General features: G+C 37.3%; 1 protein-coding gene across 1 annotated transcript; it reads right to left on the reverse strand.

Annotated features, from left to right (window-relative positions):
- Positions 1–3,648: 3,648 nt before the first annotated feature.
- Positions 3,649–4,844, reverse strand: LOC126625003 (ethylene-responsive transcription factor ERF039-like). The gene has a single exon (XM_050294075.1). The coding sequence runs from the start codon at positions 4,766–4,768 to the stop codon at positions 4,019–4,021; it is 750 nt and encodes a 249-aa protein (XP_050150032.1). The 5' UTR covers positions 4,769–4,844; the 3' UTR covers positions 3,649–4,018.
- Positions 4,845–72,089: the final 67,245 nt, after the last annotated feature.

Genomic DNA, 72,089 nt, shown 5'->3' on the forward strand with positions numbered 1-72,089 from the left:
CATCCATTCATTTGTCCTGAAAGGTTTCTTCCAAAGATTGACTTTCAGGGCATATTTCCAACAGAAACGCTGTCAGAACATTGCCTTCCTTTGATCGCCGGCTCTAGAAGCTCCTTCTGCAGATTAAACAAAAAATAGCACCACGTTTTCAAAATACGCATAATTAATCAAATATAATCAAAATTAGAAGGAATTTGATAATGTGTACTGGAGCGAACCTCGGGGTCATGGACTTGATCGACAATGCAGGGAGAGGCGAGGTGGAAGATGCCGGAGCAGCCATTTACGGCGGCGAGCATGGAGTTGTAGTCGAGGAGGTCAATCTGGAAGAGACGGAGGCGCGACTCTGCTTCTAGATGCTTCGAGACCGCTAGTGTCAAGCTTCATAGCTTCTTAAAATCCTCTGAGAATGACAACATTAGAGATAAAAAAACTGGTGCAATCCGTGCCCAATTTCAAAGATTCCATAATTAAAATCGAAAAAATTGAGAGAAATTAGGGGCTGTGAAAATACCTTGGAGATTTGATTATTTCACAGACCAAGAAGAAGGGGAAGAATGGAGAGTGAGATGGAGCTAAAGAAGAGAGAGAATGAGAAGAGGGGTTTATGGTGTAGGTGTTATAAAGGGAGGTACAGAGGAGGATGACAGGAGTGGAGTCGAGTGAAGAAAAGGGGGAAGGGAGAAGCAGCGGTGCGGGGAAGATTGAGGAGTTATATAAATTTAGGTTATTTTCATTACTGTTGGTTAAAACCGACAAAAACAATTTTTTAAAAATAAAAAGCGACAGAAAATTTTTATTACTGTCGGTTATAACCGACAGAAAAAAAATGGCGGCAAAATTTCCTTTGAAAATTTTAAATTTTCCCCAAAAATTTTAAATTCCCCCAGAAATTTTGTTACGATTTTAAAAAATAAAATAATAATTGTTTGGTTTAATAAAAAAATAAATAATATGTAATTAAATAGAATATGTTTTTAAAAATTAAATAAATAATTGTTTGGTTTAATAGGTAATTTTTACACTTTTGGTTTAATAGATAATAATCCATGTAAAATATGCGATAAAGAAATAAAAAGAGAATTGTACAATGAAAATGTCATCACATAAACTAAATATTGTCTAATCAATACTTGAAAAACATAAATAAAATTTTTGCACAAATTACTTTTCTCACTTCAAAATTTAGGCAAATTTATGCATTCTACGAAACTAGTTTCCATGATCTAACTGTCAAACTTATTTGTAGATACTACAAGAGCACATACGTAAAAAATCGTAAAAAAACAAACATTCATATATTACGTAACGGAACAAAAAAATTTGACGGTTATAAACGAAACTTCACAATTTAACGGTTATTTTAACTTTGATTTTAATGATTTTTTACAACTACACTCCTCGACCCTATAAGAATGTAATGAATAAATTTGATCTTCAATTTAAAATATTTACACTAGTGGATACCATATTTTATACTTGATGGGGAAGTATAACATTTACATTAAGTGTTTGTTTAATCTACCGTTTTGACTCGATATGCATTCTACGAAACATTTTTCAACGATCCAACCGTCAAATTTATTTGTGCACAGTCTGAGATTGCATACGTAAAAAATTGTAAAAATCAAACATTCAGAGATTGCGTAATGGAACAAAAGTTTTCGATGGTTATAAACGAAAATTCACAATTTAACGGTTATTTTAGCTCCGATTTTAATGATTTTTTACAGCTACACTGCTCGACCATATAAGAATGTAATGAATAAATTTGATCTTCAATTTAAAATATTTACACTAGTGGATACCACAAATCTTATTTTATACTTAATGGAAGTATAACATTAACTAGAGTGTTTGTTTAATCTACTGTTTTAATGCGATACGCATTCTACGAAGCGTTTTTCAACCATCCAACCGTCAAACTTATTTATACATACTCCGAGATCACATACGTAAAAAATCACAAAAAACAAACATTAAGAGATTAGGTAACATAACAAAAGTTTTCGACGGTTATAAACGAAAAATCACAATTTAACGGTTACTTTAGCTCCGATTTTAATGATTTTTTACAGCTACACTCATCGACCCTATAAGAATGCAATGAATAAATTTGATCTTCAATTTAAAATTTACACTAGTGGATACCACAAAACCTTATTTTATACTTAATGGAAGTATAACATTAACTCTTAAGTGTTTATTTAATCTACCGTTTTGACGCGATACACATTCTACAAAACTTTTTTCAATGATCTAACCGTCAAATTTGTTTGTACATACTCCGAGATCACATAGGTAAAAAAATCACAAAAAACAAACATTCAAAGATTAGGTAACAAAACAAAAGTTTTTTACAGTTATAAACGAAAAATCAAAATTTAAAGGTTATTTTAGCTCCGATTTTGATGATTTTTTATAGCTACACTCCTTGACCCTATAAGAATGCATTGAAAGAATTCGATCTTCAATTTAAAATATTTACGCTAGTGGATACTACAAAATCTTATTTTATACCTGATGGGGAAGTATAACATTAACTCTAAGTGTTTGTTTAATCTACAGTTTTGATGCAACATGCATTCTATGAAACTTTTTTCAACGATCCAACCATCAAACTTATTTTTACACACTCTGAGATTGTATACATAAAAAAATCGTAAAAAACAAACATTCAGAGATTAAGTAACGAAACAAAAAATTTCGATGGTTATAAACAAAAAATCTCAATTTAACGGTTATTTTAGCTCCGATTTTGATGATTTTTTACAGCTACACTGCTCAACCCTATAAGAATCTTCAATTTAAAATATTTACACTAGTGAATAATTTTTTATACTTAATGGAAGTATAACATTAACTCTTAAGTGTTTGTTAAATCTATCAATTTGATAGGATATGCACTCTACAAAACTATTTTCAACGATCCAACCGTCAAATATGCTTGTATATACTCCGAGATAGCATGTATAAAAAATTGCAAAAAAAAAAAAAACATTCAGAGATTAGGTAACGGGACCGTGAGTGAAAAAAAAAATTTAAACAATTTGTTTATTTATTTATTTTTAATCAATGTAACATTTTAAAATAATAAAATAGTAAATTTCTGTCGGTTATAACCGCCACCATTAACTTAGAACCGCCAAAATATGTTAAAAATATTAAAAAAAAAAGAATTAAAAAATACTGAGGGTTATAATACTTTTATGGCGGTTAAATCCTCCAGGAAAAATCCGATAGGAATTTATATATCCGACATAAAGTAACTTTAATCCGACAGTAAATAAATTATGTGTCGGATATCTTTTATCCGTCAGAATGACTTATTAACCGCTAGGATCGTCCGACACCTAAAGCTAATATTGTAGTAGTGTGAGTCACAACCTAGGTGGGTGCCTAGGCGGGTCTGGGTGGTCTAAGCAGGTGCCTAGGCGGTCTAGGTGGGTGCCGCAACAGGTCTAAGTGCCTAGGCATTAATCAGGCGGTGGCCAGCCGCCTATCGCCTAGGCATAGATTTTTAGAACAGTGCTCTATACATTCCCTTGAAGTTTTATAACAATGTTGTCCAAATTTTCCAGTGGGAAAATTTAGAGTCAAATTTATCAAGTGTAGTAACTAAACATAGAGAAGTTTTCATACTTTGAATTATGACAAGATCCAATACGCATGAACATTGTTATTTCTCTCAATATATATTTACACTGAAAGTATGACAAATTAATTAAAAAGGTACATTATTCAGGTTTTTTTAACAAAATCTAGCAGGCATGGCTAATATTCCATACCTTACAGTAGTAAATTAATTAATCAAGCTGAACCTCTGGCAACATAATCCCAAACCAAACCTGTGGAAACTGAAAAGTTGAGCTTCCTGATTCGAGTAGCTATTTGGACTTTGGAGCAGCGGCAAAAACAAGCAACTTATATAAACTTTTAAACAAAACTTGCCAATTAAGCTGCTGCTTTCTTCAATTCTTCAGTGAATGCTTTTGCCCCATTGGTTCTGACATCTGAGTCACTCCCACAAGAACTCAGGCTCTTCATCAAGCCATGGCACAGAGAAAATAAACCCATGATCACTGTGATGCCCAACATCTAAAAGCAGATCAGGGAGGTCAAAAAACACGTCATCATTGTAATTGGTTGATGGTGAAGTTGATGATGAATCATGAGGACTACTGTCGTGAACAGCTTGGCTGATCAGCTCTGTCTCGACTTCCGCTTCCTGTTCAAGGCTGCTGCTTGTGTAGGTAAGAGCAGCTGCCTTAGCAGCAGCAGCTTGGATGTCCTTTGGCGAGGCGGAAGCCGGAATCGGAAGCTCTTGAGCTAGATCAGGGAAGTTGAGAACAGCAGAGCTGCCTTTGATCGTCAGAGCGGCGACATCGTGCGCTCGAGCGGCCATTTCGGGGATGGGAAAAGTTCCAAGCCAAATTCTTGACTTTTTTCTTGGCTCTCGGATTTCTGAGACCCATTTGCCCCACTGACGCATTCTCACTCCTCTATACGTTGGATGATGAGGATGCCTCTGCTGCCTCCCATCACCATTAATCCTTTTTTTAATCTTTGCTTTCTTCTTACTAATTTGATCATCATCGTTAGTAGTCAAAGCAGTAGCAGCTTTTTGATGACCTTCAAGTAGTTCTAGTTGATTTGATGATGATGATCTCTTGCTAATTTTTTGTGATTGAGAGGTGGTAGAATTTGAGTAAGAAGAAGATGTGGTTTGAGCCTCACTGTCTATAAAATTGAATTGTTCTTCTCCCATGGTTAAGTGGGTAGAAGAAGAAAAAAGAAGAAGAAAATGAAGAAAAATGTGGTAGAGAACTAAAAATAGGGGTACGTGGTCTTCTCTTATATGGTGCTTACACATGAGAAAAGATATATATATGTGTGTGTGTATAATTAAAGCAGTGGACCAAAGCACAATAGTACGAACACTGTTCCCCTCTTTACCAGAGCCAGTCATTTCTCTTACATACAATCAATCATTTCTATATACGCGCCAGATTTTAATTTATTAATAAGAAGAAATGATTTATAAAATATAAGTAATTCAGATTAAATGACGGAGTAATTGAAGATCGAGCTGAAAGACAAAGAACAAAGTTTTGCAGATTAAGACTCTAATGTCCCATTTGAAACCAATGGCAAGTCATTTCAAATAGAACGACGTTGTGCATCAAACTCACTACTATACTGTTGTATAAGACTTTTTTAGTTAAATTCTATCGTTGTAACGATTTTTTAGTGTTTTAAGATTTAAGCCTGTTTTCATTATTATGTTGTGCATCAAACTCACTACTATATTATTGTCTAAGACTTTTTCAATTAAATTCTATTGTTGTAACGATTTTTTAGTATTTTAAGATTTAAGCCTGTTTTCATTATTATGTTATTTGTTTAATTCTATTCTTATTTGCATTCTTAAGGCTTGTAGAGTTAAGTTATATTATCAATAGCACGTGATATTGGGTTGTTATATTTTTGAAGTGAGTTCGAATGTTCATATTCTTTACAAATAACTTTGTTTATTCTTTTTTCCTTCACGTTGCGCCAGTAAGGTGATGAGTATTTTTCAAAGAGTGCATTGTTTGTAACTTTGTCTAGCCCCATGTTGACGTTTGAATGATCTATGCCTTGGCATATCTTTTACCGTAATGTTGGGGAAATTAAATTTATCAACTAAATTATATGGAAGTGATTGAATTATTGCTTACGTGACATATCATTTAGTTTGCAAATTTAATTTATAATTTAGTTTTTCCAGCATTACACAATCTTTATAGTGGATTTGTATCTTTGGCCCTCTCCCCTATGTCTTATTGAAGAACTTAATTGGGAAAGAGTAGGGCATTTACGTGTGCTTATTGTATTTTTATTGATTGTAACTTTAGATTACTCAAGGAGGTGGGCCATTCAAAGATTTGCTTTTCATTGCTTGGCCCCCAAAACGTTTGTTTTATCAATCAAGCCACGAGTTTCACATCGAAGCAGGTTTGAGGTTGTTTATTGGTAGTGTTTGCCATATGCAGCTTGCTTTTAGTTACAATTATCTTAAATTTGATCTAGTTCACTAATTACCTCTGATCTCTCTCCGTTGACGTTGAAAGTATGTAACATTTCGTTTCCTGAGCTCAATATATATAATTCTCTATGACACTTGGAAACCTAGTTTTTCAACACACACGTATATAATTCATAGGTTTCCCTTCTGTTAGAGATCACTCAAATAAGCTTATTTGAGGGACACCTTGTTTCGTAACTTTTTTTTTTTTTTTTTTTTTTTTTTATCAATTCAAACCATCTATATTTTAGTACATCTTACAAAAAAATTAAATAAATTCAGAACCATTAAGATATCCAATTGTATTGAAGAAAATGGACGTAAACGATCATTAAATGAAGACTTAAAAGATGGATAATTGGATTGTTAAAATATGGTGTGGAGTGGACCCTACAAAGCATCCCAGGGATCCCTCAACGTAGGTTCTCATACCTCATTTTTCTATTTCATTGATTGAAACCTTGTTCTTTTTCAATTTTTATCAAGGTACTTTGATTTTTATCCACATCATTATTTCAATAATAAAGTATATGCATGGAAGCATATTTAAATCTTATAATTAAAAATTATTTAACCATTTCAATATATACATTTAGTGATAAAAACGTTACATTTGGTATATTTATATTTATCTCTCAATTTTATATTATATCTATTTTTAATTTGCAACCATTTTTTTACTCTGTACTAATTTTCTTTTAGTTTTAATCTATACCCATATATTTAGTTTCTCGCCCATATTTTTAAACTTTTTTTGTACCCATAAATTTTTTTTTAATCTTTTATTTATACCCATAATTTATTTATAATGTACCATTCATATATCTATATGTACCCATTTTTCATCAAAATGTACCAATTTGTTATATGTAAAATGTACTAACTTTTTTTTTTTTATGTAAAATGTACCTATTTTTTAATGAACAAGCTAGGAGAAATTACACATAAAGTCAAATTACGACTATATTTTGGGGAGAGAAAAAGTTTTTTATTTATTTAATAGAAGAACAAAACATACCTATGTGGCAGATAATGTCATGATTGTTTTTTTAATTGCTTTTGCATTTACAATTTTTCTCCTCTGTAATTGAAATATAGGTATCTATCTCCTTATTTGTATTGTTTCTTTATTTCTCCTCCTATTTCTTCTTTGGGCTCCTCTATCTCCTCCTTGTCATTCTACCCGTGACACTCTCTTTCTTTCTCTCTCTCCTTTTCCATCTTTGTCATTCTCTTCTATTTCTTATTCATACTTATCTCTTTCCTCCTTTCTTTTTCATATCGTTCCCTACATTTATGAGTTTTTTCTTTTCTAAGCACCATTGGGATTTTAGTTTTTTAGTTTTTTATTTTAGTATTTTTTGAAAGTATTTGATTGCATTGACATTTACAATTTTAACCCCTCTATGTTTGAAGATAGGTTTTTGTGGAGCCAATAATAATCCCAAAAATCCACAGGGCAACACATGGACTTTTACTCAAGAAAGACAAGATTGCCCTCATTAAATGAGTAGGGTTCTTAAGCGTCCTCATGCGCAGTTTAGCGTCCCTAAAAGTTCAAGCAACGGATTGCAACTGCTCAAAGCTCCCCAACTTGTGGCAAGGAAAAGTCAAAAGTATTAAATGTAGGATTTATAATTAATCATATTTTTAATACATTCCCAACTGAAGATCATCTCTATCAAGTAAGTAATCCCTATTTCAACTAGTTAGGGATACTTCCACCATTATCCCAAGATATTATCTCCTAATTAATATCTTGGGAATATTCTTACCTCATTCATCCAACAGATGACACACCTTGACCAATAGGATGTCACCATGTGTAGGGAAAAACCCTAACTCCTAGGTTGGCCACATCCTCTTATAAATACCACAATCTCTACCAAATATTGGTAAGCTTTTCTATATATAGAAAACTTGTCAAGACTGAAGACGGGGAAAATTGTCTACCACAGTTTCTATCTCCTTTTCCCCTTCTCTTTCTCTTTTTTCTTTCCTCCTTCTTCATCGTCCTTCTCTCTCTCCTACTTCTCTTCATATTTCTCTTTCGTCCTTTTCTTATTCGTATTGTTCTCTAAATTTATGAGTTTTTTTTTATGAGAGCCATTGGGATTTTATTTTTGGTTTTTGATCATAATATTTTTTGAAATTATTTGATTTTGAGGTTTTGTTGATTTTGAAACTGATTTTGCAGAAATGTTGAAATTTGGAAATTGATCTTGCAGAAGGGCATGAATTTTGAAACTAATCTTGTAGAATGCTAAATTTTACAACTAATCTTGCATAAATGCTGGAATTTTGAAACTGTTCTTGTAGAAGTGAAGAAAGTTTGAAACTAATCTTACAGAATTGCTAGAATTTTAAAATTGATTTTGTAGAAGTGCAGAAATATTGAAACTGATCTTGCAAAGTACAGAAAAATTTGAAACTGACATCAATTTTGGAGTTACGAATGAGTTAAATGCACTAAATTTCATTGTTTTAATTTCTAGGCATCCAATATCGAAATTACACATAAAAGAAGAAAAAACGAGATTTTGCGGTGCCTAGAGTAATTTCTACGTGCAAAAGGATTTGACGATCCGAGTCCAAACAACATGGCAAAATATTGAAGATGTGTTGAAGCAATGCGAATGGAGAGGATCGATAATAGAGAATTTGATAGAATGGGAAAGCTGTCCAAGTTATTCTAGGGGAGATCTAATTACAAGTATGTTATTATTTTACGTTTCTTTTTGTTTTTAAGAAGACCTAAGTCATTTAGGTTAGGGATTCTAAGCTTTGGTATTTATGTGCTTTAAAGAAAGCTTTGGTTGTGCTATAAGGATAATCAGCTGTGCAATAGAGCAAATTTGTATTTGGTAAATTTGTTTTGTAAAACTGTTGTGAGTTACAAAGGAGTGTCAAAGTGATTGATCAACTTTTATGTAGAAGTGTGGTGAATGTGTATATTGTCCATAAAGGACATGACTAGAAAAGTGTTGTTGGTTTGTTAAAAAAAAGTAGTCACACAAGATATAATTAGTCTTAAGAGAGCCCTCTTAGCATTTCCTTAACCATCAAGGCCAACCACCACAGACTCTCCCTATCTCTCAGCAATTACAATAGATTCTTAGCAAACCTACAACTCGTGAATCTCGTTAGCTTCAAGACATACCTATTGATGGCAGCCTCGACGAGATCTTATCTCCGAAACACAAACCTCGCTGACACCATCCTTCAATTTGAAAGGTCGTCGTCGAAGTCCTAGTTCCGAAATCTGAACCTCCCAACCATCGATTTGAAGGACGAGAAGGTCTCTGATAGTCTTTAGGTTCAGGTCTTGATGCGATGAAGGGAAATAGTAGTGAGAAGGAGAAACGGAGAAGGGAGAAGAGAAAAGGTTGTCATTATTAAACTCCACTGTTCACTCCACCTCTTTTGAAAAAAAACAGGTATTGAGAGCAACTCCACCCTTGGAGCCCTCCCCCCAAGCAATCCCCTATTCAATTCAACCTGTGAACAGTAACTGCCTTAATGAACAGTAATTGCCTTTTGCATCTCCACCGTTGCTCTTGAATAGCCCTGGCAATAGGCAATAAAATGTTATTAATTTTTTTTTTACAAAATAATACTAAATAAATTTATTTGTAATTTCGGATAAGATATTTTAAATCGTTTTCGTTGCGCCACTTGTCATTTACCCAAAACGACTATTATTGGTCATAGATTTCGATAAGATTTTTATCCAATGTCATCGTGCCACGTGTCGTTATCTTTTCAGAATCTTTAAGGATAGATTTCAATCAGGTTTTAAATCGTTCTCGTTGCGTCACATGTCATTATCTGAAAAGATAATTATTGGTGATGGATTTCGATAAGATTTTTATTCAATGCCGTCGTGCCACGTGTCGTTATCTTTTCAGAATCTTTTAAGATAGATTTCGATCAGATTTTTAACGAATGACGGCATGCCATGTGGCACTATCTACAACTTAATCATTTCAGAATCCTCCATATAATCCATCATCCATCATTTTAAATCTCACACTAATTTTCTCAATATCTCTATCATTATTCATAGTTTCTGCTTCCTTCTTCACCAAATCAAAATCTGTATCATTATTCATAGTTTCTACTTACAATGTCTTCTTCTTCAAGCATGATGTGGGAAATCGATCAAGAAGAGGAAGAATTGTTTAACCAACCTGAAGGAATGTTCAATCTCTATATAGCCCAAAATGAGAAGGAAGAGGATGAGGAGCGGAGAAGGAGAGATGACGAAGCAAATATGGCCAGAGACTCACATTCCCGTTGAGTCATCCAAGCTGTGGCTCAGATATGCAAGCCCACCCGTTCCGGAAACCTTGATAGAAGTAGGCAACAATGAGGTGTGGGGCTGTTGGACGATTATGTTGTCCATAATAGTGTATTTCCTGATACGTACTTCAAACGTCGTTTTAGAATGGAACAACATTTGTTCAACAAAATCATGATTGCTGTTTGCAAATTCTTACTTTGTGCAAAATAAGTTTGCTTGTGGTGCTATGGGTCTCATTCCCGAGCAAAAAATTACTACTGCGCTGCGGATGCTTGCGTATGGAGCATCTGCATACCAAGTGGATGTAGCGAGGATGGGGAAATCAACCATTCTTGAGTACCTGATGAGGTTTTGTGGAGCAATTGAACCTATCTACACCGCATAGTACCTCCGGAAACCTACTCACATGGACTTAGAAAGGCTTCTGAAGAAGGCTGAGATTCGAGGTTTTCCAGGAATGATTGGGAGCATTGATTGTATGCATTGGACGTGGAAAAACTGTCCAAGTGCATGACAAGGCGCTTATGGAGACAGAAAAGCAGCAAAAAGTATCATTTTTGGGGCGGTGGCATCTTTTGATACATGGATTTGGCACGCCTTTATCAGGGTTCCGGGAGCTCAAAATGACCTCAACGTCCTTGCCCAATACACAGTGTTCAACGATGTCCTGCAAGGAAAGGCACCAAAAGTCACGTATGAGGTCAACGGACGTATGTACGACGGGCCATACTACTTAGCTGACGACATTTACCCAAGGTGGTCAACATTTGTCAAAACAGTGCCATGTCCGTGAAGTGTAAAGGAAAAATACTTTGCAAGGTGTCAAGAGGGGTGCAGGAAGGATGTGGAGCGTTGTTTTGGTATCCTCCAAGCTCGCTGGGCAATCATCTGGGGTGCTGCCAGATTGTATGATGTAGAGTCGCTTCGATCCATCATGATGACATGCATCATTCTTCACAACATGATTGTGGAAGATGAGTACGATTATGAAGCCGTTGATGAATATGAGCCAGACACGATGAACAATTCAAGAACACTTATATATTGTGCTCATGACGCCACCGATGAGCCCGTGCAACATGAGCCATTAGAAAGGGATGAATGTTACAATGAAAGGGTCATTCAACGATATACTGCATTTCAAAGGCCAGACATGCACAATGCCCGGAAAAATGACTTGATAGAGCACTAGTAGGCATTGAAACAAGCTGAAGATAATTAAGTTCATTTAGTGTGTGTTTTTATTATTTGGTATGTTTATGTTATTTTATTTGGTGTGTTTTATTTTAGTTCATTTAGTGAGGTTTTTATTATTTCGTGTGTTTATGTAATTTTATTTGGTGTGTTTTATTTTAGTGAGTTTTTTTATTATTTGGTGCGTTTTATTTTAGTTCATTTCGTGAGTTTTTTATTTGGTGTGTTTATGCCATTTGAATAAAGACTCTCTTATAGTATAAATATATTACCATATTAAATAAATTTACTCTCACTTTAAATAAAGTACTAAATTCAATGAATTGGAAACAACATAAAATACTCAATTCAATAAATAATAAATTACAACCCAAGGTGATTGGAAAACTATGGGCTCCGATTACAAAAAGTACTCTATTCATCATCACTTAACCAATTTGTGGTGCTAGGACTATCTCCTCTTGCTCTCACTTCTCTTGCACGCCTCCTACGCACCACATCCTCTTTCTCCGACTTCCAAAAATATTTAGAATTTGGAGACTTTCCTTCTAAAGGCGTGTTCATAATCTCACGATCTCGTTGAGCCATTCTTTCTTCTCTAACTAGTTCCCTTTCTTGCCTAAGTAGCTCTCTTTCTATCTGATTAGCTTGAAATTCTCTCTCAATAGCTGCAACTTTTTCCTCCTCTCTAGCCTTATTAGCCTCAAATTTCGCCATTTACCGCGCCAAAGTCAATTCACTATGGCGAGTAAGTTCTTCCATGTACTTTGCATAATCATGCTTGGAAGCACTTCCTTTTCTCTTTGAATACTTCTTACCTTGAGGCCTAATTGGATAACAGGTCGAACCTGACGCTTGTTCAGGGATAGGCATTTCGGGCACTTCTTCTGCATCATCTTCATGCGAGCCATTATCAGGTGTAGAGTATAGCGGGGTGCTATTCATGACAACTTATGGACCGACAAACACAACTCTGAATTTAGGACAATCTTTGACAATATTCCAACATTCCCACCGGTTCAATGATTTATTTTTGGTTTTGGTTTTGGCACCATACCAAGCTTGTGCTTGAATTAGCTACACAATGGGGGAGAAGAAATAATTATAATCAAAGTAGGTAACAAATAAATAATACAAACAAATAATTATAATTAAAGTAGGTAACAAATAAATAATACAAACAAATAATTACAATTAAAGTAGGTAACAAATAAATAATACAAACAAATAATTACAATTAAAGTAGGTAACAAATAAATAATACAAACAAATAATTACAATGTAAATTTGGGTATAGTACAAACAAATAAATAATATATTGTTACCTGATCCGTATAATTTTCCCCACTTCGAAGATTACTACTAGCTTGTGCCAAGGCGTCTCTCCAAATAGTAAATGATTGGCTAAGTAATTTCCAACGACTAGACATCGATTCTTTGGTTCTACTCCCACCCATTTTCTCAAGATAATTGGTATGAATAAGACTCCACATTTCTCACAACTGCATCTCATTACCCATACGCAAACTATGAGTAACTTCAACCCAACTAGTACACAATGCAACATCTTCAAGAGATGTCCAATTCGTACTTGTATCAGTAGTCATTATGTTGAAAAAAATTGGATTGAAACTTTGAGAGAAAGTTAGGAATGTGATTGAAAGTAGTTGAGAACATATGAGATTGTGGTGTAAAGTAGATGATAGTGAGAAGGTATTTATAGAAAAGTAGAAACATTTTTTTTTAATTTTCAGATATTTTTTTTTCAGATTTTTTACAATTTTTAAAATTTTTTTATTCAAATAATTAATCTCTGCCATTGGATTTAAAAAATTGAATTCCAACACTCCAGATTGTGCCATGTGTCACAACGGTAATTTTTCTTAATTTTAAAACTATTGTTTTTAATTTATAAAGCAGATTAACATCAACCGTTGATCTCAGATCGAATAGTTGATATTAAATCAGCTTTTTTATTACCGTTGGAAATCAGACGGCTTGCATTAAAGAGCCGTTGGGATCGAATGGACCGTGGAAAGCCACGTGACTTCCCAACGGTCACTGCGTGCGGGTCATTCACTCTAAAAACGTGTCGGCTGATGCGCCCCCACGCGCGCGTGAGGGGCACGTGCCTGACACAAAAAAAATAAAAAAAAAGGATCGATGCTAGGCATGGCATCAGCCTGACGTCACAGCCCTCGGGCTGAAGGCCTGGCAATCCCTCACGGGCCTAGCCCTCAGGCTGCCCAATGCTAGAGCCAAACCCACCAGCCCTCGAGCCCTTTCCTCTCGCCTGTCCCTCGAGCCCTTTCTGATTATTTTGACCAAAATTTTGCAAAAAAAAAAAAAAAAAAAAAAAAAAACACTAATTTTTTTCTCTTATCAAACACATTTTAGACCCCAAAATTTTGTTTTGTAACTGCTTTTTTAAAAATTTAAGCAATCCCAACCCTATACTTGGTTAGGCTTTCGAAGGCTCTTACGAAGATTCATTCTCCTTGTGAGATTAGTCAGCCACCAAATAGACACTAGTCTTTTACAAGGATTGCGGCATAACAAGGATTTTCTAGGTTTTTCTTTGCTAGGGCTACAATGTAGCCTGATCATTTACATTTAATTTTTTTTGGGCATTGTTATTATCAAGTTCTTATCCGTAAGGATGTAGGTTGATCATGAATATTTAATTTTCTTTTGGTATTATCATTATCAAGTTTTTTATTCGTATTGAGTATCTTTTACTATTCATAATGCGTTTATTTTTATTTAGAAGATTGATCACTATATAAGTCTTATTAAATTCATTTGATGCAAGTTAGAGTAGATGTCATGCTTAACTTGGGTTTTAGCTTCTTGGAAACAATACTATGAATTCCTATTTATAGATGTCATGAAATTAGGTTTTGTGTGGCAAAGGATTTCCATAGAGCTTAATGTATTCTTACTTATTTAAATTTGTCTAGATGTTATAGAGGGTTCATATCAAGGATACTTTTGATGCAACCAAATACCATGACCATTGAAGAATTTAAGAAAACTCGATCATGAATACTGGGGAATTACTTGTTCATAACATATAAACGAGATTAAGTATAATTGGTTGCGGTAAACTCAAATGAGCTTAGTCTTGTTTTCTTATGTTTTCAATGTCTTATTTCCATGCATTTAATTGCATGCTTTATTTAATTTTTAGTTTAATTCAAGATCTCATATCTTTTCCATTAAAACTTTTCAATTATAATTTTTCTCAGTTTAGCTAGTAAGACTTTTAGAATCAATTTAATCAATATAGGACGATATCCGTGCTTATATGTTATACTATCACCTAATTTGTATATTTGAAAGCACTAAAATTCGAGACTTAATGAGATTAATTATGGATTTCTAATTTTTACACTACTAATCTTGCAAAAGTGCATGAATTGTGAAATTGATCTTGCAGAAGTACAGAAAATTTTGAAACTGATCTTGCAAAAATTAGTATTTACGAATATAAACTAGTTTGTAGTTTTTTTAGATATGTAGTTTTGGACAGGTCTATTTGGGAAGGGGGCATGGCTGAAATTTTAAAATTTTGGTTGATTGTTTTTGGGCTAGGTTTGTTGTAATTTGGGCTTTTGTCTCTCCTTGAAATGATTCAAAGTTAGTGGAGTGAATTGTATTTTGTGTTTTTGTCTCTATAGCGCTCTCTAAAATTAGTCCTCTTTTTTATTATAATGTACCCATATTTTATAATAAAATATACTCTTTCAAAATTTAAAAGATATCCATATTTAAAAGTAAAAATAAATATTTTATTTAAAAATAAATAAAAGCTCTAATTAGATTTCACACCATTCAAATTTGAGGAAAAAAAAACTAAAAATTGTTATAAACTTCTTATTTAAGTGTGATTGTGTAAATCCTAGATTAGATTTAATTCTAGTTATTCTTCCTTATTAGGACTTGTATTCCTTGGAGGAGAAGGATTCTTCCCTCCTTTATTACTATAAATAAAGGCACTGTGTAGGGGGAATAACACAATATCTTCACAACCCTACAAACACATCTCTCTCTATTCTCTCTCTGTGCCGTTGGCCACATCTCACTGTCAGTTAAATATAGGCCACAACACATTATCAGCACGCTCCTACCGTTGCACTTAGGAATCTGACATGAAAGTTTTCTACATCAAACCAGTTCATTAATATCATCACGCAATCAGGTTCTTTCAAAACAACGGTTTTTATCTCGATATTTTTGCTGCTCTAATAGCATGAACATTCACCATAATGCATGACCCAACTTTACGTTTTTTTTTTAAATTTTGGATTCTACATAATGTATGCCTTATATTCATAATTATTGAATTATGTGAATTTGATATTACCATGAATTGTATCAAATATATATCCATGCATTAAACTATTTATATGAATACGCATTGAATTAATCTGGAAATTGAAAAAATTATTAAAATATGGATTAGGGTTTTGTTCTAACTCCACCGTGTGAGTCGCGGCTGGCGAGCCACCAAGTTATTGAACCATCAGCCCTAGGCCTACAGCCTGAGTAGCTGAGCCAAGCCAAAAAACCATAGAACTGAAGCCGAGGGCTCCTGGTTTTGAAACCCAGAAAAACTCAACGTCTCAATGACATTTCCACCATCACAGGTGGGCCTGCAGCCCAACCTCAACCTTGGGTCACTGTCACGACGGCTTGAAGCTTGTCCACCGACAAAGATTCACCAAAATTCCTTTGAATCTTGTCGACTTTTTTGAAATTTCAATTTGAATTTCTAGGGTTTTTTGGTTGAAATGTTGAGATTTCAAAATCTCTGTTCGTAATCATGGTCGAAAACACCCAATAAGGGTACCTCAAGTCTTCCTGTCCAAGATTTGGCCACCTGTAGTGGCGATGCCAGTCATCTTCTCCGGTCGAAAGCCCTTGCTCTGCTAGGACCTCTTGGTCTAAGCCCGATACCAATTTTTGGGCCTAGCCGCTCGGGCTGAAAGAAAAAAATATAGGTTTCTTTTTTCTTTTAGGCTCACTACTGTAAGCCTAAACCCTCATCTCGAGCCACTTATGACACCAGCCTAATTGGGCCTCGGTGTCCCCATGTCCCTGCTGTAGTGGAACCTAGCCCACACGGTTGTTGTGAATTTTCTGTGATGTGACACAACGAATCCCAGTCTCGCTGGTGCATCCGTGCTCCCCACCGCACATGATCAGCACCCTCGCCTAGGCCTATTTGGGACTGAATTTTCTTGGTAGCTCGTTTACTACCTTGGGCCTGAAGCATTTTGGCCTGATCAGCCCATTCCAGCCCAAATTTGGGTTTGGAACTCACGGTATTAATTTGCTCAGCCCACCTGTGGGCTTTTAGCCAATATTTTTAGGCCTCGAGATTAATTGTTTATTTTTTTAGACAATTTGGGATTTATACTTTTTCACCCACACTTTAATTTTGGCCCAAAGTCTAAATAATTAATTCAATTATTATAATTCTAAGACCTGAAGTTCTATTTGCATATTTTCTTGTTGCATATTTCTGTATATATTTGTGTTTGTCTCCAGGAACATATGAACCTGAAGTTCATAATTATTTAAAACCTGAAGTTTCTAGAAACATGCCTTGCTTGAAAACCTGAAGTTTTCCTTAAAAACATCACCTATGAAAACCTGAAGTTTTTTCATGTAAATTTAAACCAATACATATCTATTAGAACATGAATGTTCTACTCCTATGTGAATGGATTGATTTTTCTCCATTACACTAACCACATTCTTATCCATTTATTTTGTGAGAGGAACATGTTGAATTTGAACAAACTCGACTTCACCGCTTTACAGGTCTCTGGAAGGAACTACCTCAACTCGACTTCACCGCCATTGAAGATGAGATGGACAACCTGGTTGGCGAAGCTGAGAAAGCCACTGCCATGATCTTCATCGAAGACGTATTCATGACACACATTAAACTAAGTACCTTGCTAAGGAAGATCCACGAGCATTTTGGGTCACTTTGGTTGATCGTTTTGATCACCGAAAGGACATCTTCTTGCCTGAAGCAAGACATGACTAGCAACATCTACGCTGCCAAGACTTTAAGTCTGTGAAAGAATATAATTTTGAAGTTATTGACTGAAAAGGATCTCCTGGAGAAGACCTATTCGACATTCTTTGCTACCAATATTGTCTTGTAACAACAATATAGGGCTCAAAAGTTCACTAAGTTTTTTGATTTGATCTCTATTTTACTTCTCGCTGAAAAGTAGAATCATTTGTTGATGAAGAATCATCAAGCTCAACCTACTGGGGCGATTGTTGTGCCTGAAGCACACTATAGCATGAACCAACGCCCAAAACGCCAACATATGCATGGTAGGGGCGGTCAGAAGCCACTCTGTCATGGTCAACAGAGCCAAGGCCCACCTAAAGGAGGAAATTGAGCCTAGAAGTACCCTAACTTCGTTCACAAAGCCTCAAACTTCAAAAATAAAGGTAAAGCACCTGAAACCATGGATGTGAACATGTGCTACCGCTGTGGTTCAAAGGACCATTGGTCCCATGTTTGAATCAAACTTCGTGCAAGTGGATGAACCAGAGAGTACCAAGATAGAGGTTTCTAACTTTTAGGAGGATACCACCCCTATGGAAGATTAGAATCTTAGACATGAACTATTTTTAGTTGAATCTAGAACCCTGGGGGCCAAACTCCACCTAGTGGCCGAACCCCCCCTTGTTTTTTGGTTTAATTTTGCACAATTTTCCTTTATGTTTGGATTATTTGTTGGTGATTTGTTTTTTTTTTTTTAATTTTTGGATATTAAGTTTTTATTAATCCCCATCCTCGAATACCTAAATTATATTGAAAGGATTTTTCTTAGAACTTTTATGCATGTGACCGATTCAAATTAATTTTTATTTTTAGGTATGACTAGTGGGAATGTTAGTTGTCTGGTAGATAGTGCAACCATGCACATCGTTTTACGTGAACACATCTATTTCACTAACTTCATACCTAAGAATGCACCTTTGACAACCCTCTCAAGGCCATCCAACTTGATTGAAGGCTACGGTAAGACATGTATAATGTTGTCCAATGGTACAATCTTGACCATTGATGAGGCACTCTATTCTCCACGTTCCGGAAAAAAATGTTGTTAAGTTTCAAGGACATTAGAGATAATAAGTACCATGCTAAAACCTATGTAGAAAATGGAGTTGAATTTATGTGCATCACTTCCTACGAATATGGCCAGAAGCTTATTCTAGAGAAGATGGAGCATATCCCAAGTGGTCTATATACTACAACCATACGCCTTATAGAGAGCCACTATGTGGCCGGCCCTACCTTAGAGACTGTGCACAAAATTACACTTTAGCATGATCGTTTGGGACACCCTGGACAAGCAGCGATATGCTGTATCCTCAAATCATCACACGGGCATCTACTAACCCGAAATTTAGGTTCGATTCAAGGAATCGCATATGGAACCTGCTCAATGGGAAAGTTTATTTTTAAGGCTTCTTATGACAAGATTTGCTCAAATCCTTATATTTTTCAACAAAGGATTCAGGGGGATATTTGTGGACCGATTCACCCTTCTTGCGAACCATTTAGAAATTTTATGGTTTTGGTTGATGTTACCACACATTGGTCACAAGTGTGCTTTTTGTCCACAATGAATGCTGCATTCTCCAAACTGTTGGCTCAGGTTATCAAGCTCAAGGTTCACCACCCTAATTATCCGATCAAATCTATTCGATTGAATAATGCTAGAGAATTCACATTTAAAACTTTTGATAACTATCGCATGTCAGTTTGAAGTTGAACATCCAGTACCCCATGTTCACACCCATAACGGCCTGGCAGAGGCATTCATTAAGCATTTACAAATGATTGCTCGATCGTTGGTAATATGTACCAAGCTTCCAATCGCTGCTTAGGGCCATGCAATATTGCACACAACCATGTTGGTTCGCCTAAGGCCTATTGTGACCCAACCATATAACACACTTCAATTGGTTACTAGATATGAACCTGACATATCGCATCTGCGCATTTTTGGTTGTATGGTCTATGTGCTTATTTCACCGACCTTATGTACAAAAATGAGGCCTCAGCAAAGGATGGGAATCTATGTCGGATATGATTTTCCTTTGATCATTCATTACTTAGAACCTTTGATAAGCGATCTGTTTACCACTCGTTTTGTGAATTGTCACTTCTATGAGACAATCTTCTCATCGTTAAAGGGAGATAAGAATGTCAACGTTCCTGAAGAACAACACAAATTATCTTTGATGACTCCCACTTTGTCTCATTTAGATCCCCGCACCGCTCAGTCTGAAACTAAAAATGCAGTGCATATTAGATCTCTAGAGCATAGCTCAGAGCATGCCAGATGCTTTCACCGATCTAACACGAATGACAAGATCATATATTCTAGTTGGGAATGTGCCTACAAAGATGGATGTACCAAATGTACAACAAACGTCCCTCCTGGAAGCCCAAGATGCCACTTTGGTCGATCTATATACATTAGCGGCTAGCCAATCATCTGCCCCTACACATAACCATGGCAGACCACTTAGTTCAAAGAATTCACACCTGCAGAAAATGAAACCCATGACACATGCCCATAAAAAGCCTACCATGAATCCGACTATCGCCTACTCACTCTATCCAACTCATGAGGAAATTCTAGATTACGAAAACATCCTTGAAGAGATGAATCTACCTCCCAAGAATTGTGAGATCTCGGTTCATTATGCTAGCTTGGATGATGTTTGGTGTAGAAATAAGATGATCATCGACGATGCATTAGCATATGCAATAGCTATTGAGATCATGTTGAGCGATGACATTGATCCTCGTTTTGTTGATGAATGTCGACGTAGAATTGATTGGCCAAAATGGAAACAAGCAATCCAAGTCGAACTCGATTCGCTTGCGAAACGTAAGGTGTTTGGACTTGTAGCTCCTACTCCTCCACATGTGAAACCCATTAGCTACAAGTGGTTTTTCGTTCTGAAGCGTAATGAGAAAAACGAAATTGTGCATTACAAAGCTCATCTTGTTGCGTAAGGCTTCCCACAACACCCCGAGATTGACTATGACGAAACTTATTCAACCATTATGGATGTGATTACTTTTTGCTGCCTTATCAGGTTGGTAGTTTCTAAAAAACTAAGTATGCAGCTGATGGACGTAGTAATTGCGTATCTCTATGGGGATCTTAATACAAAAATTTATATGAAAGTTCTTGAAGGATCAAATATTTCCAAACCCTGGAACACGCTCTCAATTCGGTTGAGGTGTTCACTTTAAGATTTGAAGCAATCCAGAAAAATGTGGTATAATCGTTTGAGTGAGCATTTGACTAGTCAGGGATATGTGAACAACGAACAATGCCCTTATGCATTAATTAAAAAGTCACATTCCAGTTTTTCTATTGTTGTAGTATATGTCCATGACATGAATCTCATCAGAACTCCTGAAGAGCTCCACAAAACTGTCGCACACCTGAAGTCGAAATTTGAGATGAAAGATCTAGGAAAGACTCTATACTATCTCAGTCTCAAGATAGAGCACCGTTTGGATAGAATCTTAGTACATCAATCAAACTACACCCAAAAGGTGTTGTGCCACTTTAACGAGGATAAAACAAAGCTTTCGAGCACTTATATGGTCGTTCGATCGCTAGATTCAAAATGAGATCCCTTATGTCCGAAGGAGGATGATCAATATATTTTGGAGCCTGAAGTTCCTTATCTAAGTGTGATAAGTGCTTTTTTGTACTTAGCTCAATGCACAAGACTCGACATCTCCTTCGCTGTTAATCTTTTGGCAAGATATAGTAATGCATCAACATGCAGACACTGGACTGGTGTTAAAGACATTTTTCACTACCTTAAGGGTACCACAGATCTAGACTTGTTCTATCCCTACAAATCCTCGAGTGATGTCGTACCCCTTTATCTTGAGTCGATTCTCGCCTTATTGGTTATGCCAACGCTTGATACTTATCTAATCCCTACAAGACATGTTCTCAAACGGCTTATGTCTTTACCGTTGAAGGCACCGCAATCTCCTGGAGGTTAACTAAACAGACCTTAGTTGCCACTTCGTCTAACCATGCTGAAATTCTTGCCTTACATGAAGTAACTCAAGAATGCTTTTGGTTGTGAGCAATTGTGGGTCATATTCGAAGCTCTTGCGATCTTTACCTTGTTGTTGACATCCCAACAAAGATCTATAAAGACAATGCAGCATGCATCGAATAGCTCAAGAATGGTTACATCAAAGAAGACAACATTAAACACATCGCGCCGAAGTTCTTCTTCTCACATCAACAACAAGAGCATAAGAAGATTGAAGTCACGCAAATCCATTCACAAGACAATTTAGGCGACCTCTTCACCAAATCACTACCGAAGGTGAGTTCAAGAAGCTTGTTTAAGGAATTGGTATGTGTAAACTTTTTTAGTAACATTGTTTGTTCTCTTTGGAATTGTGTCAAACCCAGGGGGAGTATCCTGAAGTATACTTGCTTGATCTTAATGTACTATTTTTCCTTACAATTAGGAGCATATTTCCCATTGGGATTTTGCTACATAACGAGATTTTGGTGAGGCACCCACCTTAGGTTGATCATATCACTAATGATTTCGCATAGACGTTTCATTTGACTTTGCATTTCTCACACATGTTTCCTTAGCCTATGGGTTTTTGTCCCTACTCGGGTTTTACCATAGCCTTAGGGTTTTTGTGAGACTTAGTTCCATATGCAATTTCCTAAGACTTAGTTCCATATGCAAGTTCCTACCATATTTGAGAATAGTGTGTTCCCAAAATCAGTGCCAACGAATCGACTTCCTTAACCCTACATGATGTTGAATCGACTTGAGTATTTACATACTCAAGGGGGAGTGTTATAAACTTCTTATTTAAGTGTGATTGTGTAAATCCTAGATTAGATTTGATTCTAATTTTTCTTCCTTATTAGGATTTGTATTCCTTGGAGGAGAAGGATTATTCCCTCCCTTATTACTATAAATAAAGGCAATGCGTAGGGGAAATAACACATCCTCTACACAATCCTACAAACACATCTCTCTCTATTTCTCTTTGTGTAGGCGGCCCCCTCTCCATGTCAGTTAAATATAGGCCACATCAAAATCCTTATCTACTTAAGCATTAAAAATATATTTTGCAACTCTCGAAAATTTAAGCCATATCATTATGCACAAAAATAATATATAAACATGTATATATATTAACTACACATTTTTCTTATTTGTTTCACAAGTCTTAATTAAGAAATATGAACCTATCCTATAAATTAAGATCGAAAAATCTACTAAGTCGCTTGTAATTACCACCCAATATTATAGGTTGAGTTTACAGTTTTAATTATCTTGGAAACAAATATTTATTTTTGAAAAAATAGGTCCAGACATTTTTTCCAAACACATTTCCATTTTGTTTTTCATGCTACATCCAATTAAACGCAAGAAAAAAAATAATAATTATGTGCAAAGGCTTAAACAATCATATAGTACTCATGCATATAATAGGCCTTTTATTGGGATTAAATTTGAGTTTTAGACAATGTGCTCGACAAGTGGGCCTTTGTAAGTGTGGCCAGGTCAAATCCGGGTGGGGTGACAGCGCTAAGATTTTAAAAACTGACCCTTTTGACACCCAAAGTGTCTCCTTAAAGATTTTTCCTAAACACCACATCAAGTAAGAGGTGACCATTAGTGAACCCCAATCCATGTTTGATGAACATCCCAAATGTGGAGCATTTTCTTAAATGCAATGCTCATAATAAGCCCAACAACAATATTCAATCATTCATAATTAAATAACAAAGAATAAACAATCATATATAAATTAATTAGAAGATAATCACTTTGATAATCAATTTAAAATAATTAATACGGAGATAATCTCTTAAATAATCAATCCACATTAATTAAAGAGATAATAGGAGATAATCTCTTCGTAATTCTAATTCTAATTTGATAATCAGGATAATATGAAAATCAAATCAACTAATTAGAATTAATCTCATAAAATAATATTCTACAATAGAATATTTTTCTCCATTTAAATGCTCAAGTCTCAAAAGGAGCAATTAAATGATATAATATCTCGTTTAAAATACTTAATCGAGACGAGTAATTTAAACTGACACAATATCTCAAAATATTAGAGATTATCTTCCTCCTAGAAATCTGAAATCCCAGATTTAGAATTTCATAAGGCCAATATCCCAAGACTGTATCTCCCTCGATATACATCCACTTGATACGTATATTATACCATTGGAAAGATCAGGTTACGAGCTACTACTTCTATTTCAAGAACAAATTCCAAAAATTGACTCTAATAGCATGAAAAAGAGCTCCCAAATCTGAACATAAAATCGCGTTTTTTTTTCTTTCTGCAATGTTTCTGCAGAAATCCCAGATTTCACAGATTCGCTAAGGTATGTTTGCGAAGTAATATCTTCTTCAATACTCGTCCAAATGACATATATTTTATATGGTTTTAAATCTTATATGGCCAACTACAAACCCCAAGCAAAAACCTACAGAAAAATCAGCTCCATGTGCCCTAAATTCAGACCGCAATACGGCTGAAAAAACTAAAATTTTCAAGAAATCACAAAACTAGGGTTCGCGATTTCTCTCAAACCGTGGCACATATTTGCACGAAGTTTTGAGGGAATGATTCTCACACATAGGATAACATATTTCTCAAAAGAAATCCTCAAAAAATTCAATGAATGAAAACGTAATTTTTTTGGGTTTATGTAACCATGGTGGATATTGTGGTTTTCGCAATTTACATCGAATTGTAAGGCAAGGAACGAGCCTTATGGCTCTGATACCATTATTGGGAATTTGTACTAATAATATAAGGAATTCGATATAGGACATACCTTGCGGAATTAACGAATTCTGGATCGTCGTCTAGTTCCTACGTACCCTTGCACGAACCAAGAAGGAGAGCATCATCAAAGGGAGGATTTAGTTGCATCTAACCCCATTGGATTGCCTACATACCTTATGCCAATGCACAGGGATCAAACTGTCGTAGTTCTTAGCATCCTTATCCTAGGGCAAGGGTGATACCCTAGAGGCTAAACTAAGAGAGAAAAAGATTATTGAGAGTGGAGAGCATTATCTCTCCTCTCTAGAGCTAAGAGAATTATTTTTGTTAGTGTGTTTTCTCCTTTCCCAAAGCCCTCATTATATAGTGGCTAGCAGGTAAGAGAGAAAAGGGAAATGTTAATGTCGAACAAATACCACGTATCGATAACACACCCTAAATTGGGTGTATAAATTCTACATGAACTAACAATTTTATTTTTTTTTATTTTTATTTTTTGGAAATTGCAGTCCAACTTCAACTGGAACAAGCGGGACAAAGGTTATGCCAATTACATCGGCCAAGTGTGGAGCCTCAGGTTTAAGGAGTGAAAGTACGAGCTGCATAAGTATTGTGACAGTTGGTCGAGACTTGTGGCAGCACTTCTAGAACCACCCCTGAAGTTTGTAAAGAGGGTGGCCGAGTGGGAGTGGCTTTCCACTCATTGTTTGAAGTATTGTAAGTCACCTACGAGTCAGAACCACCTAATGTGGTATGTACGATAGGCTGTTACTTGCCTTGGATCCAAGGTGAGTGTGTGGTGCGGGAGGTGAACGATCACATGAAGGCTAGCCCTGACCTCGGGTGGAGCACTAACACCGGGGTGCAGGATAATGAGCACTACATGCCTCTACGTATAACCATGACCAATGCAACCACTAACATCATACAGTACTCACCTGAAACTTACCTGGCCTTGGCAGCATATACAAGAGTTTGCATATACATACCAATGCATATAATAAAATGAAATGCAAGCATGACATAGCATTTAAAAATGGAAATCCACATAAAACAATTTCTGGGAAAAATAGAAAACATATATATGTATATTTAGAAAACCAAAAGCCCACTCACCTGGAGTCCGCACTACAACTCCCTAGCACAAACATCAAGGCGTCATGAACGATTGGCGCCTAGAACAATTATCAAATCATGTCTTAGAATTCTTATCAATTGAACATATAACTTACATATCCTATTCGTGAAGATCCATACGTCAGATTCCCGATTCGTAAGTTTCTAATATCCTCAAATATTACATATTATAACGTATCAAAGTTTGGTGACGACCCAATGGTCAAATCGTCGATTGCTCTAATAATCAAGCTGCAGACCTTAATGGAACTACGTTCAAATGATGGAAATTCGTCAATCGGACTTCACCAAGGGAATCATGGTATTCAAATTTAGCCTGGGAAGTTTAGGGGACATCTTGGCCCACGCACCGCCGCAAGTGGCGGTTGGCCGCCTTGACTCACCGAAAAAATCAACTATTTCTAAAAATTCTCAAATTTCATAGAAATGAAGATCTCAACGAGTAGAACAAGTTTTATACCTATGACTAAGGCCACTTTGGTCGGGAAAAGCCTCAATTTCATGAAAACCCGTCGGAAACCCTTAAAATTGGGTAGTTGTTGATTTGCCACCAAAACGAACTCTGATGCCTCCACCAAAGCTTAGGCCTTGCTCCTAGGGTTGAGAGGAGTCTTTTGGTGGTGATCATCGAATGTGAAACTCGCCGAAGTCACCGGAAAAGGTTAAAAATGTCGAATGCCTCCGTGGGTTTATGGCTTCGATTTGTGAATTTGGGTAAGAAATTTGGAAATCTAACACTACAGAGATGTAGGGATCGTCAAGGGCTTTCCATGGATACCAAGATCACCCAAAATAGAGTTCGTACGAATGAGATATAAGTAGGTCAAGTTGGCGAGTAGGGTAGAGAAATCGGGTTTGGCCGGTTCTCTCATTCTCCCTTCCCTCATTTCCCTCATTTCTCTCTTCTCTTATTGGTCACCCTTTCCTCTCCTTTTCTGATTAGTCCGGTTCCTCCCTCCTTTCTCTCCTTTATATTTCATCTCTATCGCCCAACACTTCTTCCTTTTAATCTGGGCCACACATGTGGCTTTTCAGATTTTTCTTAAAAAAATCTGGAGTTTTCTTGAACTCAATTAATATACTAAAATGCCCCCAATTGTAAACGTTAATAACTCCAAATCACAATCCGCTTGCACCCACATGTCCGTAGCGATGAGTACTACGAGGATACGCCAACAAAATGAACCTTACATGATGTGACACGACAGTCAACAAAAGTCAACACTTTGTCTCGAAGGGCATTTTCGTAAATTCATTTTTAAAATTATAAAAATTATAATAATTGGGGATTGGTAATTACATAAGCCTATAATATATAAGAAAATAAGGGATACAAAGTTAGATTATCAATTATAATTTAAACCATAATTATTGTAATGATATTATAATTGAAAAATATGAATAAATATTTACATAAATTCCATTTGCGATCTCATTGCCATAACTGGCGTGCATCTCCCAAACCACCACCTTCAGGAACTTTTCCACAACCTCCCACATGTTCCTTGACCCGGTAAAGAACCGGAGTGATGATCGTACGACTTCTTCTCCTGGTTTCCTTTATTTGCCACTAATTTTTTCAGTCCATTACAAAAATATTAATTCAACGTAAGTAAAAAATAATAAAAATTAAATTAAAATATAAATATAAATAAAATTTGATTACTTGATACTTTTCACTCTGAAACTTCACGTGATCGTAGCACTTAAGCTATTTATTTACACTCATCCTGTCGTACATACCACATTAGGTGGTTCCAACTCGTGTGCAAGAATTGGTTAATGAGCTATAGGTTTAGCCGTACAGGTCACGTTAGGTGACTCCAGCTGACATATCATTTTACATTGATTTATTTCACCTGACTTACTTATTTCATTGTTGAGATACTTGACATGGCATATACTTGGTTTTCACTACTCTCGAGCATGATTTCTATATATGTAAATATTATTATTTTTTAGGAAATTATACAGGTTTTACGACGATGGATTATAACGTTTTCAAAAGGTTTTTATTTAAAAACTTTATTTTAGCTATTGAAAGTTCTTATCGACGAGGATTCGTGACGAATCTCAGTATAGGTGGCTACCTTCGAGGGTATGATCCTTACCCATACTACTGTACTTTACTTATGCTCTGACGTCGAGTGTGAAATGGGTTCATCCTCGCTCACAGCGCACTCTTATCTTTAAGTACTTTTAGGTTTTAATTTATTCACATTTTCCACATCATTATACTTTATGGCTTCGTCACCTTCCAGGTGTCGGCCAACACGGCTCGATTTGGAGTCCTAATGGAGGAACTGAGTCCTGATCCAAAAGTGTTTCTCCATATGCTAATGGATGGGTTTGGGCGAAGGAAAGGCAAGGAAGTTCACGACCTTGAAATGGGTCCAGTTTGGGAAGTCGGGTCTTATTTTTCATCCAACTCCACTCTGTCAACCGAGACTAATTCCAGACTTCAGCAGGTGAAGATGGAGCTGGCACGCCAAAGGGAATTAGTGTGCTTGTACTTCATTGCCATATCCAATTGGTTGTTAGCTTCTGGCACTACGATTCCATAGCTATTGGCCGAGCTTGTGCAGTCATTCTCCTAGCCAATTGGTTGTTAGCTTCTGGCAATATGATTCCATAGCCATTTGAGCTTGTGCAGTCATTCTCCCAGCCTTTTTTTTTTTTTGTATTATAATTGTATGAACAATTTGTTTTTGGTTGTAAATGTTGTAGGAATAATTTACTAAGGCCATAGAGAGAGGGGGTGCGGCACATAGAGAGAAGACAGAGATGTGTAATTTTGAGGTGTGTGTTATATCACCCCATTGTGCCCTAGGAAAGTTAATTCCATACCCTAATAGGATTTACTACTACGTTTAACCCTTAGCATGACGAACATAAGTTGGTCGCGCAAGGTGTATTTCCATTGCCCAAACATCTGTGTGACGGAAACTTCATTGTGCAAAGGGCGTGAAGAAAGACGTTGTACGACGAACAATACAATTGGTTGTAAGAACATTCTGCGACGGTTTGGCCTTCGTCGCACAAAATTTTTAGGAATGAAAATGCCAGGATACATATATGGGACAACTAATAATTGTCTCTAAAAACTTTGCGGGACGACATGTTGTTCTTGCACGACGAACTCTTGTTAGTCCCAAGAACTATGCGAGACGAATATATTCGTGGTGCAAAAAGGAAAAAAAAAATATATATATATATATATATATATTTTTTTTTTTGGTTATGTTTTTAATTTTTTAATAAAATAATAAAATTAAATTGCAATGAAAAAATGTAATGAAAAGAAAATTAATTTATTTAAATAAATAAAAAATGTATGTACAAGGAAAATGTTTAATAAGCAAGAGGAGTAAAAACTAAGAAAATAATGCGGAGTATTCCCTAGGGTCGTCATTCGTGGCTGGAAATTTTGAAGCAAGACGATCTCAGGATTAGGGACAGGCTCAGAGGTCGAAGGGGCAGAGTTCTAGGCATGCTCGGGTTAGAGGGGCTCGGACGTTGACGGAGGATACATATCCGGAAGACGAATGTCGGATTGACTGAGGGCCTGTACTATCAGGGACATCTGGTTCTTATATGAGGCGAGCTCAGTCTTAAGGTCAGCCACCTCTACTGTCAAAGTTGTCACCTCGCCCTTGGACTACGATGAGGAAGAGGCTCTAGGTGCCAGTCACCGGGCTTTCCCCATCCCTTTATAATATGTGCCCGGCCTCCGCCCTAGAGTCTGATCCAAGGTTTTTGTAAGGATCTAAAACCCCGCATCCTTAGGGGGATCCACCGACTTGATCGAAGTCTCGGGAGGAAGCTGGGAGGCAACCTCTTAAAGAACCAAATGCCTCTTCTCCATCATCGTCGTCTGTGTAATATAACATGAAATATTAATAATAACATTCAAATAATAACCATGATACTTGAATGCATAAGATAGTAATTACAATTGAAGAATACTTACATGAAGAGACTCAGCCAGCTCATCCCTAGGTCGAATGTAAACGTCTCCAAAGACATCAATCTCTGGGAATTTTGAACCCCCCCTGAATAGAACAAGATAAGAAAAATTTAGGGGGATGTAGTCAAACTGGGATTTGAGAGGATTTTTTAAAATCCTAGTGTAGTCAATTAAAAGATTTTAAAGGATTTTAGAATGCATTCAAATCTTGGTGTAGTCAATTAAAGGATTTTAGAATCCTTTAAAATCTAGGTGTAGTCAATTAAAAGATTTTAAAGGATTTTAAAATCCATCCAAATCTAAGTGTATTAAAAAAATTAAGATTTTGGAGGATTTCAATAAGTTGTGGATTTTGTGGGATTTGAGAGCCAAAAGTATATATAACCAAGATTAAAAAGAATCCAACCTCACCCCCTAGGATTTCAAATCCTTCCACCACAATCCATTCAAATTCTTTAAAAATCCATATGAATTTTGTAGGAGTCTTTAATCCTCTTAAATCCTATCAAATCTATCACTATTAAAGTCCTTTAAAATCCTGTAAAATCTTAGTTTGACTACACCCCCCTTAGTACAAAAGAAAAAATTAATATTACTGACATATTAAAAATTGAATATGAAAAGCTTTATTATTACCTGCAGCCGGTCCTCCATCCTATATGAGAAAGGCCTCGAACTCGAATGGTGGAGAAGAGTCTTCTTCCCCCGATTGACCTTGTTGGCTTTTGCCTTTTTCTGTTATACAAAAAATAAACGTATGAGTTCTAATTTAAATGAAATATAAAAAATTCAATAAACATTAGTAAGAAACGTATAATACTTTAAGACTTAATATAAAAACGTACCACATAGTTGGGCTCCTGAAAATGACTGCACAGCCACACTCAATTTTCCTCTCGGTCTTCAAACTCCTTCGGGCAACCCTCCTCAAGAGAAAATCATCAAATGTCTCAAAATATTGGTGCAGGTTGCTCATTCACTGCTTGTACCGTTCAGCAAAGAGCCTGTTAACGTACGCCAACATATCGTCATTGATGTCGTCGAAATTAAGTATATACATTAAGTAATATAAATTTATAAAATTTAAAGGAACAACAATAAAAAGGCAGGACACTTACCGACAAATATGAGCGCAACCTCGTCCTCACCTCGTCTGGCATCACCTTCCAAGACTTCCATTGCATAGGGCAATAAGTCCGAACAACGTGACCAATGTTGTGGACCAATGCGCTATGCTGCTCCGCCGTTGGTGTAACCCCGATGCCCTTTTCGAAATACGCCCTAAAACCAATCATATGATGATACTTTACGAACATTTCACATGTTAAACTAATCTAGTTTAATATAAAGGGCAAAGATTATTGTTTTAAGCTGTCTCATATAAATGTTATATGCTTAAACAATAAGTCCAAGGAATATGCAGTTGGGAGAATGTGATCTAAAGAAGTTAGATTCATGAGACCATTCTTTTTCGTATACATATCCTAAACGTTCCTGATCATAGGATTGCCAATTAGGCATTGACAGTCTGTTAAGATCAGTACGTGATATGTCTTCTTATAGGGAGAGTGCCTGGTCTTGAGTCATTGGTGTGATTGACACCAAGACAAGCATATAGGTGCTCAATAGAGAATGAGTCCACTGAACATGATAAAAAAGAAGTTCTCATACTCATTGTGGAGCCAAAAATAATCATAAGGCGACATGTGGATTTTTTAGTAAAAGATGACCAAACTACCCTTGAGGCATACCGGGATTCCTACACGTGAGCAGCTAAAAAATGCTCCAAAGAGGTAACAATTCAATATTCATCTCATCAAATTCCCTTTTTTGCAAAGTAACCTCCAAAATAATATTAATTGGTAAATTAATAGATTAATTACCCAATTAATCCATTAATTACCTATTAAATTATACAATTTAACCTAAAAATTGTTAAAAGGCCAGCCACTTCCTTTTCATCCTCACCTTTCTCACTTTTCTCCATTTTATTATCCCATTTATACAAATAAATAATTTTGTAACCTCCCATTTACTTCTTTCATACTTAATTAGCCAATAAATTGGCTAATTAAGCCAAAACCATAATCACAAAATCCCTTGAAAAACCGGCCACTCCTAGCCCTATAAATAGGCTCCTATTTTCACCAGACACTCATTCCAATTCTTTTACAAAAAATCCCAAATACTCTAAACACTATTTCTGTCTAAAATTCTAACTTTGGCATCGAAGGTTCTTTGGCCAACCCCCCCCCCCCAAATTCATCGTGGGCGCGTGAGGCTTTTGGCCTTAACCTAAGGTGCTAGTTGTTTTGTAGGTGCAAAATCATCCAAGATCGAGGAGGAGAAAATTTGCATCCACACTCATGTCACATGAAAACTCATGGTTGGGATAATGCAAAGTAGTCATTTGACTTGAGGCATCATAGTTGTCTTGTGATTAGGTCTTGATCTTTAACTATATCAAAGTCACTCTATCAGAGGGTGTCCATGGCATATTTGGGGTTAAGTCACTTAGCCATGGAGGCAAGTGAATGCATAACAAGGGATCTCTAACCTTCAAACCGTTTGAGGGAGAATACTCTATGATATGACTAAGAATCTCTGGCCATAGTATGAATGAGATTTAAGAAGTCATTCCAAATCATAATCAAGGTAATCATATAAGTAAAATAATCACATTGGATAGTAGACATGAATAAACCATCAAACCAAACAATGTGGTCAAGAGTATTGTATTAGAAAAATACCGTATTGCATTGTAATCCTAAACTGAATAGGTTCTCCACCTCTTCTGATTAGCTTGGGTAGCCATCATATACTGCTAGCTGCCACTCATGGTTTGTGGAAGCCCTAATGATCTTCATCAAAGGGAGAATTGAAATGTTGTTTCAATTCACAATCGATCGTTAAGAGTAACAATCGCTCACTGCCTCTCTAAAAGGAACCTAATGGATCATACACCATGTAAGGTAGAGATTGAAGAAACAACAAAGTTGAGTAAGAACAATTAAATGGTTTAATTGTTTATGGCTAGGATTAATTAATATGTTAATTATTCAAACGAATAAGTTCGTTTTAGACCTTGGGTTAGTTTTGGGCCTCAAGGCCCAATGGGCTTCAAATGTCAAGCCTATTGACTTAAGTTGTATGACAACTTAATAAATAAAGATTCAGAAGGGCCCAAACAGCCCAAAGACCATAGAAGGCCGGCCATATTGATGAAATAGGGTTTTGGTTCTTTTTGTCACTTAAGTGAAGTGACTATATAAAGAACTTTATAGCCAAAATTCATAAAGGGTTCTTTTAGAGGAAATTGGATAGAACAAGTCTCTCCCTTTCTCTCTAGGAGGCCGGCCCCTTGAAGGAGATTAGCTAGCAATCTTCCCTCCTCCAAGGTTACTCTCTTCTTCTAGTCTCTCCTTGGCATGGAGACTTAGAGGTTATCTATTTTGGCAACTTGGAGAATCCATTCTACCACCCTCATCCAAGAAATCCATGGAGCTAAGAAGTAAGGAATGAAGGCCCTATCTCTTGGGTGATTAGCCTTTTCTTATGCAAAGAGGAATCAACAAAGGTATAATATTTCTCAACTCACTTTGTTCTTGAGTTGAGTCTTGATTCACCACACTCACTAGGCCTTGAATTTCATGGGTAAAGTTTTGTTTTTGAGTGCATAGAAGCATGATTCCGCCTTTTAATTGTTAATTGCATGCATAGATGTTACTCAAATGAACTAGTTTTCACAAATATTTCCTTCAAGTGGTATCAAAGCCTAGGTCTAGTAGTTGGTGAATGCTTTTGGGTTTTGTAGTTAATAGTCTTTGATTTGAATGTTGTAATGGTTACAAGCTTTATTCTTGCTTCTTTGAATGTAAATTTTGTTAGAAAATTTGCCATCTCAAATGTTGTAGATGTAGTTCATATGAGCATGAATTTTGGAGCTAAAATTTGGTGCGATGTTTATGGGGAAATTCTGCCAAATCCAAAAGGTGGATTTTTGGGTTCATGTTTGTCTTGTTAAAAGTGTTTTAAAGTGACTTTTGGAATCCCTAAGCATCCTAGGATGTTAACCCCCTTTTGAGTAGTGAAAATTTGAGCTTTATTGAGTGAAAACATTCATGGAGCTCTTATGGGTTTTTCATGGATGTTCTTCAATATTCTTGGTTTGTTCATACCAAGAACAAAAAGTTTGGTGATTTAATTCAATTTTTTGGTTGATTACATAAAGTTTTTGTTTTGTGTTGGTTGGTATGACTTTTCAATCAACAAGACATTTTTTTTAAAAGGTGATTGGAAGATTGAGTATTTGAAATGATGTTAGTCATAGTTGGTGTGTACTTTGTTGGTGTGTACTTTGCTTTCACACCCATACCTATTTTATTTCAACACCTTACCTATTTTTCAACTTACTTGACTTTGTCTTTCATCAAAAACCACTCCCTCACACTACCATGACCGGCCACCCTATTAAAGTAGGGTAATTTTGGGGCTTTTATGCAATTACATAAAGTTTTGATACTTTTGTGTATTTGCACATTGACCCGAAAGTTTACATTTTTACGTAAAGGCCTAAAAACACTAAAGGACAAATTGTTTTGCTCCTTTAATAAAGTTTTTTCATTTGTTGAAATTTTTGGGTTCTAGTTGTAATTACATGAAGTAGTGGACTTTTGTGTTTTTACAAACTGACCTCAAGAGTTTTGTGTTTTGCAATATAGCCTAAAAAGTTGAGGTTATTGCATTTTGGCCCAAATTAGTTAAGAACAAAATAGTTTTGTATCTTTAAATGAGAATTGGATTTTCATTTCATTTAGCTCTATCTAAATCAATTCTATGGATACAAAAACCAAATGACAATGTTGCATTCAAGTTTAATTAGTTAAAGCGTTAATTAATTAAAGAAAGAGTGATTATGAACATAAGCCTACGATAATGGAGCTATGTGAAATGCTGTCTCTCAAATTTGTTTGAACCATGAGAATGTGTAAATTAGATTTTGGTTGTAATTTGATATGATCAAATGTTGTAAAAGAGCATAAGCTCTTCTTTACTTTAAAGTAATTTGTTTTGATCAAATATTGTAAAAGAGCATAAGTTCTTCTTTACTTTGAAGTACTCCTTTCTTGTGTTTATTTGATATGCATGAAATTGGAGTAGTAGGGTCCAACGCCCAATAAGAAAGCACGACTTAATGTGATTAAACGCATAACTAAAATCAATCATCATCCCTAGACCGAGATCCAACACTAGGCTCGTGTTGGATCGAATCAAAGGATCATAGTCATCCTAAGGCCCTATGGAAACTATATAGTCTATCAATGAATGCAAAGCTTATGTTAGTAGTACCGTATATTATTGCTTTAAAAACCGTTTTACAAGCATAGTGGGAGTATCATATACTACTAAATCAATCACATGGACCAATAGCTGTAATAAGACCAAATTGTTTTAATAAGATTAAAATGCATGTTAATATGTGATGAGACCTAAAAACCCTCAACCAAACAATTATTAAGTTGACAAGCGTGAGAGTGCTATGAACACTTTCGTGGCCTTCCACCGTGGTAGGCTCCGATCGTTTGTGACTCGTACACCGACTTCACCCTATCATAGGGGAGTACAAAGTGTGTGCTTACACTCAGGAGGAGTCCTATACGCATACATGATGTTGTGAAGATAGGCAATGAGAATGATCAACATCATATCATTGTGAGGTTGTTCTTGAACCCCTACCCGAACTTGTATGGTGGGAATGACTTAACTAAGTGCAATGGAGCCAACAAAATATCATTATGAGGCATCATTCTCTAGAGGCCAAATAAGATGAGTACTTGCAAGAGATGCAAATGAGTAAGCGTACTCTCTCATTATTGTTGATGCTAGCCAACATCATATCATTGTGAGGTGGGCTTGGTAATAGTGAGCCTCCCATACCCTACTAAGAATTTCCTCTAAAACTCTCAAATTCCGATAAGGGAAATGGAATTTAACAAAAATAGTGGGTGGTGCTATTTGATTTAAAGACTGGGATCAAATGGCTTAAAATCAATCAAGATATATTTGTTATGTATTTGTTTACCGATATATTTGCAAACGCTATCCAAAACTTGATAAAGAAAAGCCAAAGGCTTTAGTTTCCGAACTTGGTGCCACAATCCCATAGATTGTCTTGAATGGATTGTATATGTACCTAGGTAGTCTCATCCTCACAATCTTCCTATTGATAATGTATCATTGGAAGAAGATGTTAGATAAGTCTATCATAACGAGGACAACACTTTTAGTGTCATAATTCTTCCTTTACAAATCGTTGTATGAAGAAATAAGAGTTGCTTTGAACAACCCTTAGTTAACACAAACACTAGTGCTTGTTTCTTTGTTAAATGAACAAGGAACTTGAGAAGTAAGGACAAGGGCATGGACACTTTATGTGCCATGATTCTTCACTTACAAATTGATCATACACCATGTAAGGTAGAGATTGAAGAAACCTACTAGATCGTACATCATGTAAGGTAGAGATTGAATAAACAACGGAGTTGAGTAAGAACAATTAAATGGTTTAATTGTTTATGGCTAGGATTAATTAATATGGTAATTAATTAAATGAATAAGTTCGTTTTAAACCTCGGGTTAGTTTTGGGCTTCAAGGCCTAATGGGCTTCGAATGTCAAGCCCATTGACTTAAGTTGTATGACAACTTAATAAATAAAGATTCAAGAGGGCCCAAACAGCCCAAAGACCATAGAAGGCCGGCCATATTGATGAAATAGGGTTTTGGTTTTTTTTGTCACTTAAGTGAAGTGACTATATAAAGAACTTTATAGCCAAAATTCATAAAGGGTTCTTTTAGAGGAAATTGGATAGAACAAGTCTCTATCTTTCTCTCTAAGAGGCTGGCCCCTTGGAGGAGATTAGCTAGCAATCTTCCCTCCTCCAAGGTTACTCATCTCTTCTTCTAGTCTCTCCTTGGTGTGGAGACTTAGAGGTTCTCTATTTTGGGAACTTGGAGAATCCATTCTACCATCCTTGTCCAAGAAATCTATGGAGCTAAGAAGTAAGGAATGAAGGCCTTATCTCTTGGGTGATTAGCCTTTGCTTATGCAAAGAGGAATCAACAAAGGTATAATATTTTTCAACTCACTTTGTTCTTGAGTTGAGTCTTGATTCACCACACTCACTAGTCCTTGAATTTCATGGGTAAAGTTTTGTTTTTGAGTGCGTACAAGCATGATTCCACCTTTTAATTGTTAATTGCATGCATAGATGTTGCTCAAATGTTTCCTTCATGCCCGTCGTCGTATCAGATCATGATACATCTATTGGTCACCTAGGTGAGCTTCACCATCTTCAACTGGTGATAAGGTCCACGGGTATTTTTGTTTGCTAGAAAAAATAAAAAACAATTGAACAAACACAACAAAGTAAACTGAAATTTGGGCAGAACCTTCTCGAAAGTTATAACAATTCCCAAACCCTGGACAATGTAATGAATAATATATGATATCCAACAACAATCACAATAGTTAAATGCTTCAAGTAGAGGATGCCAAATATTACATAGTGTATATCTAGTTTGTAACCTATCCAGAATCAAAAGCCAACTAAACTTTTTAATCTCATGAGGAACATTTACCTTCCCATTCTATTCTCTAACAAATAGAATCATTTATATGAAACACTCATAACAAAATACGGCAAATTTTATTAGCAATATAAATATTGACAAAATTTAGCATAAGAGATTTATTCGAGCAGTTAGTGGAAACAAAATGATAAACTTTCAAGTTGCAAAGCTTAATGGATCTTCCTGTATGAGATGGAACAGTCTATATGGAAAAATCACAAAGGCACTATAGAAAAATTCACTTCTCAGCGTTTATCATATGTTTACCTTGTTGGGACCCCGAGGCATCAGTAGTGGATGTCGATGTGTCGAGCGTGTGGGGGCGGCGGTGACCAATCCTGGCACTAACAGGTTGCGCCATTGAAAAGGCTAATGACGCCGACACCTGAGAGACCTCGGGACCAACCAGATCAACTAGATCGACTGGATTAACCGGCCTGTGGTCCATTTCTACTGGAGCAGTGGCGGCTGAAATAGGAGGCCAGGGAATCGAACGGGGTGCATTCAACACCACCTTATGACTTCTAATTAGATGCGACATATGCCCAATAAGAAGATACTAAATTGCTTTCTCGACTATTGGTTGTACAAGCAACCAGTCATAATCCATCTAAAACTTCTATAGTATTTATCAAATTAATCATATAAGCTTTTCCCATTTATAGTAGAAACTTTAAAAAATAATAAATAAAAATAATAACATTGAATCAAGGACATAAGAAAAATTCTAGTTCTATTGGAAATTTGTACAATAAAGTTTTGTGTTAAAGAAGAAAAACAATGTATCAATTATGAAAGAAAGAAGGCACATAGGGTTTAAGCCACAAAAGCCTACTTACTAGATGCACCCAAGTAAATCAGCCATTTATACCTTAAGGAGGTTTTCAGGGGAACTGGTTTCACAAGACTTTGAAACCAAGCATCATAGTTGTTTGAATTAAAATCAAGCAACTACAATAGTAAAAACAAGCAGATTAACCATCAACTCATTAAATTAAATTAGCATAGTAGTTTGAATCTTAGCGTAAGAAAGATGGAATGCCAAATGGCCAACTAAAAGGACTATATTAACTGGAAAATTGCCAACTCAAAGGACCATATTTGCTAGAAAATCGCCAACAAAAAATAGCAAGGACTTCCCTTTATTCTCAATGTAGAGAAGTATGCTTCATGTATGACAATAAGTTGGATAAAGTTGATATAAATATGATGGATGCTCTTATTACAATTCTAGTTCTGAAGCCTCATGATGAAATTCGTATATAATTGGGAAAGTTCCACTTAAGTAGACATACCTAATATACACAAATAAGAAAGAAGAAAGCTCACTTTATACTTTTTATCTTCTTTTTTTTTTGTTAGGGCAAAATGTGTATAACACCATTGGGTGTGACCATATAACAATGCACGGATATAACAAATGATGAGGAATAAAGCAACACGAAACTTTATTAAAAAAGGCAACACAAATATGAACATGTATTTCATCCTTGTGTTCAATCAATTAGTAGTATTCTTTGCCCAAGTGTTCAATCAGTTAAACTAAAAATATAACAATGCATGAATATGACAGCTTGTAAAACATGTATTTCATCCTTCTTGATGGGATAGCAAACCTTATTAAAGAAAGCAATTGCTATAAGAATTAATTCAGAATCAAATCAACACAATACAAACATAGCATCCTTAGCTTTACCCCCAATATAACTAAACACTAAAGCAGCCCTCTATAATTATAGTGCATAACATAGTAAGACTCCGTACATGTTTGTACAATTCATACACAATTGAACAGAACGACTTAATCACTAGTGAAAAAATCATAACCATTGAAGTGCTTTGACCATGCTTAATAGTAGTAGCATCTACTATATTGATTTCACAATTAGTGACAAGCTCAAACTTTAACTCTTCCAATCAGCATTTACATTCCCAACAGCTGACATCAAGAATTTTAGCACAACTTATGCTTATTTACAATTTCAAAATCCTTTAGTAAGTTAGATAGTGCTTCAACCATTAAAGATCATTGAACTATACAACAAACATCACCCAATGTCCACCTCAAAACAGGCAAGTTGAATTGTAGCTCAAATATAACAATGTGATCAATGTTATCTTCCCCCAATCTCCATTATACTTGATAGACACAAAAATGATTCTATCCCAAACTATTGTCAAGAAGACAAAATTTAAAAGGAAACTGAAATAAACCCATTGAATGCACAAAATTCAAGATGAACCAAGGTGGAAAATAAAAGTGTAGCTAAATAGATTCAAGTGTTTTACAAAAAAACAACTCAACAACATATTGCAGTCAAAGAAAAATTAGTACCCTTCTCAAACCAACTGCAAATGTTGACATGACCATATTGCAGTTAAATATGTTTGTTGAATTAAACTCAAACAACTCAAAGGAAACCCTTCTCAGACCAATTGCTAATGTTGACATTTTTAACATGACTAGAAAAGTAATTAAGTATTTCATGTTGCTTTGTAGTGAATATTCACATGATAAGAGCTTTTATCACCCTTCTATACAATTAGCTCACTCTTAACTCTACACTGCACCAGATTCCAGAGATGTTCTCTAATTTTCCCTCAACTACGTGTTCATCTATATGTTGTTTCCTAGGCCTTACTAAAGCATGTCATTGATAACTAATTAAATTGTTGCAGGTATTCAATCCATAAACTTGTCACACCCTCTTTTGATAGTAACAGAGCATGGCTCTTCAACAAGCACAACCCATTAATTTAAATTTCCAAACAACAGAGTGTAGCTCTTCAACAATCAGATGTTATAAATGGCACTGACTTTGTAATACTACCCTCTCCCTCCTACCATGAATTTGTAGTTGACAAATTATGTGTATAAACATCAATTATAAAAATCAAAGCAATTATCAAAGCAGATTAGAACCCATATTCAAAGCATTAGATTTCAAGCAACCAGAAATCAATTAATTATAAAAATCGAAGGACATTAAAAATGTAATTGCTAAATTTACTACATTTAAGTAAATTGAAAATTACCTCAAAAAGAAAGGGTTGTCGTCAGAGGAAGAGAAGGTTGTCAGAGGAAGAAGAGAGAGTGCGAGGGAGAGCTGAGGGAGATGGCTATCAGATGGAGAGAGTTTACAGTGAGGAAGTGGTGAGGGGAAAGTGTTTGCGATTTCAATTTAATCTCGAGGTTCTTGCACGACAAACAGAAGATATTCGTTGCGCAAAAAATTCAAATTTTCACAAAATTATATTCATACCCACCAGAAAATCAAAATTTTCATCTCCTTCGACGAAGGGGAAATTAATCATCACGCAAATAATATTTGCGCAAGGAATATTGCTTGTTCGTCGCGTTAGGAGCTGAAAATTTAATCTGCCCGGGTCAAATTTTGTTTGAATTTATATTTATTCAAACAAAAATGATTTATTTATAGCATAATATAAAAAAATTACAAAAAAAATCATTTAATATGTTTTACATAGTAAGTCACAAATAAATTGCATTATTCATCATCCGAACTATAATAACTTTTGCTATCGTCGCTATCATCACTTTCAGTCTTCCAATCCTCTTCCTTGATAGGTAAGTCACCATTATCGTTCGGACCCACTGCACCATTATATCGTGGAAGATTACCGAGTTCAATTGTAAATGACTGAATCGGTATTTTGATTGAAGCCACTCCTTGTATCTAAAACGGTTATTGTATAAGTTGTATCTTGAAGTGTTTCCGCATCATTTTCCATTGAAGATTCTAAATGTTGGTTAGCGACATTGTCGACATCGTCATTAGTAGGGTCTTGTTCTGGTAAAGCATACATGTTCCACTGATCCATCTTCTAAACAACTTTCCAACCTTTCCCAAATTTAGGGTCATCTAGATCCACAATTTGTTTTGCCATGTTTGCCAAAATGTAAGGGTCGTCATCTGTAATACCCTGAAAATTTTAAATATATGAATATGTGGAGAAAATTGAAAATAAATCGATTTATGATTATGAAGAATTAAATCGAGAACTTTTAAAGTTTTGTTCCAGGAATTATATTAATCAATGTATTTGTATTATTGAGCTTTTATATGATTTTTCAAGAATTTATAATAATTTGTGTAAGTTTAGTTTTCAATTAAACTAGTTACGAGGTTTAAAGTTTGGACCTTAATTATTTAAAATACGTAGACCTTTTGAGGTCAAAAATTATATTTTTGAATAGAGCTCGACCTCACGAACGCGTAAGCGCAAACCGTTCGTGAAACGGAGTTAGAACGAAGAAGTTATTAATATTTAAAGTTAGGGGCATTTTAGTAAAATAGTTGAGTTCAAGATAACTCCAGATTTTTGAAGAAAAATCTGGAAGGCCACGTGTGTGGCCGAGATTTAAAGACATTAAAGATGGGCGGTGGAGATGGATTATAAAGGAGAGAAAGGAGGGAGGAGAAAAGGAGGAGAGAAGAGGATGACCACTGGGGAGAGAGAACCGGGAGAGGAAAGGAGAGAATGGGGGAGCGGGGGATCCCGCGACCCGGGTGACCGGACCCGACCCGGTCGGGTTTCCTTTCCCTTTTCCGACGAAATTAGCCATTTTTTCGGCAAATTTCATCAAATTAACCATTGTAAAACCCTCCATAACCTTCCTTATTTCTACTATACCTCGAAATTCATGAAATTTGGCCTTGAATTTGGGAAAACTGCACCGGTGGGTGCGATGAACTCGTGACTTTGTTCCCCCCAATTTTGAAATGATTCCATCAAATTAATACCACCATTAGACTCCCCTTAAGAGCTGGAACAAAGCCCATTCATTGATTGGGGCGTCGGATTTGTTTTGGAGATGAATCAAGAACACCCAAAAACAAGGGTTTCTGACGGTTCGTGGCCATTTTGAGGTGTTTCACGGCAAAATTGGCCTTGGTTGCAGGTATGAAAGTTTCTCCACTCATTGAGATCTTCATTTCTGTAATTTTTGAGAATTTTTTAAAATAATTTATTTTTTCGACGAATCGAAGCGGCCGACCGCCACCCGCGGCGGCGGGTGTGGTGGCGCACGGCCAGGGAGCCAACAATTGTGTTTTATGCTAATTTCGTTATTCTAATTATGTTTTTGAGATCAAATTGATGTGGTTTGAATATTAATACGATTTTGATATTTGTTGGATTAAATGAATATTTTTGGATTTGGTTTAAATTTTGAAGTTTTGAACTACAAAAGGCTTGATCCCTGTTGAGGGTACGTAGGCAGTCTAACGAGATGTTAGATGCAGCCATAAAATAAATGTGTTTAAATATTTCGGGGCAGGGGCGTACAATGGTATCAGAGCAAATGATCCCACTTTACATTATGAGATATGGTTGAGTTGTGGATGTGAATTATGGATCTCGTTGATATTACATATGTCATAAATTCTATGAAACATGAGGAATCTATATGGAAAGTATGCGTTGTAAACCGTCATGAAATGAATTAAATGGGAATAGAAATTTTTGAAATGTCACATTTCTTGTAATAGCCTTAATGTTGGGTATTTGATTAAGGTTTTGGGTTAACCTTTATTTAAGGTTGAATTTATATTATGCATTATGGAAAACGTATAGGAAATACATATATGATTGCATTGTGCTTGTGATGACAATTTCATGATGAATATGAGATAGTGATAGTAGAAATTATTATTTGCATTGATATTGCATTAGTCTTTAAGTTCTTTGAACAATGAGGAACTTTTGTGGAATGTATATGTTGTGAATTATGATGCTTTGAATTGAATTGAATGGAAGTGGGAAAATTTTAAAATATCGTATTTATGATATAGCTTTGAAGATGAGCATTGATTAAAGTTTTGGTTTAACCTAGAATTGAATTGATTTTATGTTATGCATTATGAAAATGTGAAATGCTAAAATGATGGTGGAATTGTGACAAGTAGATGGAAGAATTGCATTATACCTGTGCCAGTGGAAGAAAAGAGCCAGTGTACATGTGATTGGGCCGAAAATAGCCCGTGGATATGTGATTGGGCCGAAAAGAGCCCGTGGACATGTGATTGGGCGAAAAAGGCCTATAGATGTGAAATTTGGGCACAATGACCCGTAAATGTGAAATTGGGCAAAAAAGGCCTGTAATTGTGAAATTGGGCACAATGACCCGTAAATGTGAAATTGGGCGAGAAGGGCCGTTGGAGGAAAAAAAAAGGTGGTGTATATTGGCCAGGTATAATACAATATTTTCCACCTACTAGCCACTTATGGAGGTAAAAGAAAATGGTGGTGAAATCATTGTTTTGATAATGATAAGTATAGCTCAAAATTTCAAAAATCTGATGGCCATGAAAATTTTGGTTGGGCATTTTAATATTTATGGAAGAGATTGTGATTTATTGAATGGGAAATGAAATTATAAACTATGGTTATGGTTTACCTAATATAATTAGAATGGTGGTAGGTATGAATGAAACTATGAAATGAAATTTTAAGCTTGTTTAATATCAACGAATTTTTGGTGGTGTGAGATGTGAAATTTTTTATTTAGGAAAGGAATGGATGGGGAAGTATAATTATAAATTTGATTGGTGAGTTGCCATGGTTATAAGTTAACATTGTTGAAATTGATGTTGCACACCAAATTGTTGAAGCGTATATATATTCGCATGGTTATGAAATTAATAAGGTTTAATCTGGTTGGCCGTTAGAGTAGTAAAATGTAAAATTCTTTCCTTTGGTTGATGAAATGTAGATGGTACACTGGACATGTAGCTCACTAATTTATTCGAGTTGTGGTTAGAATTTGGATGAAATTGTTGATATTTGGTTTGTCAATTATAAAGATTTGGCTTGAAATTCTACTAGGTTACTAGAATATGATTTGGGAATTTCGGTATTTAATTGGTCGAGAATAGTTATGGCTGAAAATTTATAATATTTATGCTGCCAATATTGGGTATTTTTTGATGTTGGTATCGTAAGTGATGGTGGTTAAAAAAAAAAAAATTTAGAAGAGGGATTGTGGTAATGGATGTGTATAGCCAATGAAGGCCATGAGAAATTTTGGCTTAATGTGGATAATTATTTTACCAATGGGTATGGTTAAAATTTTTGATACTTAATTTGACAATGAATGTGTTGGGGATATGCGAATGAGAGTAATAATCACGATTATATTTCGTTGTTTTGCTTATTTTCAACTTGAATAAAATCGTAGGTGGAGGTTATAATTTTATTCACCATAAAAGAAATGGTAGAAATACTGCTAGTTCCTTATCGTGACTTGACGATTGAAATCTCGGGGACGAGATTTATTTTAACGGTGGGTGAATGTAATACCCTGAAAATTTTAAATATATGAATATGTGGAGAAAATCGAAAATAAATTGATTTATGATCATGAAGAATTAAATCGAGAACTTTTAAAGTTTTGTTCCAGAAATTATATTAATCAACGTATTTGTATTATTGAGCTTTTATATGATTTTTCAAGAAATTATAATAATTTGTGTAAGTTTAGTTTTAAATTAAACTAGTTAAGAGGTTTAAAGTTTGGACCTTAATTATTTAAAATACGTAACCTTTCGAGGTCAAAAATTATATTTTTGAATAGAGTTCGACCTCACGAAAGCGTAGGTGCAAACCGTTCGTGAAACGGAGTTAGAACGAAGAAGTTATTAATGTTTAAAGTTGGGGGCATTTTAGTAAAATAGTTGAGTTCAAGATAACTCCAGATTTTTTAAGAAAAATCTGGAAGGCCACGTGTGTGGCCGAGATTTAAAGACAGAAAAGATGGGCGGTGGAGATGGATTATAAAGGAGAGAAAGGAGGGAGGAGAAAATGAGGAGAGAATAGGATGACCAATGGGGAGAGAGAACCGGGAGAGGAAAGGAGAGAATGGGGGAGCGGGGGATCTCGCGACCCGGGTGACCGGACCCAACCCGATCAGGTTTCCTTTCCCTTGTTCGACGAAATTAGCCATTTTTCCGGCAAATTAAATCAAATTAACCATTGTAAAACCCTCCATAACCTTCCTTCTTCCTACTATACCTCGAAATTCATGAAATTTGGCCTTGAATTTGGGAAAACCGCACCGGTGGGTGTGATGAACTCGTGACTTTGTTTCTCCCAATTCTGAAATGATTCCATCAAATTAATACCACCATTAGACTCCCCTTAAGAGCTGGAACAAAGCTCATTCATTGATTGGGGCGTCGGAGTTGTTTTGGAGACGGATTAAGAACACCCAAAAACAAGGGTTTCCGACGGTTCGTAGCCATTTTGAGGTGTTTCCTAGCCAAATTGGTCTTGGTTGCTGGTATGAAAGTTTCTCTACTCATTGAGATCTTCATTTCTGTAATTTTTGAGAATTTTTTAAAATAATTGAATTTTTCGGCGAATCGGGGCGGCTGACCCCCACCCACGACGGCACGTGCGGTGGCGCACGGCTAGGGAGCCGACAATTGTGTTTTATGCGAATTTCGTTATTTTAATTATATTTTTTAGATCAAATTGATGTGGTTTGAATATTAATATGATTTTGATATTTGTTGGATTAAATGAATATTTTCGGATTTGGTTTAAATTTTGAAGTTTTGAACTACGAAAGGCTTGATCCCTGTTGAGGGTACGTATGCAATCTAACGAGACGTTAGATGCAGCCATAAAATAAATGTGTTTAAATATTTCGGGGAATGGGCGTTACATCATCGTACCAAGTTCTGTTAATGTTCACAGATAGTAAGCCATGGTCGATTTTAACACTTCCTTGCCTATTTAGGTTTGTATCAAACCATCGACACTTAAATGTGATCACTTGGCATCAGTCTTTGTAAAGCAATTGCACGACAATTTTTATTTGCCATAGAAATCAATGTCCATACTTTCACCTCCACCTAGGACATGGACACAGCTATTTTGGGTACACAACTTGACATCTCGTGCAACCTCCAAAAACTTAACGCTATTAACATGGTAACCATGGAACAATTCACCGCAAATCAGGCTGAACGCCAAGTTATATAACTCTTCACTGTAAGTAGGGGATGTTCTCGCTTCATGATCTCTTCATGCTCATCTTGGTATGCCATTAACTCATCACAATTGTTCAATACGAACCAATGCACTACCTCCATGTCATTTTTGGAAAACGACTTGCCTCATACAGGATCTCCAAAGGGTCATGTGCATTGGGCAAAAACAGAAAGTTTCTCCATTCTCACACCCCCGTCACTATTCCATTGTGGTGTCGGTTTAGAACCCCGAATGGATTGAATCCGTCGGTGGCAATTCAGAATCTAACATTTCGGGGATCAACAACAAACTCGAGGAACGTTCGATCGAACTATTTCCATGCTTCCCTTTCTGCAGGATGCCTCATAACATCGTCGTCTACCCATTTTTCCTTATGTCATCTCATGTCGGTGCCAGTATGCATCAACATATACAGTTGCTACAACCTAGGTGTCAAAGGCAGATAACGCATGAGTTTTTGTGGGATCTTAGTCATTCTATTCTAAGATGTCGTTTTGAACCGCGACTCATTGCATACAGGGCATTTATCCAATGCTTTATTCTCTTTGTAGAAAAAAATACAATTATTTTTGAAAGCATGAATTTTTTCATCACCCAATCCAAGACCATTCAACACATTTTCCACATGTCTATGGTCTTTCAGCATACAATTGTCCTTTGGAAGCATTCTCTTGAAAACCCCCAAAACGTAATCGCAACATTGGTTCAACATATGATACTTTATTTTTTGTGCATTAGTTCCACAATGGCTATGAGAACCGAAAAGCTCTCGCACCCCGGGTATAACTCATGGTTGGCATTTTTTAACTGTCCATTAGTATAGGCATGTCATCTTCCCCTTGGTGTTTGTTGATGAAAATGGAAAAGCATCATTTATAATATCCATGACTTGTTCATTAGGATCCACAATAGGTTCAACATTGTCCACTTTTGTGGCATTTGAAGGCGAAGCATTGTCTAATTGTTCCCCATAATGGTTCCAAGTATTATATGTCTCAACCATTCCATTCATTACTAAATGAAATCGGGCATTTTCAATTGTCTCCCTTAACGTGTTGTTACACCTCCTACAAGGACACCGGATTCTAGTTGCACTCGGGTTGTGTGTACGTGCAAAGTCAATAAAATCCTCGATTCCATCCAAGTATTCATCCGCACATCTATTCGAGTTCTGTATCCACGTCCTGTTCATAATTCATGGAACCATAATAACAGTACAACAATCATAACAACTTCATAAAAATGATAGTGTCACCTTATGCCTCCAGTAAGGGCCCTATCCCATTCAAGAATGCATGTTTATGTCACATAATTTACGGGTACATCAGATTAGATTTTGACGTGGATGAATATCGGCAACATCTCTGTATAGTTCTTTAGATGGCCGACGTAGATATGAAATGCCTATGTGTCACCCGAAAAACATATAGAGATGACATCGAAATCTCCACAACCGAAACCTAATCCTTTAATCATAAACTACAAGCCATAACTATGCATTCCCAAATTGTCCCAAATAATGGGACAATTCAAGAATTAATTGGACCGTAGTCATGCGCGACGCATCCATGCTCGAAATCCAACTAATCCTCGAATGGGAAACTAAGTTTTACTAAAAATAAAAAACAAGTACGAAGTTAATTACAATTAACTCCGTACATCACAACACATATTTGTACATCACGTATAAATTCAACAACATAATATAAATATAATTTCACAACACAATATAAATATAACAACATAAGTTCAACATAACTACATTAATTTGATATTTTTTAAAAATAAAACGAAGAAAATACCTTCTCAATCTTTCTCCACCAATCGCTAATCAAATACAATATCCCTATTGACAATGAAATTCATGGCGTTAGTATGACTTTACATTAAAACTTTTACCCTAAAAAAAAAGAAAAACGCTTACCAAACACACTGAGATAGCACGATCAACCTTGAGAAGATGGAGGGAGTATTAGATGATGAAATTGAGAGAAAATGGAAATGCCGGATTGAGGACAACCGAAGGGGATGAATGCAGAGGCTAAATTTGTAGTTTTACTACAGTTTGCCTCGACACAGTTGAATCCAAATTATAAGGTTCACTTTTTGACGAATGATTTTGCGTGACGAACAATGTCTTCATCGCGCAAATGCCCTTTACGCGACTCACAGCTCATTCGTCGTGCAAATGTCCTTTGCGCGACTGACAGTTTGTTTGTCACTCAAATAACCTTTGCACGACAAATAATTATTCATCGCGCCAAATTACAATTATTTTATTTTATTTCATTTACTTTATAATTTATTCTTTAAAACAAATTATGCGACGAAAACATGTTTAGTCGCACAATGCATATTTTTTTATTTTTTTATGTTTTTCCGTTTTCTTTTTATGTAATTGTAAACATGAAAATTTTGGACAAGCTTTAGTTGCTTGACTTAAGGGTTTTGCATGGCGTGTTGGCTTGGCATGTTGCATGAGCATTGAACCCTTGAGCATCTTGCATGGCATTGATAGGCTTGGCATGTTGCTTAAGTATAGCTTTGAAAAAGCTTTCTTTGCTTGACTCAATGGTTTTACATGGCGTGTTTGCTTGGCATGTTGCATGAGCATAAAACCATTGAGTAACTTGCATGGTGTTGATAGGCTTGGCGTGTTGCATAAGTATAGCTTTGAAAAAGCTTTATTTGCTTGACTCAATGGTTTTGCATGGCGTGTTGGCTTGGCATGTTGCATGAGCATTGAACCATTGAGCAGTTTGCATGACATTAATAAGCTCAGTGTGGGCTTTTATTATAGCCTTGGCATGATTACTGCTATAACTTGTTTAGAAGAAATCATTCTGGTTACTTTTGCCAATGTAAAGAAACATATGTACCAAATATTTTGACAAAATGCTCCTTCATTTCACTAAAATTTGGGATACATCTATCGTTGCATAGCTCTATAAGGCCTAATAGAGTAAGCAAAATGATCATTGCATAGAATGAGCTTGTTCTTCTAAAATAAGCGTGAGCGTTCTAGTAGTAATACGACTTTAGCCACTTTGCATTTTCAAGTTCCGTTAGCATACCTTCCTTGACTGAAGTCAAGTAGTAGTAACCACTTCAATAGGCTTCCTTGATCATAAAAGGTATTTCCCAATATGGGGTGAACTTCGAAAATCCAGAGATATGCCTCCTTATGTGCTCGGCTGTCCTGAGGATGAGATATTCTTCCTTGAAGTTGAGTGTCTTAACTGTGCGGTTGTAGGATCTGGTAACCTATTGGTGATATAGGGCCACTTTCGTAGCTGCTTCTGCTCTTTTTTCCTCAAGTAACTCAAGGTTCTTCCACCTCCAACTTGCCCATGTTGCAACATCCCATTCCACTTCATTAAATGCTGAAACTCTTACTGTGGGCATCATCATTTCCACAATGGAAATAGCTTCGGACCCATACACCAAGGAGTATGAAGAGAAACCCATAACATTCCTTAGAGATGTACGATAGGCCCATAGAACATCTAGAAGATCCGTGCTCCAGCCCCCAGAGTAGCTATGTACCATTTTGCTTAGGATTCTCAGCAGAGTCTTGTTTATGGCTTCAGCTTGACCATTTCCTTGAGGATAGTATGACGTAGAGCAGCGGTGCTTGATCCCGTAAGCATTAAGTGTGGCGCTTACTTGTTTGTTCACAAAAGGTGTACCGTTGTCACTCACTATCTTGTAAGGTACCCCAAATCGATAAACGATGCATTCCCTAATGAAATTAGACACTGCTGCTCTTATTGCTTTCCTGAGAGGCATTGCCTCTACCCATTTTGTGAAGTATTCAGTGGCTACTAGGATCCATATGTGGCCTTCGAAAGCTGGATTGATTGTTCTTATCAAATCAAGCCCCTAAGTATAGAATGGCCACGGAGTACGCATGTCATGTAGTAGCGTTGGAGTCTTATGGATTAAGTTTCCATGAATTTACATTCATGGCATCGCTTGACCAAGTTGTTCGTGTCATCCCTCATGGTTGGCCAATAGTATCCTAGGCTCAGTAGCTGCTTGTGTAGTTTCTTTCTTCCTTAGTGCTCACCGTATTCTTAAGCATGTACCTCTTGCATGACTTGTAATGACTCAGATAGCTCAAAACATCACAATGGTTCCCCATTGAATCTTTTCCAATACAGAGTTACCCTATCCACGAAGTACCTCTTGGTTGTCCCTTTCAACTTGCATGTGTACTTGACATTATTTGGCAATGTTCCGTCAATAAAGAAAGTCAGGTATGGGGACCTTCAATCATCGGTGATGGTCCTTTGGGGAAAGTGTTCTGCTGCATTTTGGACAATCATCTTAGATGCATGTGGCTTGTTGCTTCATCTCTGGCCAGTAGTACCATTTTCTTTGTAGTCAGCAGTACAGACTCATAACTTGATCAACTCTGCATATAGTCTTATGGATCTCGTGCAACTGTTTTTGTGCTTCTTTTGGTCTAAGGCATCGGGTTAGCATTCCTCTGAGTAGACGCTTATAGGGCTCGTTTGTTTGACCGGCTTAGGGAAGACTGGACTGGACTAGACTGTAGTCCTTTGTTTGGTCTGCACCAGGATTAGGTTTAATGACTTTAGGTTGGACTCGCTCGAATTATACACCTCCTTACGAGTTCTTAACGAGGATCACCAATTTCAGGCGGACTCGTAAGCCCTTCTGATAGAGAGAAAAACGCGAGAGAGTCGCTCATCCAAGAACCCCCCAACGTCGCTCGTTCTGCTCGTCTTCATCTCTGCGTCTTCCCTCATTGTCGTCCTTGCTCTGCTCCCTCATCGTCATCCTCTTCACCCTCATCTCTACATCTTCCCTCATCTGCATCTACTTTCCCTCATCTGCTCTGAGTTGTCTGGTAAACTTCAAATCTTCGATTTATTTCGTCGATTTGTTTTGCAGATCATGATATTATTGAGCTTTATTTGATTTTGTTGTTTTGGGTTTGAGAAATTTTCAATCATAGACCTCTGCACTTAAACAAATTAGGGTTTTGATTTTTAGGTCAAATTAAGATTAGAATTTGGGGTTTTCATATTTCAACTTTTCTTTCAAATCCGAACTCAGAAACCATGCTTGGCAATAAAATCGACAAGTTTCTTTTGCAGAAAGGACACATACTTCCATCTCTATTATGTTAGCATAAATCTGTGTGGATTTTCGTTTTTATGTTCTTGGTTCACGAATCTTGACTAGTTTCTCTTTTTTATATTATTAAATTGCATGTAGGGTTGGATGTTTGTGAATTGTTTGGATGAGAAATTATGTGAGCTGAAGAAATATTTGTTATGCACTCTTTAATGGTTTGTGGTTATGTTCGAAGTCGTATCCTCTATTTGGTTTTGTTTCTGCATTTTTTTATTTCCTTTTACCTTCCTCGGACCACCTTGTTTGAATGGCATTGGAGATATGCAGGAAGCAATTCCATATGTCCTGTCAATGCCCAACCATGATATTACAATGTGAATGTTTTGTACCGTGTGGGGTTGATGCTGAACTGCAATATTCTATGGTTGTTGGTTGCAGAGAAGATGAGCATAAATGGAAGTGGCCAGTGCTCAGAACCCAAGGGAAAACAAGTAACAAACGACTCAAAACCCTCAAGTCTAGAAGAAGGTATAATTCCTAAACCCATAGATCAATTTTCGACATGGATCTATTGAATGTAGTCCTTGGATGTGTGAAAGTCTGCGTTGCATCTCTGTGAATATGACTTCTGTTATATTATAGAAAAACCAAACTGTTTAGGCAATGTAAAAATACGGTATTGTTGGAAATTTGGAATTAGGGTTGGTGGAGGAAGTGTGTGATTGAAAGTTTAGGGCTTTGGGGATATTGGGGATTTTTAGTTTTTTGGTGGGAAGAAGCCAATGCCATTGGAGAAGGTTTAAGGGTTCTTTTGGTTGCAGTTTCAAGTTCCCAATTTCCCAATAGGATTAAGAGGAGGAGGAATACTTCTTACTTCATGTCGTGGGCTAGGGCAGAAGATACTTTCCTTTCCACTTCTCTTGCCACCTACCTTGACAGTCCTCTCTCTCTCTCTCTCTCTCTCTCTCTCTCTCTCTCTCTCTCTCTCTCTCTCTCTCTCTCTCTCTCTCTAGATCTAATTTGAAGTGATTGAAAATTGGGTTTTGTGATTTTTTTTTTTTTGTATGTTTTGCCTGTGAATTGCCTTGTGGAGGTCTGTTGAACACTAGGTTACATTGCTATGCAAAATTATGGCCTTTTTTACTCCATCAAGACTCGTGTCCATGAGGACCAAGGCATTTGTCCCAATTTTGGGGGTATTAGTTTCGATAATTTCAACTTGCTAATATGCATGCTCACATTTCATATATTTTGGATGAATGTAAAGTTTGTGTCTTGAAAAATGCCCCTTTCATAAAAAGACTTGCTTACGCAAATATTGGACGTTAGATTTGTGTTTTTTGGGGGATAAAGAGACATGCAAAACCTTTGTCTATCTCTTCGTGTGATGTCTCATTTAAGAATAGAAATATGGTATATGATATCAGGGGTGGAGGTAGGTAGTGCCTTGGGGGACATGTGCCCCCTCTCGCTCATTTTTTGGTTGTAAGATTATTGCATTAATCATATTAAATAATGAATAATTTCTCTTTAGTTCTTGAGTGCCCCGTCTTTCTTCCATGTTTCTCACTCACTCTCATGTTTAAATCTTGTTGAGTAGCATATATTTTGTTAATTACAAATGAGTATGACATTGTTAATACAACAATAAAGAAAAGTTCAATAACAGAGCAACAAAATTAGGTATTTTGTAACAAATATTGAGGGTCCCTAATCCTAACTTAACACAATTCATAACCCACGGGATCTCCTAGGTTTTTAAGCTTAAGTATCGATTATCATTGTTTAATCCCCAATCTTGAACAAAGTAATTTCTTGGATTAAGCTCTCTGGGCATGATTTCTTAATTGACTAATCTTAACACACATGCTACATGTGGGAGACTGTGTCTTTTTCCCCTATCAAAGAGGCAACCAACTCACACAAAGAATAATGCTTTCATGGGATTTCAACATCAGCCGTATATTTGTTGATCCAACATTAATTGTGACTTAGCTGGTTATTTTTTGGCTGTTGATGCAGTTAGTTGTTTCAGAATTCTTTGTATACCATTTCTTTTGATCTAGTTCATTTCATATCATATCACTTAATTTCCATCACCCTTAATAACAGTAAATATTACATATATAATGTTCTTTTTTTTTTTGTTTGGGTAGATATGGATCGAAGGAAGCTTTTATTGATCTTATTGTTAGAGATGTCTCATTTAGAGACAATTTGCATTTGTATGATTCTTGTGTTGCTGATGCTAAGGGCCAAACAGAGACATGTTGAACGACTCACTTTGACTAACCGTTCACTTGTTAGACGAGAGATTAGTTTGTATTATCTGAATGGTATAATAGGGAATACTGATATTGAATGTGTCAACAAATTGAGAATGGATAGAAGGACTTTTGGCATATGACTTACTTCGTCAAAATGGGAGGGTAAAAACAGATGGTTTGGTGTCTGTAGAAGAGCAAGTGTGTATAACTTTACAAATACTAGCACATCATACTAAGAATCGTAGTGTTGGTGGTAGATTTTATAGGTCAGGAGAGACTATAAGTAGGTATTTCAATAGTGTATTGCACGGAATTTTGCGATTACAAGGTATCCTACAAAAAGTCCCTCAGCCTGTGCCTATTGATTCTACAGATCCTAGGTGGCGATGTTTTAAGGTATGTTGATAATTTTTTTCATTTTCCCTAAGCTTTAACTCTTCATTCCCTTTGTATAAATTAACAAAAGCTTATTTTTTGTCTAGAATTGCTTGGGAGCATTAGATGGAACACACATTGATGTGCATGTACCTGAAATTGACAAACCAAGATACCGAACTAGAAAAGGTCAAGTTGCAACTAATGTGTTAGGTGTGTGTTCATGAGATATGCAGTTCATATATGTGTTTCCGGGGTGGGAGGGTTCCGTATCAGACTTTAAAGTGCTACATGATGCAATTACTAGGCCTAATGGTTTAAAGGTACCAGCGGGTAAGATTATTAGTTAGTCTCAACTTTGTAAGTTAGGTCTAGTTTTGTTTGTGAACTACGAAATACCAATAAGGTCTTCTTTTTTTTATTAAGTTATTATTACCTTGTAGATGGTGGTTATACAAATGGTGAAGGATTCCTTGCACCCTATAAAGGAATACCTTATCATTTATTTGAATGGGAGGGACGAACACCTTCTAATAAGGAAGAATATTTTAACATGAAGCATTCTAAGGCAAGGAATGTAATTGAACGCTATTTTGGCTTGCTAAAAGGAAGGTGGGGGATACTAAGGAGTCCATCTTTCTATCCGATAAGGACACAAGGTCGAATAATTACCGCTTGTTGCCTACTACACAATCTTATTAGGCAAGAGATGTATGTAGATCCATTGGAGAATTTGCCAATAATAGAAGATGGACAAAATACAGAAGAAGGTGAATATGTTGGTAGTGTTGAAACATCTTACCAGTGGACTGCAAAGAGGAATGCCATGGCTCAGGAAATGTATAATGAGTGGAGAGCAATTAAGAACTAGCAACTGAACTAGCTATATGTGTTAATGATAACATTTTAGTTTAGTTTTCCTTTTTATCATGCATATGTTGGATATTAGCAAAATGATTAGATTGCTCATCAATGAATGTCATTCGATTTATTGATTGGATGGTATGCAAATTAATCGGATATTATGCAAATTGATTGGATATTATGCAAATATTTTTTAGTACATTCAAATATTTTTTTGTTTAGGTATGGATAACGACAATAATTTGAATGCTGCTCAAGAGCCAAAGGGAAGAAGGCGTAAATGGGAAGCATTTGAGGAAGAAGTATTACTATCCGTTCTTGAGGATTTTGTTGCTTGGAAGCAACGGTGTGACACAGGTGCTTCCAAACAAGGTACTTTGATTGAAATAGCAAAAGTTGTCAATGTTTTATGTCCTAATTCAAAGATAAAGGCAACTCCACATATTGAGTCAAAGTTGAAGAAATGGAAAAAAAAAACATATAGTTTGGTACTTGACATGATAAACACAAATGGATTTGCATGGAATGATGTCAAAAAGTGCGTTGAAGTTGACAATGATGAGGCATGGCAAACTTATGTGCAGGTTCATATCCTATTTTATTTATACATTAGTTATATTCTTGCTGCTGTATTTGTTACGCATGCTAAATTTTAGTTTTGCTATGTTGATATAATCTTAGAAAAATAAAGAAGCCGATGGATGGATAAGCAAACTTTTTCCACTGTATGATAGATTTGCATATATATTTGGAAAATATTGGGCTACGGGTAATGTAGCTAAAACCCCTGCTGAAATGATGGAGGAACAAAGTCATGATCAGGTTGGTGCAAGTGATATTTGAGGTGAAAATGTTGTTTTTTCAATGAACCAACAAAGCCAACAAAGCACCCCATCTGAAAATAGCCAAAGAAAAAGGAAAAGAGCTATGGGAAGTTCAAGTGATGGAACCGAGGCAATTATTAGTGGACTGAATGAATTTTATGTTGAAAGTGGGAAAAGGATGCAAATGGTAACTGAAGCTTTAGTTCAAGGTACTGCAGATCATAGTGACATAGCTAACGAACTTAGAGCAATGGGTATTTCTCCTATGGATCAAATTGATGCATTGACTCTTATTTTGGAAAAACCACAAAATGTGGGAGTGTTCAAGGCAATCAATTCGGAACTCAAGAAAGTGTTAGTCCAAATGCTTTTAAGCGACAAAGCAAGCGGATGAGTATATTATGTGGTGCCTTTTGACATAGATGTATTTTATTAATCGTACAATCTTAGGTTATGGCTTCTAACTTAGCTTTGCACTATGAAGTATTTTGGCTAATGTTAACTAGGATTTTGTAAATTATGGAGATCTACTTTGGAATGCTATACTATAGTTAACTGGCATTTTGTAAAATATCTTCGATGAAAGTTTAGTGAATGATGTTTTAAGAGTCAATCAATGTTTTAAGAGTCAATCAATGGCAAAGATTGACTTATCACAAGTATCTTCTTATGTACTTGCATTTGTTGAAGTTGCATGTATTGGGCACTCTTCTTTTTCTTCTTTTGGGTGATAAAGTTTAAACCAAGCCACATTTGCAGATTAAAAGAGCTTAGAGAAGGGATGTGGATTAAAAGAGCTCAGGGTTTGTGTACACGGATCCCATAAGCCAGTGAGAGCTTAGCTACAAAAACTTTTATATAGAATAGAGTTGAGAAATTCCATAGTTCAAGTTCCCAAACACTCACTTTGCTGCCTAAATGTGCCTTAAAGGGTGGGGAGTCTCATCCACTTGAAATGTAATGTTGGTCATTATATGATAAGCTAAAGAATTCTGAAAATTTATAAATATTTGATCACCAATTTGCCATCTTAAACTCAACTATAATATGTCCCAATTCTATTAGCAGGTACTAAAAACAAAACAATTGTCCTTTTTTTTTTAAGATTCATAATATAAATGGCAAAAATATGTTCCAATTAACCCAGATCATGAGATTTGAAGCATTACTCTATTACACAATGGTAAAAATTTTAGGGCGTTGGGCACAGGTATTAGAGCTATTAAAATAGAACAATAATGTAGTCCTAGTCTAAGCAAACACAAATTTGGTGAACAGTACTGTTTTCATTATCCTGCTTCTTAGTCTGACACTGTACCAAACGCTTCACTAAGTTAGTCCAGCTTAGTCTAGTCTAAGTCAGTCCAGCTTAGTCCATGCAGCTAGTCCAGTCCGAGACAGTCCGATGCAACAAACACACCCATAGAGTGTCCCAGTAACATTGATGTACTCCTTAAGGCATTTGATGTTGAGCTATCTTTTTGGCTTAGAAAGCTCCCTTCTGACTGTTTCCCTCCAATTATGGCTAGGGCATCTGCATATCTATTGGTTATGTCAGGAATGTGTTCCAACACCACCTGCTTGAAGCTTGCCATGAGTTTCTCGGCCATAATACAATATGGTGCCAAGGTTATTTCCTTCACCTTGAAGCTTCCCTGGACCTGGCTCAGGACCAAATTCGAGTCCCCTACGACTCGTATTTTCCTTACACCCACTTCCCTAGTTGTGGAAAAGCCCATGATGAAAGCTCCATACCTGGATATGTTGTTTGTTCATGGAAGGCTTAGCTTGAAGGATAGGGCAGTAGCTTGGCCCTCTGGATTGACAAGTACAATGCCAGCTCATCCTCTTATGGTTGTAGAAGAACCATCAAAATGCATAACCCATGGCTTCTCTTCCACAATGGTTACAACTATCTCTAGCAGCACACCAAGGACTTTCTTGGAATGGTGGCCTCTTTTTCTTCGGGGAACAATGCTAGCATATATACCACAACTTGGCCTTTGATATCTTAGGTGTCACACATATAATATCGAATTCTAAAAGTTGGAGTAAGCAACAAGCTAAATGGCCAAATAGTATAGGTCTAGTGAGCAAGTACTTTACTAGGTCAGACTTTACCATAAGGTGCAGCTTGTGGGCTAGAAAATATTGGTGTAGCAGCTATGATACGTAGACAAGAGCTAGGAAGAAGCGTTTTGTCTTCTCATAGCGCGTTTCGATGCTTCTTAGTTGTCAGAGGGCAGTGCTTGTTACGGCTAGGTAGAGCTTGAGCGAAATAAATGGGATTGGTGCCTTCATGGTAGGGATATTGGTGACTAGTTATTGGACCTGTTGATAAGCTTCACTACATTCCTTGGTCCACACAAATTCCTTCCATTTCCTAAACAGTGGGGTGAAAGGTTCATGCTGCTACTGCTAATCCTATGATGAAGCGTTGAAAGTAGGGCAGCTTCCCTATCAAGTTTTTCAGCTCCTTTGCTTTTGTCAAGGGCATGAGTATTCTGATGGTGCACACCTTGCCTGGATCTACATTTGTGTCATGGTAATGCACCAGAAAGCCCAGGAACTTGTATGAGGAAACACCAAAAGTGTATTTCTTGGGGTTCATCTTCAACCCATATGCTTAGCATTTTCCCAGCACTTTCCTTAGCACTTCCCGATGCCCTTCCCTGGTCTTGGATTTCACGACAAGATCGTCCATATAGTTTTCCACTTCATTCCCTATCATGTCATGAAAGATTGTTGTCATTGATCGTTAATAGGTGGCACCTGCGTTTTTTAGTCCAAATGGCATGACCGTGTAGTAAAAGTTTCCACATGGCGTGTGAAAAGCTGTCTTCTTAACATCTTTGGCAAACATCTAGATTTGATTATACCCACCGAAACCATCCATGAATGACATCAGGCCTTGCCCTAAGTTGAATCGATCATGATGTCTATGTTGGGCAATGGAAACTTGTCTTTTGGGCATGCTGCATTAAGATCTTAGTAATCGATGTAAATCCATATTTCAACAGTGTTATTCTTTACTGGGACAATGTTGGCCAACCAAAGAGGGTGCTTGATAGGCTTGATAAATTTGGCCGCTATGAGCTTTTCTACCTCAACTTTGATTTTAGCCTTTATTTCTGGATGGAAATTCCTCTTTTGCTGTACTATAGGCTTGATCCCAAGCTGTGTGTTTGGCATGTGGCACACTAAGTTCGAATCAAGGCATGTCATCTCTTCATAACTCCAGGAAAAGACGTCTTTGAACTCCTTTAGCAGGCTAACTAATTATTTCTTTCCTCAACAATTAAATAAACACTAATAGAAACCAATTTTTGCATATGGGGATCATCACTTAGGTTTACCTCTTTAAGCTTTTCCGCCACTGCAGTGGATCCATCCTGCATGCATTTTGGCGCAGGCATGATTTTCTGTAGAGGTTCATCTTCGGCAATAGGTGCAAGCATGCCTTCAGTTTCCTTAGGAACTTCACTTGCTTGGCGTGCAGCACTTCTATACTCGAGGTTTTCCCACACAATGTGGTTAGGCCCCCTAACCTGTCATAAGCGGTAGACGACGCGACCATTGGGAAGCACAACCTTAGAGCATTGACATGGAGTGTAGGCAAGAACATTGGCCTCTGACTGTATGCATTTTCCTTTTCCCATAGTGGCTAGGAATTCTTGGTCACTGAGATCTCGGACTTCTTCCAAATGAGGTAAAGGTATCCCTGAGGCCTGTGATATCCCACTTTTGGTACTTAAGAAATCATTATAGAACTCAACATCAGAATAGTGAACTTCATATAAGTTAAATGGCATCTAGTTTCCTGGGATGCGAATAGGCCTCAACTAATCCTTCCCTTTACACACTGGTGGTAGGTGGAGACTACAAGTCTATACTTGTTTATCCATGGCCTTCTGAGCAAAGCATAGTAAGCTACATTGATGTCCATCACATAAAACTTAGTAAAAGATCTGGTAGGGCTGATCTTCAAGTCAATCTTGATATATCTAATAGTTTCCTCACCGCTATTCACAAACCCATTGATAGAGATTTTAAACTTTACCACCTTTGAAAATTGGGACGCTTGCTGCAGTGAGCACTGCCAAAGGCAGAATGTTGAAGGAATAACCAGTGTCAACCAAAGCTCGCCTGATGAAGATGTCATTGATCTGTCCTTCCAAGTATAGTGGCATTCGGTCATCAAGGAAAGCAACTTCCATGTCTTCGTCAGTAAAGATGATGGTGTTGTTGTTCTCAAAAAGGGCCCTTTGCGATTGGGCAGTATAACATTGAAGGCCATAGTCCTCGGAAACATACATAAGAGCCTTAGCAATAGCATTCCTTGCTTCCAGGCGGTATTCAAGCTGGTCGAAAAGGGATTTGAACTTCGGATTTTCCTAGCGCACCTACGCTGCAATAGGCCATTGCCCTTCCAAGACTTCCTCGTTGTATTCTTCTAGTATGTCGATTGTGAAGGCTTCCTCACTTAGGCTCAGGGGCAAAATCCATGAGATTTGCATCTTCATCTCCCCATCCTTCAGCTTGAGGCCATGAAGTATCATAGCTCTATGACTTGGAGTATTTGCACCAATAAGCCTTCTCCATGTTCTAGTAAGGTTCTCAAATGGCTTCTGGTGGCTTGGGTTCGTTGATCTATGGTTGGTAGACATCGTCATCTCTGAAGCATATGATGACAACTGCCATCTCTTTTTCTCGACGCTTTGGCAGAAGGTCAATGTCTATGGCTTACGTCTTACATGGTAGCTCTGACGTTCCTTCATAGATTTTTGCATGGAGAATTTTTCGCAAAGTTTGGAATACAATAGAGGGATGTCCCACATACTGATGGTAGCGACAATACTTAAGATCCTTTCTATCTTCCCTGGATGGGGTTTTGTATGGTCGAGGCAGCTTGATGGCCCTATCTGCGAGCATGGTATCGAGGATGGCTTGGAATTCATCATCACTACATGCTAATGGAGGATGGGTTGCCTCATCGCTCTCACTTTCCTTATTTTTTCGTGAGTTGTAGTCATATCTGTTATCCACGGCTAGGGAATAATGAGCTTCCTTCTTGTCAGTCCTCCAGGATTTCCCCTTGGAAGGCTTAACTGATAAACTGGTCTTCTTTATTGCTTCTAGAAGCCTAGAGAATTGGCTGGTACCGATGTTTTCCAAGTACACCCCGTAGTCAACTATAATGTTGTTGATGCAGATCTCCATGACAGCTTCCTCGTCCTTCTCATCATAGTAGTCAAGGGCAAGGTCCCAGAAACGTTTGACAAAAATCACCGGATCTTCCCCGTGCTTTTGGCGTGTATTATTGAGTTGAGTTATTATGACCCTTTCCTCATGTTGGAAGTATTTTTTATAGAACTTGTCTGCCAAATCTTCCTAGGTCAGGATGAAACCTGGTGCGAGGGTGGTGTACCAAGTATAGGCATGATCAGTTAAGCTTTTGGAGAACTCCATAAGACGTAGGTTACAATTGCCAGCATGAGAACCCAAAGCGTCAATGAAATAGCTTATATGTTCCTTAGGGCTACCCTTCCTTCCATTAAAGAGAACAAGGTTATGAGTCTCGTATCCCTTAGGATATGACATGTGGAGAACGCTGGTTGGATATGGTGGTTCAGGAACATATTTCCAATCCTCCAAACTCATGTGCAGCTCATTTTCGAGCATGGCGATGACGTCTTCCTGAGTGACAAATGATGGTGTTTTCTCAGGACCTTTGCTAGTAGCAGCAATTAACTCCTCCTGAGAAGCCTTTTCCATGGGCGTGTAGTCCTTGTCACTGGCCTTCTCGATTGGCTTTGGGATTGAGTTTTTCAACTCTTTCATGGACCCAGCAATTTCTTTTTGGGCTTCACCCAAGGCATGAATGGTTGCGATGATGTCTAGCATGTCATATTCGTCCAAGTTTTCTTGGCTCTCCTGGTGCTAGCCTTCACATTGAGACTCGTCAAGTCGGGAAGCAGCCTTGCCTATGTTTGAGGTGTTGCCACTCCTGGTAGTGTTTCTTCTGGATCTCAGAGCCATTGAATGAAGATTGTAAAAAGTCCCCAATGGAGTCACCAATTTATGTTGGGGGACTTTTAGATTGAGATGGACTTAGGCTTTGAGAACGTCCTTTTGTCTCCCATGGTGCAAGTTCGTAACAAGTCCCTAGATATCTTGAAAGAGATAGCTTGTCTTTGGAAATACCCCGGTAACATCAACAACTCGAAGATAGCATGAAAGATATAGATAATGACTTGCTCAAGTGAAGTGTGGTGTGGAAGTTAGAAAATTATCAGTTTGCATGGTTGCATGGCATTCTTAGTTGCATGATTTGTGTTTTCCTAGGGTGATAGTAAGCTTCTAATGGTTGAGATGTTTGATGGAAGGTTGTGGGAATTACTAAGGTTGCATGGATGGTGATGCTTGAGACTTGGAGTATGCTTCTAGATTAAATGGAACTCTATGGCCTTTTTCCTAAGTGGTTCGCTCTTACTACGTTTTCTCTATTTCTCCCTATGTGTTCATCTGAGTATTCCCCCTCTGTAACGGCTTGCTCCTCTTTATGTAAGTGAAGGATTTCTCTATAGGCTTCAAGAAGACCTCCCTTTATAGCTTGGTCTTACCCTCCTTTCTCCCTAATTCTCCTACTATTCCTATTTTGGTGTAAGATAACAACACTATTGAGACCTGTAGTTTGCTTTTTCCCGAGACGCACCTTTCCCAGGGTGGCCTTCCGCAGACACTAATTCTAGTAGCGCGCTTCTCGGCTTTTGTGTGTTGGTTGTCTGTGCAAGCTAGGAAGGGAAAGTCAGCATTAAATGCCTGACTTGCTGGGCATATCATGCATTTAATGCAGGAATCTAGTTTAATCCTAACTAAGGGAGTTGGCCTGTTAAGGAAATGGGTAAACTAGGCTAATTCTCTCTCAATGATGCCTGCATGAAATACAAAGGGTATGGGCCTGGATCTTTGGGCTCTCAAGCGACCCGAAGTCTTCCATGATCCCGATTTCACATAGGCCCAAAGTCTTTGGGCTCTCAAACATATTCCTCGTCGATCCCCTACCTTGGCATGTGTTTGGGCTTGAATGTAGGCTTTGCATGGCAATTGGGCCTTGAGACTTGGTTGGATTGGTGTGTGACATTTTTTGGCCCCAACAATTATTATTAAAAGAGGATGAGAGTTCCAAAATATTATAGTAATTTAGAAGATGAAAAAATTTCGAACAAAGAACTGTTTATACCTGATTTTGCATCATAGGCCTATTTAATTGAGGCCGTTGGATTTTAATATTTTCATGGATAGTACTATTGATTTTTATGGTAATTATCTTGTGGAAGTATTTTATGAGCATGGAGACATTGAATTGAATTGAAGTTAAGACATGGTATTCAATGGACTAATGGGTTTGCATGGCTTATCTTTAGCCAACTGCTAATCCGGCTTTGTTTTAAAATAAAAGCTGCACGTGGGTTTGGATGGCGATGATGATTAAGTGATAGTCCATGTGAACTTGGTTTTTTCCTTTTGTTTTTTTTTTTTTTGGGGGGGGGGGTAATTTGACTGCTTCAACTATTACTTAAGTTGAAATTGATCCTTTGAACTATTTTTTTGGTAAGTTGACCTCCGGAACTATTTGAAATCAGCCAATTGATCCCTTGTCAGTAGATTTCATCCACAACTTCGTCAAATTCAAAGGAAAATTAATCTTTCTTTCATCAATTCTTACTTGTCAACTATAACCACCAGTGAACTTATGACATTTGAAAACAAATCATGTGTAATGACACTGTGAGATGATCCATTATGTAAACGTTTGGTTTTTTTTATGTTTTGTCATTATGCTAAATGTTTTTTAATTATTCTGTGTCCCTGTGTCAAAATTTTATTGGTAGTTAGAGTTGACAAGTAACAATTGACGATGAAATGACTAATTTACTCTTGAATTTTATGAAATTGATTACGCAATCTAACGGCAATGGGTTAATTGATTGATTTTAAATAGTTCATTGAGTTAATTTACCAAAAAAATAGTTTAAATGGTCAATTTCAACTGAGGTGATATTTCAGGAGGTCAAACCACAATTATCCTTTTTAGGAATAAAAGTGGTCAGGTAAAACAAAAACAAGTTTGAAAAGATATTGATGGAAGACTATCTTCCATGCATGCCTTTATGATGGAAATATATGATAGAGCACGTGGAAATTAGCAAAAAGGGAAGATTAACATGATTAGATGGTGAATTGGTCGTGATGGTCTTCATGTATGCATAGGATAGGTAGCAAATTGGATTCCATTTGCAATGTAACGCTTGCAGTAAATGGAGCAAAGTGCGGCCGTAAAGATGAATGGTGATATTTGACAAAACACTAACCTTCTTAACTTCGTCAATGCATGTTCAGTTTGGATTAATAGTACTGTGTTAACAACCAGAGACACCTTCAATTTGGATTAACAGCATTGAAGCCGTAGAGCCAGGCGACCGAGGAGCACCTTCAATTTGGAGTAACAGCAATGCTTCAAGTTCAGCTAACTATTTATCCAAGTCTCTACCAACAATAAGTCTTGGAGTCTTTGTCGAAAGAGGTCATCTCATTAGCCTCTCGAGGAATTGAAGTGCTACCGAGTTACCTAGTGTTCAGCCTTTTAGATTGGATATTCTTAATTACATTTCAGGGTTCGACATTTTGACGACTAAACCAAGTTTACAATCAAGACACGTATCTTCTTTGAGTACTTGTGTTCATATAGTTTGACACCGACTTGGCACACTTATATTCTTATGAATGTAGTTGAGACAACCACACCCAGTGCAGGGGATTCTGAACTTCACAGTGGATTAAGCAACCTTGTCTTCAAGTTCTAGAACTCAGAGGCGGAGACGAATTCCTTCATCAGCCATGATTGCTCAGATATAGAAGTTAGCAAAACATTCGACACCATCACCACATTCATTCTACTCATTGACAAAGCTCGCTGGCAAGTTGGCAAGCCCCTATTCACCAGGAGGACGTAGTTAGCTCATCAGCTATTTGGCATGTGCGCCACATTGGCTAAGTAGCATTTTAGCACGCTCAATGGGACCCAATGGTAAAACGACGAAGTTCATATGACATATCAAGATTCCAATCCAACCTTATTCGGCCAATTGAACAAGATCTTAGATCCACATAAGGCAAAAATAATCCTTGACATGCATGAAGAGAGGGGAAAATACTTCTCTCAAATGATAAGGCTGAATACTCACAGCACTGTCACATCCCGACCCAAGCCCCCACCACATCCCAGGCTCAACTCCACCGTAGCACGATATTGTTCGCTTTAGGCCCCGACCACGCCCTCACGGTTTTGTTTCTGGGAACTCACACGAGAACTTCCTAGTGGTTCACCCATCATGGGATTGCTCTCGCGCAAACTCGCTTAACTTCGAAGTTCCGATGGAACCCAAAGCCAGTGAGCTCCCAAAAGGCCTCATGCTAGGTAGAGATGGGAATATACATATAAGGCTTACAGGATCCACTCCCCTAGGCGATGTGGAATCTTACAATCCACCCCCTTAGGGGCCCGACGTCCTCGTCAGCACACTTCCAGCCAGATATTGGCTCTGATACCAAATTGTCATATCCTAACCCAGGCCCTCACCACATCCTAGGCTCGACTCACCGTAGCACAATATTGTCCACTTTGGGCCCCGACCACGCCCTCACGGTTTTGCTTCTAGGAACTCACACGAGAACTTCCCAATGGGTCACCCATCATGGAATTCCTCTCGAACGAACTAGCTTAACTTCGGAGTTCCAATGGAACCCGAAACCAGTGAGCGCCCATAAGGTCTCGTGCTAGGTAGTGATAGGAATATACATATGAGGCTTACAGAATCTACTCTCCTGGACGATGTGGAATCTTACAACACGCCTCGATTTTGAGTCGGGGTGTGTCAGCACCCTACAAGAACAATGGTTAAAAGAAGATAGAGTAAGATTTAATATTAGTTAAGTCATGATGAAATAAGTGCTTTCTCAATGGTTGAGAAAAGAAAATTAATTTCCCCCTCTCCATGGCAAAAGCATACTTAAGTAAATAGGTACTACATTTTCAACTTTCTAATTTATGAAATCAAACGGGTTCCAAGAAGTATTTTGTCCATATTTTGAAAGTTTCACCAAAACTTCTTAATTAAGTTTGGTCAAGGTCAAGGATTTTGGTCAAGCTTTAGTAATAAGCAGATATGTTGTTAGTAGTTGAATGTAACGAGAAGTTTTGGTCTAAGCCTTGTGATGTTATCTTTCTTGTAGTCGTAAGTAATAGTTTTGTTTTTTTTAACTAACGATAGTATCTACACTAAGAGATGGTAGGAGAGTGGGCTAAACCTTACAATGGATTTGTCATAATAATATGGTTCAACATCGGCCTTAGCAAGAATCGAACCTAAGAACTCTCACGTAAAGGAATATCACTAAATCGTAATACTAGTGTCAGTTGTAGCTAATACTATTAATACCAAGCAATAGCGTTTTTTGAAGAAAGTACGATACTCATTGAACATTGAAATACATACAAAACGAATATAGGGTGCTTACAGTGGGCCTCAATAAAAACCTTATGGGGCTTTCAACCTGATTGAAGGGAAAAAGAGTCACACCAATTAACTACTAATACTATCCTCCAATAATAATTTAGAAATTACATCAGTGGACTCTTCGAACCAAGAGACTAGGTGATCTAAATTATATATACTAAAACTCAATTTCACCACCACTATTCATTAACAGTGATTTGACGAGTTGCCCTTTATTTGCCGCTCATTCTAAGGTTTTTAACATGTGTTGCACATTGAATTTACTTATTTACCCCTTCTATACACGTGTTGCTCATCGTGAAGGCAAGAATGATGGAAAAGCCAGGGCCCTTCCATTTGCTTCCAGAACATAACTCAATTTCCCCACCACTGTTCATTAACAATGATTTGACGAGTTGCCCTTTATTTGCCGCTCATTCTAAGGTTTTTAGCATGTGTTGCACATTGAATTTACTTATTTACCCCTCCTATACACGTGTTGCTCATCATGAAGGCAAGAAGGATGGAAAAGCCAGGGCCCTTCCATTTGCTTCTAGAACATATTTCTTCAGTTCTCCGCTCTCTCTCTGTCTCTATCTCTCTGACATCTTTTTTTTTAATTCACAGTCGGATTTCCTTTGCATGAATGCTTCTCCGACATATTTGTTTCGGGTTTGGTTGTGGGTTCTCTTTTCTTTGTTCAAATTTTTGTGATTTTAATTTTAAAAATCTGGGTTATCTTTGTCCAATGGTTTGGTCCATCTTTAGTATTTTCACCAAAGATCTCTGCCAACACTACTCCTCTCTCGGACCTGGTACGACTCATCATCAAAAACTGTTTTCAGTTTTTCATCTGGGTTTTCTGAATTGCAGGAGGTTTGCTTCCATTTTTCCTGCTCTGGCTTCAAATCGGACTCCTAAACCCCTCTACCACTCTTAGCACTTTCTATTCCATCCCTGAGTAAGAATAGTTAAACCTGCTACCATTCGGCGTTTTGAATCTGATTCCAATAAAAATATCTCTAAAGCTTCAATTTTTTTTTTATAAATTATTGATATTTCGTTGACTTGAATTGATTGAAGCTCTTCGTTTGGATGCAGCCATCCCATTACATCAAATTACACGTTGTGGAATTTGAACTGCTTTGAACCGAATCAGGTATGTTTTTCTTTTATGGAGACAATTGTTAATTTGAATTTGGTGGTTCATTTAAGAGGCACTTTTTTCTTAATTGTGGAAAGTTTTGGGAGAGACAGGTATAACATGGCTCACTGACCTTTTCAATAGGATTTTGAAAACGAAGAAGATGCCAAATGAGTGGCGAACGAGCACTTTGGTGCCTATCTACAAGAATAAGGGCGATGTACAAAATTGCATGAGCTATAGGGGTATTAAGCTAATGAGTCATACAATGAAGCTCTGGGAGAGAGTCATTGAGCATAGATTGAGGCAAGAGACACGGGTTTCGAACAACCAATTCGGGTTCATGCCAGGGCGCTCAACCATGGAGGCAATCTATCTCTTACGAAGATTGATGGAAAGATATAGAGATGGGAAAAAGGATTTACACATGGTCTTTATAGATTTGGAAAAAGCGTATGATAGGGTCCCAAGAGACATTCTTTGGAGGATTTTAGAGAAGAAAGGAGTACGAGTAGCATATATCCAAGCTATACAGGATATGTATGAAGGAGCAAAGACTGCCGTAAGAACTCATGAAGGACAAACCGAAAGCTTTCCCATAACTGTAGGATTACATCAAGGCTCATCCTTAAATCCTTACCTTTTTGCGTTGGTAATGGATGAGTTAACAGGACATATTCAAGATGATATTCCTTGGTGTATGCTTTTCGCAGACGATATAGTGTTGATAGATGAAACTCAGGAAGGGGTAAATGCAAAACTTAACCTTTGGAGATAAGTTTTGGAATCTAAAGGTCTTCGCCTAAGCCGATCAAAGACAGAATATATGGAGTGCAAGTTCAGTGCAAATGGAGGCCAAAACGAGTTAGGGGTGAGGATCGGAGATCAAGAAATACCAAAGAGCGACCGTTTTCGTTACCTATGATCTATCTTGCAAAAGAACGGAGAATTAGATAGAGATCTCAACCATAGAATACAAGCTGGATGGATGAAGTGGAAGAGTGCATCCGGCGTGTTGTGTGACCGCTGTTTGCCACTGAAACTCAAGGGAAAATTTTATAGGACGGTAATAAGGCCGGCGATGCTGTATGGCACAGAATGTTGGGTGGTGAAGCATCAACACGTACACAAAATGAGTGTAGCAGAGATGACGATGCTTCGTTGGATGTGTGGGCACACGAGAAAGGATAAGATTAGGAATGAGGATATCCGGGGTAAAGTAGGAGTAGCCGAAATTGAAGGAAAGATGAGAGAAAATCGGTTACGGTGGTTTGGACATGTGCAAAGAAGGCCTACTGACGCTCTGATTAGAAGATGCGACTATGGGACAGAGGTTCAGGGCCGAAGGGGTAGAGGAAGACCTAGGAAAACTTTGGAAGAGACCCTAAGAAAAGACTTAGAGTACTTGGATCTAACGGAGGACATGACACAGGACAGAACACAATGGCGTTCTAAGATTCATATAGCCGATCCCACTCAGTGACTTGGATTTTCCAAGTCTCCAACCGAGAAGTTTTCCTCACTCGGGAAATTAAGGGAACACTACCTCAACCTACATGCTCCACTCACAAAGCTTCAACATACAAGCTTCAACAAAAGAAAATTCAAAGAACTTAGCAAATAAGGCTTTGGTGTATTTAACACAATACGTTGAAATGAAGGAAAGCTTATTTATTGATATCACCGATAAGTTACAAATATGTACATATACTTGAGTCAAAATAAACAAACAAGAGGGAGCCTTCACAAAGGTTGCTTAGGAGAAGTCTCAGCAGTCGATAGAGCCCCAGAAAGAGAAGGCACCGGAGGGGGATCATTCGGAGCCTCAGTACTGGACAGAACCCTAGAAGGATGAGGCATCAGAGGTTGATCATTTGGAGCTTCATTACGCGGTACAGCCCTAGAAGACGAAGGCAATAAATGCCTTTGGAACAAACCCACAAATCTCTGATGATCAAGTAAAACCTGACCATCAGATTCCTTCATCTGGTCAAGCTTCCTCTTCATGTTTGTAGCATAGTCATGTGCGAGCCGGTGCAACTGTTTATTCTCATGCTTGAGCCCTCTAATCTCCTGTTTGAGACTCATCACTTCAACCGCCAATGATTCAACTTGGCGGGTTCGAGCAAATAGGCATTGGGCCATATTAGACACAGAACCTGCACACTGAACACTGAGAGCCAGAGAATCCTTAACAGCCAACTCATCAGACCGTTTGGAAAGTAGTCTGTTATCTTTGGGAGTGAGAAGGTTCATGGCCGCTACCGGAGCGGTCATATCATTCTTCATCACGGAATCCCCAACGGTAAGAGGACCAGTAGGAGAGACGAAGGATGGGCGCCATATGTTGTCTGGAGAAGGCGGGGCTGCCTCTTCAACAAGGTTTAAGTCAAAACGACGGTCGGAGGGGCCAGACATTTTCAAAGGTGTTGAAGAGAGAAGAGGTCGGACAAATCAAAATCTTAGAAGTGCAAGAATGAAGCTTCTACTGGTGGATATTCAAGTGTGCTTTAGAACTTAATGTCAGCCCCTATAAAAATCTGCACTCGACGAAGCTTCAGAAATCGAAGAGGCGCCTGCTCAGAAATCGAAGAGGCGTTTGCTTTCTCAAAAGCTGGGCTGCTCAGAGACCACGAGGGTCGATCTCAGAAATCGAAGAGGCGTTTGCTTTCTCAAAAGCTGGGCTGCTCAAAGACCACGAAGGCCGATCTCAGAAATCGAAAAGGCTTGCTTTCTCAAAAGCTGGGCTGCTCAGAGACCACGAGGGCCGATCTCAGAAATCGAAGAGGCACCTACTTTTCCAGCCTTGTCAGCACCTGTCACACGCACACTCAGCTTTGCGGAAATTATGGGCATTCTGTTGAAGATTTCTGGCGAAGTAGAAAGCACATGAATCGTACTGTTCAATCACCCACTTCCCACACGCAACAGTAGCTCATGGGTACCACAGATAACTTTGCCAAAGTTCTCTGACAAAGTTGAGACACGTGAAGCTTGCAGCTCCCACTACATCGCTCTGACCAAGAAGGGTAAAAGAATAGCAAAGAAACAACACTAACAAAGTTTAGACACATAAATTTTGAAGGTCTAGCTACCATATTATTACCCACAAGGATAAAGGAACAGTACCACTGCTGGATAATTGGAAAGTCCCGGTGTGTCAACCTCTGTGCTTCGTGGCAAGGTAGACTAGCAAACATGCCCAACCTTTACTCACATTCGAGAAAACACTCCCAACAAGATTGCTTGCTCCAAAATCGAAGAGGCACCGCCCTCCGAATCTCGAGAGCCAGACTCCCAACATGATTACTTTCTCAAAAATCGAAGAGATGGTAAAGGAACAGTACCACTGCTGGATAATTGGAAAGTCCCTGTGTGTCAACCTCTGTGCTTCGTGGCAAGGTAGACTAGCAAACATGCCCAACCTTTACTCACATTCGAGAAAACACTCCCAACAAGATTGCTTGCTCCAAAATCGAAGAGGCACCGCCCTCCGAATCTCGAGAGCCAGACTCCCAACATGATTACTTTCTCAAAAATCGAAGAGAGGGTAAAGGAACAGTACCACTGCTGGTTAATTGGAAAGTCCCTGTGTGTCAACCTCTGTGCTTCGTGGCAAGGTAGACTAGCAAACATGCCCAACCTTTACTCACATTCGAGAAAACACTCCCAACAAGATTGCTTGCTCCAAAATCGAAGAGGCACCGCCCTCCGAATCTCGAGAGCCAGATTCCCAACATGATTACGTTCTTACAAATCGAAGAGACACCGCTCTCCGAATCTCGAGAGCCAGACCCCCAGCAGGATTGCTTTCTCAAAAATCGAAAAGGCATCGTTATCCGAATCTCGAGAACCAGATCCCCGACAGGATTGCTTGTTCGAAAACCGAAGAGGCACCACTTTCCCAACTTCAAGAGCTAGATCTCCTTGGATAAAGCTTGTCTGTAATCTTCACATGCAACATCAGCTTTCCAGATACCACAGACCATTTTTTCAAAGTGCTCTGACAAAGTTAAAACATGTAAAGCTGGCAGCTCCCACTACCGTGCTATGACTAAGCAGGGTAAAGGAATAGCATTATTACTTGATGTTAGGGAGACTCCTATATATGTCGACCTCCATCCCCAACGGACAGGCAGACCTGCAAAAATGTTCAACCCTTCCTCTTATCTGAGAGGGCACTCCCAACGAAGCCTTTCGAAATATTCAGCTTTCTTTCACCCCGATAATACCTCTGTAAACAAGCTATACTAGAGCAAGAATATCTCATATCATCAGGGTTAAAAGCAAGAGTATCCCATATCATGCTTTTTCCCTGTCTTTTCCTTTGGCCTTGTTCTTACCTGCAAGACAAGGAGAAATAGAGCAATTAGTCAGCACTTGGAATCAAGCTTCCAGCCAGGAATTGACTGCCTGGAACCCCTTACCTGATTACTTACCTGGCATTGCTCTCGAGTACTCATCTTCAACATCTTATGCTTCCAGGGAAGATACCGCATCTGCCTGAGGAACAGATAGGGCAAGTGAGAAGGATACAAGGAAGCATGTGGAGACAAGCGTAACAACACACGTGCCGATACATCCACTACTCTGTCAAAAGCAAAAGTATCCCATATCAGCAGGGTCGAACGTACTCTAGATTTGATGGACTTGTTTTGACCCTCAAATTCTTCAGTCGGCCTTATACTCTGGAGGAAACCAGAAAACCCTCCAGCCCAGTTCAAGAATAAGCCTGTGGAAAGTTACTT

Source organism: Malus sylvestris, chromosome 6 (genome assembly GCF_916048215.2).
Source record: "Malus sylvestris chromosome 6, drMalSylv7.2, whole genome shotgun sequence".
In the NCBI taxonomy this organism is placed as follows: Eukaryota; Viridiplantae; Streptophyta; class Magnoliopsida; order Rosales; family Rosaceae; genus Malus; species Malus sylvestris.

Coding starts and splice junctions, on each gene's coding strand:
- LOC126625003 (XM_050294075.1), bottom strand. CDS start 4,768: ATGGGAGAAGAACAATTCAATTTTATAGACAGTGAGGCTCAAACCACA.